This window comes from Lynx rufus, unplaced genomic scaffold (assembly GCF_022079265.1).
Source record: "Lynx rufus isolate CCGP_SWC_20201006 ecotype Redwood Valley unplaced genomic scaffold, mLynRuf1.p SCAF_10, whole genome shotgun sequence".
NCBI lineage: Eukaryota > Metazoa > Chordata > Mammalia > Carnivora > Felidae > Lynx > Lynx rufus.
In genome coordinates, this window is record NW_025814824.1 from 15,221,354 (window position 1) to 15,293,442 (window position 72,089).

The following is a 72,089-nucleotide window of genomic DNA, read 5'->3' on the forward strand; positions in this document are numbered from 1 at the left end:
TGAACCACCCAGGTGCCCCTGGATTCTTGACTTATTTCCTCAGCAAGTCTCTTATGGGAGTGACCTTCATTATACAACAGCTCTTGTCAAAGCAGTACTTGTCACAAAACCCTATCTATAGAGTGTTTAAAAATATCTCATAGTGATATGGAACCTAGTGCACTCTACGTAGAAATGTAACTTAGATGTTTTGGTTTAAAGGAAGTTTAGGAGATACTGAGTTTTCAGAAGTCCATGAGGCTCTTCTTCCGATCTTCATTTCATTTCCATATTGCAAATATCAAATGCTATAAAGAATGTTTGCCTAACCCATCAATTCTAATCCTGGTGAGTTTTTTTGTGCCCCCTCGTCACCCAACTAAGCCCCTATTCTCTTTACACTGAGAGTACTTTAAACAAATTTACCTGTGTTCACAGCAAATATGCCTCAGCTCCAGGCAGCTGACTTCTTGTTCACCCAGATGGAAATTAAACTGCGATGTGCATAATGTAAGCACCTGCCAGAGCCTGTTAAAAATGCGAGAACCTTAACCAGGCAACAGGGATATAGTTTCAAATAGGAAGAAAAGCTATTGATGAAGCGTCAGGATTTTAATTGTCTGGTTGGTTCACTGTAACCCCATTAGCTGAATTTAAATTTCTTGGGGTTCTTCTGAACCCAGCTATCACCTGAGGAATTTAGAATTATTTCTTTTTCACATTTTGCTGATTTTTAGTCTTTCCAAAAGACTCCTGGTTATGTAGCAGATTTAGGGAAAATGTTAGAATTTGCATGTTTGGCTTTGAGCTTAAAGATGATCTTGGTTGGTTATAAAATGTGTGCAATGGTTCCCACCCCCACCTTTTTTAATCTTATATTTTGATGCTTATTTTAGGACAGTTTCATGATCTTCCATATTTGTGTGGATGTATAAAAATATAAAATACCTAAAAAACTAAAAGAATGGTTTTTACATACTAGCTAGCTACACAGAAGTCACTTCCAATATATATTTTTTTACACTTATGGCATTGCAAGACATTTCAAATCATTCAGTTATTAAAATTGGTCTTAAATTCCACGCCATCACGGTGCGTGGAGAAAAAATGTGATGTGTTGTTGCAAAAATCAAGCATCAACTGTTATCGTTATAGTTACATCTGTCTTGCAACAGGGAAGTGAAATAGGTTGCTTTAGAGCCCTGTCAAAATCCGAGATAGCCAAAATATTTTTAATATTTTCATGATATTAATATTTTAGGACATCAAGAGACAAAGATCAGCCAAACATTTATCTCGCTGTTCAGCTATTCCTTATCTAAAATAACGCAAACAAAATTTATCTTTACTCTTTGTCAGTGAGATAAATTTCTTTTCGACTGCAAGAAGTTTTGGACATCACATTTCTGGGGATGTGCACTAAGGGATTTGTTGATCTTTAGCTACAATTCTGTAGGCATGACAGGGCAGTGACTTCATGAGGGAGGCATTCTGACCCATCCGTTGCCTCCCCTAAGACCGTGGGAATCTCTAGTCCCAACTCTGTTACATCACGGAGGGAAGGTTATCGGAAAGGAATAAAAGGAAAGTAACAATATCTTTTGAACAAAGGGAAATTTCTCACACAAATACATCACACATTACACCTTATCTCCATTATAATAAATGTATACTTTATCCCTGGGAACTGGGCTCATATATTTAGCAGGAATTACAAAAAATAATAGTGAGTTTTCACAGTTTGCTAATTCACTGAATTTTTTTCTTTTGTTTTTTTAATACTTGCACATCTGCAACATTTTTTTAATGTTTATTATTTTTGAGAGAGAGAGAGAGAGAGAGAGAGAGAGGGAGAGTGGGCAGAGGAGGGGCAGAGAGAGAGGGAGACACAGAATCCAAAGCAGGCTCCAGGCTCTGTGCCGATGCAGGGCTTGAACTCACAAACTGTGAGATCATGACCTGAGCTGAAGTGGGACGCTTAACTGACTGAGCCACCCAGGCGCCCCTCACTGAATTTTCTACGAGGAAAAAGTTACTAATCGTATGTCCATGGGGCTTCAAGTCTATATAGAGGCATTTAACCAAGCATTTCCTCAGTTAAATAAGAAATCTGTAATAGTTCGCTTGGGCTGCCATCACACATTGGAGGCCCAACCAACAGAAATTTAATTGATCGCAGTTCCGGGAGCCTAGAAGTTGGAGATCAAAGTATTAGTAGGGCTGGTTCTTTCTGAGGGCCATGAGGGATGCTCCAAGATATTCCTTTTTTGTAGATGGCTGCCTTCTGCATGTGTCTTCACTTGGTTTTCCCTATGAATATAGGTGAGGTTTCTTTCTACTGCTTTTCTGTCTCTGCCCCTCAGGACTACATTTGTTCTACCCAAGGATGAGGTGTTCCTCTTTTTTCTCCCATCAAACTGCCACCTACAAAAGGAGGATATGTGGAGTTCCTCAGTGCAAGGGATATCCCACAACCCAAAGGGCAGTAACTCTTGTTCCATACCAGATCTCTGTTCTCCCAAATCTCCTGGAAGCTTGTTCCATTAACTCTCCTCAACTCTCTTCCTTTAATGATTTTATATATTTTTCAATTGAAAATATATTAGATTTTCTAATCCTACATCACAATTAATCTCTTATTGCTCTCCATTTTCCCCCTAGGTTATGTAAGTATGCGTGTCTATCTAACAGTTGCCTACGCTTTACCCCATTCTCAACTCCTATGCTCTCCTCAAACCGCTTTCTCTCCACTATGCTTCCAAAACTCTTATCCACAGAATGTAGTTTTTAGAGAAATTCAAGATTAACAGGGTAATTGAGTAGGAAAGAACACAGATCTCCCATGGAGTCCCTCTTCCACTGGCCTCAGTTTCCTCTATTATTAATATCTTGCATGATTGGTACGGTACATTTGTTATAACTGGTGAGCCAATATGAATGTGTTATTATTAATGTATCAATACCAGAGTTTGCCATCAGGGTTCATTCTTCATGCTGTAAAGTTCTGTAGATTTTGCCAAGTGCATAATGTCATGTGTATAACATCACAGTATCACACAGAACAACTCCCCTGCCTTAAAAATACCCTGTGCGTCACACAGAAGAACTTCCCTGCCCTAAAAATACCCTGTGCTCCGCCTACTCATTCCCTCTCCCCTCCTCCTTACCCCTGGCAGTCATTAATCTCCCTTCAGTCTCCAGAGTTTGCTTTCCCAGAATGTCATATAGTCAGAATCATACAGTAGATAGCCTTCTCATACCCCTTATTTCATTTAGCAGTAGGTATTTAAGATTTCTCCATGTCTTCTCCAGGTTTAAGAACTCATTTATTTTTCTCATTGAATAGAATTCCATTGTGTGGACATACAACAGTTTGTTTATCCATTCACCTCTTGAAGGTTGCTTCCAATTTTTGGCAGTTGTGAGTAAAACTGCTATAATCATTGTTCTTGTTATGCAGGTTTCTGTCTGGACATAAGTTTCCCAACTCATCTGACTAAATACCTAGGAGTGCAACTTCTGGGTTATATCGTCAGATTTTATTCAATTTTGTAAGAAACTCACAGGCTATCTCCTGAAGGGCTATTCCATTTTGTATTCCAACCAGCAATGAATGAGTGTTCTTGTCGGTTGGCTTTTGAATAAATAGTATCTATTGCTCATACAAATATTGTTATGCAGTGAGTTCATATATATTTATGTATATCGTCCCACCAAAAGCTTTTACTCCACGTGTGCTGACATAGAAGGAGAAACCACTGTGAAGGCACGAATTACAGACAGTTGTAGAAGAATTTGTGTACAGAATGTGGCACTTAAGCTGGCATTAGGAAACTTGAAATTTCACAACTTTGGATTTAAATAGCTCTCCTTGAGCCTAGAAAACAGAGATTGACCTCTCAATCTTGACACACATCTTAATTTCCTCCCCCAATGTTCTTTTTTTAAAATTTTTTTTTCAACGTTTATTTATTTTTGGGACAGAGAGAGACAGAGCATGAACGGGGGAGAGGCAGAGAGAGAGGGAGACACAGAATCGGAAACAGGCTCCAGGCTCTGAGCCATCAGCCCAGAGCCCGACGCGGGGCTCGAACTCACGGACTGCGAGATGGTGACCTGGCTGAAGTCGGACGCTTAACCGACTGCGCCACCCAGGCGCCCCTCCTCCCCCAATGTTCTTGAACATTTCCTGGAATAAAATTAGTTACGATAACCAATGTGACAACATTATTCTCTCTCTCTGTCTCTCCCTTAGGATAGCATAGAGAGGAATGGGGACACCATATTCAAAGGTAAAACAGAATTGTGAAACATTAAGTCACGAGTTTTAGCATGATCCTGCTGGTGGAACTGTCAGAACTGACTCACCAAATCATTCACTGACTTTTCCCAAGTCACACAGTAATAGATACTAAGCCACCACTAAATGTGAGTTTCTGTCTTTTCTAAGATTTCTCAACTGCAAAAGAAAATGTACAGAGGCACAGAGATAGGACCTTAGCTCAAGAATGTTAGCTGGTTTTGTTTGGTGGACCTTGGAATTGTAACACTAAAATGGAAAAAAAAATACACCATTCGTTTAAGTTATAAATAAAATTAATCTTTATCTCTAAACTCATCCCGGGAGAATAGCGATGAGTCCAATATAAATGAGTTCACAGTGCTTTTTTTTTTTTTTTTTTTAATCCTTAGGTCATACCAGAATACACAGTTTCAGAAAATCCACTGAAATGGGAAATGGTACCACCTTGTTCTTTTTCGTAATGATCTCGACTGCTGATGACCAACTCAGTAGTGGAGACCTGTCTCAAGGCCCCGAGACCACGGCAACTGGTGCTGACTTCTTCCGTGTCTTATGAAGTCAACCCCTTCTGTGGCCATTCAAACACAAGGCTACTTGAGAAGATTCAAGTTGACTATATGCTTTAGAGAGTCAAAGCCCTTGTTTCTCTCATGACTAAGAATTTTGCAATTACTCCTTTAGATCAGACCAATTATCTTGTGCATATGATGTGTGTGTGTGTGTGTGTGTGTGTGTGTGTGTGTGTGTGTAAGTGAATTTATTTAAAATTCAGTATTAAAAAGTTTGGGGCACCTGGGTGGCTCAGTCGGTTAAGCACCTGACTCTTAGTTTTGATTCAGGTCATGATCTCAGGGTTCCTGAGTTCAAGCCCTGCATCAGGCTCTGTGCTGACAATGTGGAGCCTGCTTGGGATTCTCTCTCTCTCTGCCCTTACCCTGCTCTCTCTCTCTCTCTCTCTCTCTCTCTCTCTCTTTCTTTCTCTCAAAATAAATACATAAACTTAAAAAATATTAAAAAATTGAAATTGATAAGTTTTGTCTGTTTATGAACATCAGATAAAGAATGAAGAAAATGTAAATAAACCACTCCAACTTACCTTTCCCTTTTCCTGGCGAGATGGGACAAAATGAGTCAAAAACCTGACCTGGCAGTCTGAAGAAGAGAATAGCCAATAAGCAACATATATGTAAAAAAGGTGCTCAGTTTCATCAGTCACTGGAGAAAGGTAAATTAAAACTCTAAGGTAATGCTACTTCACAACATCAGAATCGCTAAAATGAAAAAAGGCAATACTGAATATTGACAAGGCTAAAGAATGACCGGATTTCTCCTTTGCTGCCTCGGAGCGTAACTTGGCACAACTCTGGAAAATTATGTGGCAGGACTGACTTAGCTCGAATGTATGCACAGCCCATGAAACTAGAAGAGGCATCAGAAGATACATATAAAGTACTTACAGCCACATGGTTTGGAACAGCCCCAAATCAGAAACATTCCAATATTTGACTAGAGAAAACTGGATAAAAAAAAATGTGATATGTTATACAATGTAATACCATAGGGCAATGGGAAGAAAGAAAGGACAGTCATATGCGCAATATAATGGATGAGTCTCATAAATCTGATATTGGATGAAAAACTCAGACACAGTAGCTGATTCCTTTAAATACACAATGTAAAAAAATTTTAAACGAATATAAAGTAACAATGAAGGTCATAATAACCATCTGTGTATCCAACATCTAAGTTTAACAAATGTTACTTATGTTAGGATGCTTGAAAGATGGAGGTGTGGTGAAAAGTCCATACTCGATGCCATTCGCCTTTCTTTCTCCTCAGGGTTAACCCTTATCCAGAGTCTATAAGCATTCTTCACAATCATGATGTTGTAATAGTTCATATACAAGCATTTCTAAAATATATACTACTGTTTTGATGTTTACATTTTTTTTCTTAGGAGGTATCATACTTATCCTTTCACACTGCTCTTTCTGATTAACATGTTCTCAGCATGTATTCAAGTTTATGTGTCTAGTTCATTCATGCTATATCACTTTTTTTATCCATGCTTCCATTGATAATTAGATCATCTCTTTTTTTTTTTGATAATATAAGCAATAGTTCAGTCTCCATATATACACATGACTCCTTAAGATATAATTGTATTCTCTAGATTATGTAACTGGAAAGCCACAATATTTCCTACTTTTCTTGGGTGGATTTACTTTACCACTCATCTTCAGTATTTTTCAAACTTCTTTTAAAATTTATTTTTGAGAGACAGAGAGAGAGGAAGAGAGAGCCCATGCACACACATGAGCAGGGGAAGGGCAGAGAGGGTGGGAGACACAGGATCTGAAATGGGCTCTGCACTGACAGCAGAGAACCCCATAAGGGGCTCGAGCTCACAAACCCTAAGATCATGACCTGAGCAGAAGTCTGATGATGAACCGACTGAGCCACCCAGGCGCCCCCTTTTTTTTATTTTCAAACTTTTTAAATTAATTTTTTAATGTTTATTTATTATTGAGAGAGAGAGACAGAGAGACAGAGTGTGTGTGTGGGTGGGGGGAGAGGCAGAGAGTGAGGGAGACACAGAATCTGAAGCAGGCTCCAGGCTCTGAGCTGTCAACACAGAGCCCAACATGGGGCTTGAACTCATGAACCCCAAGATCATGAACTGAGCCAAATTCCAATGCCAACCAACTGAGCTACCCAGGCACCCCTATTTTCAAACTTTTTAAGGGGCGCCTGGGTGGCGCAGTCGGTTAAGCGTCCGACTTCAGCCAGGTCACGATCTCGTGGTCCATGAGTTCGAGCCCCGCGTCAGGCTCTGGGCTGATGGCTCAGAGCCTGGAGCCTGTTTCCGATTCTGTGTCTCCCTCTCTCTCTGCCCCTCCCCCGTTCATGCTCTGTCTCTCTCTGTCCCAAAAATAAATAAACGTTGAAAAAAAAAACTTTTTAAAACACAACACTTAGTTGGAATAAATTTATATATTTATACCATGTACTCATAAATATATATACATATAGCAACATAAGCCAATATTTCATAAAATATTTACTTCATAATATGTGAAACGCTTGGGAGAGTTTCCATGATCTCCCTTTTCATTCTATTCTCTTTTCTAATTTTTAAAAATGTTGGTCAGTACATAGTACATTGACTTCATACTCTACTAAAGACTGAAACACACTGCTACATATGTGTCTGGATTTTCAAAGCCCACAATGTTATCTTGCTGGGACCTGACTTCATGAGAAACTTCTATTTTCTTTCCAAAGTCCATGGGGATAAGGAAATTCCAATCTCAGGAATTCCAAACCTGGTTTACTTTTTAGGGGGGACAGGGTGATTCTTTGCATTTTTTTTCTTATTGAATCCATATCAAGAAAGCAAGATAACTTGTCAAAATGTTAACCCATCAATAGTGAAAATATTAAACTTGCGTAGTGTAGAGGAAGAAAGTTCAAGAAACAAACCACAAAATCATTAGGTATCAGGTGAAGTCAATATTTTCTTAGTAGACATGTCACAAAAATGCAACTGATGCATTTTTGGAAAGAAGTCCAACATCTTACAAGACTCTGTCTCCTCACGCTAAGATGTTAGAGGTGATGGAAATACAGGCTACATAGAAGAGTTGATTGATTTTATACTCTAGCTTTACAAAAATAGGCCCTGTACAAAAAGTAGAACTGAAAGTGTAATAAGAAATTATTTGGTTATTATTTTGCCTGTGCTATCACAGAGGACTATTTCTGATTTAAAAATACAAGGAGACACTGTCGGGGCTCCTGGGTGGCTCAGTGGGTTAAGTGTCCGACTTCAGCTCAGGTCATGATCTGACAATTCATGAGTTCGAGCCCCACATTGAGCCCTGCACCGACAGCTCAGAGCCTGCAGCCTGCTTTGGATTCTATGCCTCCCTCTCTCTTTGCCCCCCTGCTCATGCTCTGTCTCTCTCTGTCTCTCAAAATCATCATCCCAGTAAGTTAGTGTGTGTGTGTGTGTGTGTGTGCATGCACGCACATGATAATTATTTGACTATTGACATATCTGGAGGTAAAGGGAAAACCATTTGGATCACTATTTCTCAAAATGCTTTAACCTGTGAACACATTTTAAATACTAAAGCAATGTTTCCCATGGGTTGTGGATAGTGGATGTGAGGAAGGTGAGTGGAAATTGGGGCATCTTAGTGAAATGCTGTTCCTTTTTTTAAATTTTTTTAAATATTTATTTTTGAGAGAGAGACAGAGAGAGAGAGAGAGAGAGAGAGAGAGAGAGAGAACGTGAGCATGGAAGGGGCAGAGAGAGAGGGAGACACAGAATCTGAAGCAGGCTCCATGCTCTGGGCTGTCAGCACAGAGCCTGATATGGGGCTCGAACCCACAAGCTGAGTTCATGAGCTGAGCTGAAGTTGGACGTTTGGCCAGCTGAGCCACCCAGGCGCCCCTGAAATGCTGTTCTTGATGATTCTGAATATATCTCTTTCTCTACACGAAACAAAATGCTGAAGACAGAGCCTAACAGAAAGGGGTGGCAGGAAACCCCATACTAAATCAGATCTTTTGCTGGAGTCTTAGGTGCATACTTCTGCTCTGTTACATTGTCTCACTGCTTTGCTTCCTTTTGGCTATCAGGTCCACACTAAAGGAGCAGAAATAATGATGCTGCGAAAATGTAACACACAGCGGTTGCTTTAACTATCGTTTCTCTCTCTCTCTCTCTCTCTCTCTCTCTCTCTCTCTTTTTTTTCCTCTTCCTTTATTTTCTGTTCTCTCTCTGTAAAGTAACTGGAGCTGATGACTCATCATCTTCCTGAAGCACCAAGAGGGGTGAGTCATGTCTCAGGGGCTGCAGTCCTGGGGTTTTAAGAACAGGAAACACTTAACCCCTGATTATCCCTTAGCTGTTAAATGGTAACATATGTTATGCTTTATTTTATTTCCACAAATCTGCTTGATTTGCGTGGGGGGAAAACGTTTCCAACCCATCATTCGCATCAGTGTTCTTATATGACTAGTGACTTTCTTTACTTTTCATATTTGGGAGTTTCACTTGCTTTTAGAGTTCCGGCTAAAAGTGAATTTTGAAAAAAAAATTGTTCTTGTAACTTTTTTTTCTTAATTCTTCCACAAGAATTTGGAAAGAATATTGTTGCTATTATAGATTTGCCAGTGCCTTACAAATCCAAGTATATAAAGTAATTCCTCTGGATTTATGCTACTGGTAACCACAAAAAACAAAAGAAAATAAACCTATATGTTTCTTTTACGTGGTTATATGTTATAAAAGGCACACGAGCTTTTTTGTTCATTTCACAAGGGTGTCACTGTGCAGAAATGTTCCATCATTTCCATTACCAAAGTTAGTAATACAAACACAAATATAAAACCAAATTTTATTAATTATCTTTTCTCTTCACACCTGACAAAATAAATGTAATATTAGAAAGCTGGTCTGTATCTGTCAAAATGTAATGCAGTAATAGTAAACAATTAATTAGCAGCTAATTAGTTTGCTCAACACGTACTTACAGTAAGTGCCAAATATATAGATTGGCATTTTCTCAAATATTTAGATTAGCTTAGCTGATCATCCTACATCAGAATATGTTGACTTCACTGAAATTAGCATTGAGAATTCAGAATGTGTTATAAAATCTGACAATCTTAAGAAAGTATTTTCATTGATTTTTGTAAAGCTGGCATATATATGTCATTATATATTATATGTCATTATATATAATATATTATTATATATAATAATAATATATTATTATGACATGTATAATATATATCATATTATATATTATACACATATTATATATAATGATACACATATATACATATACACATATACATATAATATACATATATATGTGTGTGTATATATATATATGAATATATATATTTATACAATGATATGTATAATTACCTGAAATATTTCTGAGGAAAACAGGCAAAAAAACAAACCCTAAAATGCCCCATAAACTGTACCATACACCATGACAGAGTTTACAGCTCTGCATAGTTTAATGGAAATATCACATAGAATTTTGTAAAGTTTTGTGAAGAATAAAACTGAACCACCATTGAGGCTACCAGAACCAGTTTCTGTTCCTTGTGGCAAGCAGGAAATGTCTTGGGGCACCTGTTTTGTACTAGATGCTACTCTAGTAACCCTTTCACTGTATAGTTTGAGTGCCTTCCTTTAGTGTTCAACTACTCTAGAATGTCAGGGATCTATGCATATCTATGTGTACAACTGATTCTCTATAAAAGAAACGCCGTAAATAGGCCTTCCTTGAATGCCAATACCTTTTTTTGAATGTCATAATGATCATATTTCTAGCATTAACTTCGTTTGTAATTTTGGGACAATCTGGAGCTTTATTTCTTTTCTATTTCTTACTTATATCCACCAACCATATATAAACACAAGAAGTCTTTTATTTTAAGGAAAGAAAATTGCTGGTAAAATATAAAAATAAAAATTATTCAGCACTGCATGGTGTTAAAATTTACAATATATGTATGTGTGTATATATATATATATATACATATACACACATATATATACATATATATATATATATACACACATATATATATAATTTCTCAATTGTCACAAGAATTCTAGTGGGTAGGCAGCTTAGATAATATTATCCCTAATTTACAAAAGTAGACAAGTTCAGGGGCACCTGGGTGGCTCAGTCAGTTGAGCATCTGACACTTGATTTCGGTTCAGGTTATGATCTCACAGTTTGCAGGATAGAGCCCCGTGTCGGACTCTATACTGACAGTGCAGAGGCTGCTTGGGATTCTCTGTTTCCCTCCCTCCCTCTCTGCCCCCCCCCCCCCGCCCCGTGCATGTGTGTGTGTGCTTGCACACACAGTAAGTAAATAAATAAACTTAAAAAAATAAAGTAGACAAGTTCAGGGAAATTAAATATATCCCCAAGGTCACGTAGTAACTAGTGATGGAGCTAGGATTCAAACTAAAAGGGTTTTCTTAGGTTTATTTTGTTTTGAAGTGTATACACTTTCCTTTCACAGCCTGTTTAAAAAAAGGATGCCAATTATTAGTATCAGGATTGGGGTAGACAGTACTGCATCCTTGGAAATCGACTGCAGTCTACTTTCTCTGGAAAAAGCAGTGCAAGCTAAAGAGGAAAAAAAAAGTCTGTCTTTCCGTGTTTTTTTTTTTCCCCTCTCTGTGCAGTCAGCTAGGAGTTGGTTCAGCTAGTAGTTTTGCAAGACTTGTTTCACTTTGTTTCTCGGCCAGGCTGAGCCACGTACTTCAAACAAAGGGCAACCAATTACTAACTTCTGGTTGCTAGGTGTGGTCTCCTTTCAAATTCTATAAAATCAGAAGCACTAGACTTCACTTCTAGTGTGAAACCTTCAGAGGAGAATCTCTCTCCAGTGCTTTGGAAGAAGGTGAAGAAAAAGGGTAAGTCTTAGTTTTCTTTTTAGTTAGCTTTGATTGTTCTGAAAACTTGTCCCATCGTGATGTTAATTGTTACTGCTTCTCCAGGATTTATGGCTAGCTGCATTTAGTATGTTTTGATAAATCTTTCTGTAAAATCACATTGGGTATTTATATGTCGGAAATCACAAATTGTAATGTTTTCTTTTACATAGTTAAGAGTTTTACAAATATGGGCAGTTTGCTTAATACTGGCTTATTGCACTGTTGGTGAATTACCATAGAAGAAAAAGGGAAGAATGTGTTTTCCTCCTATGAGTTACACATTTCCAAGAGCTGTGTGTGTGTGTGTGTGTGTGTGTGTGTTACATGGAAATCATGATGGAGGGTGGATACTTGTAGGCAACCAGTACAGAACAGAAGTGCTGGAGGGGAGTTTCAGGAAACTGTTTCAAAATGGCAGGACTATTTCCTCTCCTCTCCTCTCCTCTCCTCTTTCTTTCGTTTTCTTTCTTTCTTTCTTTCTTTCTTTCTTTCTTTCTTTCTTTCTCCTTTCTCTCTCTTTCTTTCTCTTTCTTTTCTTTCTTTTCTTTCTTTCTTTCTTTCTTTCTAAGAATTAAATAGATTCAGATCTCATAGTGATAATTATGCCCTTTGTAATTTACATTGAAATTACGTTATGTTTATTTATGCAGTGTAAATAAGTAAGAGGATCCGCTGATTAATCATTTCATTTAAAGAGGGTGTGGCCACATTCTTATTCCTGGAGGCTCTGTGTCATAGACAGGTTTTTCAAGTGTGGATGTGAAAACCTAAGGGGAAGGAAAGTATTTTCTGGGTGGTGTCAGATAAGTTATTCCTGTAAATGCCAGCTGGGTCCTCTAAAAATTATTTTCCTTAGTAGCAAAAGCACCAAACAAATCCAAGGTAGACTTTTTACTGGTGTTGGATATATTTGCAAAAGTGAGAGAATTCGAATCATCATATATCCAGCTATTGTTTATTACAAGTGCTCCTTTGAGAATTTTTCTTAGTCCATTTTGAATGTTAAATTAAATGCCCTGACATCTAACTTTTAATGCTAGCTTGATTAAGAAGGAAGTGCTCTTTCTTGCCCTGTTTATATTTAAAATTCTGCATGGACTTTGAAAAAATAATATTCCCCTCTGCCCGCAGAAAAGTATTTTGATAGCTAGAAGGGAAGGCGAATTGCAAAATGATTCAAATGCGGTAAAGCACTGGTTCCCTAATTCAGAAATGGCCTCCTCCCCAGAAGTTCTGTCAACACCCTGGCCCCCAGGCTCAACCACACAAGGCAGATAGCCAACCTTTGATGGATGTTGACAAAATAGTTAATAATAACATTATGCAGCGTTTCGTGCTTATTAAATGCTTCCTCCACCCAAAGAGCTGCAAAAGTTGAGTTTTGTTTATGATGTTAGTTTGCTGAATCGGTTGTTCTTAATCTTCTCTAAACCCTGGAGCTGTTTTTAAAATCAGAGCTAAGCAGCTAAAACAGTGGACCTTGTATTTTTCAGCGATCAACCCAAAACAGTTTTTGGAGGAGATGAGTTCATCTTTCTTTAAAACAGGATAAATTTTTATCAGAAAGATCAGAACAGATATAATTTATATAATACCTTCCTTAATTATGCTAATTTTCCCCACCTCCATCCACTTGAGATGAAATTTAAGATAGGCACCTCAGAGCTATTATGCATTGTAGACACTATTTATTCCAACACTCGTATTTTTATAAATGAAGACCCCTGGAGAAGCTAAATGTTTTCTTGAGGCCATATAGTTAGTTAAAGGGAATCCAAATAGGGCTCAGAACTCTTCAGTTCTTATTTTATATCCTATAGCTATGAAGAAACGTTTGTGAAATGTATAGATATGTTTCCTAAATAATTAGCACTGATCCACTATTTTATTCATTCAATAATACTTATTAATATACTAAATACCAGAGATTGAGGTGCATGATGAATAGTAGATTAGCATTGCCCTCATGGAATGCTGCTGGGGCATATAGACAGGTACATAGAAAGTGATAATACAGAATGGTAGGGGCGAGTGTAGGGGGACAGGAGGACATCTTGGAAGAGGCACAGAACTTCACCCAGTTGAGTGTTGAACGCTTGAAAATTTTCTGGAGGATGTGAAGAGGTCTACGCTGAGTCCTTTTAGAAGCAACAGTCTGGCAAGGGAAGCAAATACGGAGGAAGAAACAGCATTCCAAGCAAAGGAAACACCCTATCCAAAGGCCTAGAGGCAAAACATTCATGAGAGTACCTTTCATAAAATGGTTCTTCCTGAATGAGTCATGCCTTTGTATAGTCTAATTGGTTCCCTCACACCAGCAGGTAAGGGAAGGTCCCATGAATATATATATTCAAGGGAAAAACTGAGCACAAGCCAAAGCATTGAAGAACAAACCCCCAAGTGCTAGGGTACACCTTGCCACAGTCTCCATGGGTTCACTGGTAATGAAGCTGATTCTCGAGTGTGAGCTCTTAAAAATAACATTCCTGTCACTCACTGTCTTTTTGGTTGTAAGTGTAAAACAATTTGCAATACTTTGGAATCAGAAGGCACAGATTTATGTATGACTTGATGTTTGACAGCTTCTGTCTAGAAAACTGCCAGAAAATTACACTGTTTTTCCCAGGTAGAAAATAAGAATGAAGATGCTGTCCTATGCAAGAATTAGTTGCTGCTGGTATCTCTGGATAACTCTGATCATTCTAGATTGTCACCAGGATGCATGAGAGACCATAAAAATCAGCTTCTTCTGTTTACAGATCTTGGAAGTAGCCTTTCATGAGGCCGACCGAGATAGAACTTGCAATTTAAAACAAGAAAGAAACACAAACAAACAAAAAACTTTTGTAATAATTTCAAACCTTCAGAAAAGTCTCAAGAATATCGCACAGAACTATCATACACTTTGTACGCAGATCCCACAATTGTTAGTATGTCACATTTCGCTTTATCCTCTTCCTCACTCCACCCTCTCTGTGTTTTTTTCTGTAACATTTGAGACAACACTACAGATACAATGGCCCTATGCCTCTAAATTACTTCTGTCTCTCTATATTAAAAAAACAAGGACATAACTGTCGTGCAGTTTTTGAGAAATCAGGAAATTAACTTTGATACAAGCCTTAGTGTTTTCAGATTTTGAGCTGGCCCAAGCACCAAGGTATGTTAATAAAATAATACATACCCTACAAACGTTGCAACTAAAAAAAAAGGAAAAAAGAAAATCTTTTGCAGATTCATAGGGTAATTTATTTTTTTTAACTCTACAATTCTATTTTCTAGACCAAATTTTTTCTCTGCGTAGTAATAATATCTGATATCTATATAACAAGTAACAGTCTATAAAAGATCCTTGTATGCATTATTTATCTAAAGTAAAGCAAGTGTTACCTTCAAATTATTGAATATGTTTTATCAAGGTACAAAATGCCGTTTTCATGCAGAGGGTAGTTACAGAAGAGACAGAATGGTTTAGCAATTCAGTGTGGCCAAAATGTTTTTGCTGTGGTATTTGTAAAGTATGTTGCAACTGTTAAAAATTTCTGCTAATACTTGCAGTCGACATTGAGCACTTAACTACTGGTACATGATAAAATATTTTTCCTTTAGGGCAATTTCTTACATCCTGCCAGTATCCCTGTGTCCTCAAGCTAAGAGCTAGTAGATATTATTTGGCTGGATTGAGATTCCATTTTCCTCAAATTGCTTTTCTGAGACAGTCTATTCAGACTACTTTTTTTTCCAGACAGTGCTTTTAGACCATCCAAATTATTTCATTTTTTAAAATTATTTTTTAAAAACATTTTTTATTTTTAAGAGAGAGAGACAGAGTGAGAGCGGGGGAAGAGCAAAGAGAGAGAGGGAGACACGGACTCCGAAGCAGGCTCTAGGCTCTGAGCTGTCAGCGCAGAGCTCGACACGGGGCTCAAACCCACAAACCATGAGATCATGACCTGAGCCGAAGTCAGAGGCTTAAACAACTGAGCCACCCAGGTGCCCCAAGACCATCCAAATTATTTCAGATTATAAGATCTAGGAACTCAGAAGATATGTTACAAAGGTGTCTCCTCTATAAACTCTGTTGTGTCAAATAAATTATTCAGCCCCCTTATTTGTGTTGTTTGGTGTTATGTGAAGAAATCAATGCATTATGTGAGCATTTTTTGAGAAGTGAAAAAAAAAATGAAGCACAGTGAAGTTTTCATAAAATTTGTGTTGAAGTTCTGGGGTTCATTTTTAAAATTATGTTTGACAATATCCATAGTCTCTGGTCTATTTTGAGGGTTTTTTTCCAATTGAAAAGAGTGGAAATACTGGAATACATATTTCACTGATGGAAAAGTACTGTGCTAAGTGACCAATCATATCACTCATTTTGAGGATTCTACTTTACGAAGGGCATGGCTGAGATTATAAAAATGGAAATTTCAAATACCTGAAACCTTGCCAGAAATTACTAGAAGTTCTGGATGTGCCAATGACATAATTGGAAAGTGAATCTGCTTGTGCCAACAGCAATGGCCTCAGATTATGACTGTAACAGGAAGTAAAACCTTGTGCAAAATTGTACATCATGACTTTACCTCAGGAAATAACTTTAAATCTATCAGTTGCTGGAGGGGGAAGAGGTTATTTTAAACGGATGCACAAAATATTGGTTCTTCTCACTGATGACAGAACAGTAATGTGAACAATCCCCATGATAATTAAGTGGAGATAGTTTCTGCTTTGGATATGGTTTCTCTCACGTATTGAATCTCATTACTTGAAACTGAGGTTATTTTTCAGCAGGTATGGATGAAAGATTTCGTCTGAACATGCTGTTAAGGAGTCAGGTTATGGGTTTTACTTCTCACGATTCATTTAGCTTCTGATGAAGAATTTCAAACTACTGAGATTTCCCTTCCAAACTCCTTCAGATGTATTCATGGGCGTAGTCTCCAGAGGGATAAACAAAGCGGTATGGAGAGATATGTCAACCTTGCTCACGAACGAGCCCCTCAAAACACATCCCCAGCCCGAAAGGATCACTGAGAGCTTCTTTTGTGGACAAAACAGGGAACACACGAGTTTTTCAACATGCTTCAGGTTTTAAAGATATACGTGGTTGATTAAATAAAAATACTGCAGAACCATGGTAGCAATTAACAAAATTTCAAGACAGAGTTTGTGGAAAGGGGACATCTATGTTGCAGTATCACCCTGATGCTTCCTATGAGAACAAAGAACCTCTTATAAAATCTGGGTTTTTTTGTGTGTTGGATGGAAAACCATGAAGGACTAATATTTAGGACAGCTCAGCTAGGAAGAAATGTGAGGGTAGCAATTGCTTCAAATGCTGAAATAATTTTATACCAAGGAATGGAAAAGGAAACAATTATTTGAGGGGGAAATGCCACCTGACTATCTCTTTATCAAGCTCCTTTAGCGTTTTGAGCCTGAATCCACTCCGGCAGATTGTCACAGATTGTTTTACCTTATAAATGTAAATAGAACATTATGCTTTTTATCCAGCCATTACTTTTCTTTAGGCCCTCACCAATCCTACCCAGATTCTCTAAAGGTCTATTAAATGGTCTCCAATCTTTCATCTTGCCCATCTCTTAGCCATTCTCTATGATCTAAGATGAGTGATCCTTCTGAAATATAAATGGAATTGTACTGCTCTTTCTAGAAACCCATTCATCTTTTCCCAAAGCGTTGGAGATAATTTAAACCTCTTTGGATTGGGCTTCTGCCAACATTTCTTGCTTTAGTAGCGTCCCAAATATGACAGCCTTCTCTCTGTTGTGTTCTCTTTAACTTTTCTGTCAGGTTAACCTTGAAGCATTCCAAGAGAGTCTCAGATCAGCCAGCATTTAGCTTTTGTGTTTTCCCACAGGAAGCATGCACTAGCTTGAAGCTCTGTGAGGACAGCATGATGTTTGAATATTTTCTGGACCTTCAGTGCTTGGCATATGGTAGATGGTCTATAAATTTAGAGCAATGAAGTAAATCACCAACCCCACTTGTAGAATCATCTGGCCCCTAAAGGTTAGGACTGAATATGCCAAGAAAGAACCAAGTATCTGAATGGTGGGTGAGGCTCGGTGTTTCTGTTCAAGGGTCAGACTCTCCTTTTAAAGAGCTTACACCTAGCATTTTATTATGCTCCTAAATGTAATCCTTAAGTAAGGTCAAGACTACTCTATGTCTTATGTATGTAAGAGAGTAGAATGGCATATATGTGCTGTAGGTTTTTGTTTGGTAAAAGCATCTACCTGTTTTCTTTCCAGATACTTCTTTGAAAATGGCAATGGTATCAGAATTCCTCAAACAGGCCTGGTTTATTGAAAATGAAGAGCAGGAATACGTTGTAAGTCAAGTGACAATAAAATAACTTAGTTAAGATTAGAAGAGAAGCTAGTATGAAGGAGTGGACGTTATTCTATGTCTGTCTCATCCACAGAAAACTGTGAAAAGCTCCAAAGGCGGTCCTGGGTCAGCAGTGAGCCCCTATCCTAGCTTCAACCCATCCTCGGATGTTGCCGCCTTGCATAAAGCGATAACAGTCAAAGGTAATCATGTCTCCCCATAACCTCCCCTCCTGGACATTTCAGAATGGCCACTAGAATGGCTATTGAAAACCGGCCATGCGCAGTGGGAAAGGTCTGTTTCATTTTGAAGATAAGAAAAAAAAAAAGATTTCTTCATCAAAAGAACTTAGGAATTTTCAGCACTTGGGAAATTTGGGTCAAATCAGTAGAATCTCTGTTGCTACGACTGATATTTTTACCAGCTCATTTCCAGCAGAAACTCAATGCTGGAATCAACACCTCTCCTCACATCTAGGGTTTAAATCAGGACCAAGCACTGCAGCTATGAGGGTCGGGAACAGTTTCTCTTTCTTTCTCCTTCAGATGGAGGGAGTGACATCTGAAAGGCTTCCCTTTAATGCTGCCTTTATATCTTAGGCTGGTATAATTTCCATTTCTTAGTTTTCTAGAACTTCATTTGGGCCATCTTGGTAATTAATTATTTTATGTCAGTTATTGATGATGAAGAAAATTGATTTTAAAAGCCTAGTGGTCTTTTATTTCCAGGTGTGGATGAAGCAACCATCATTGACATTCTGACTAAGAGAAACAATGCGCAACGTCAGCAGATCAAAGCAGCGTATCTCCAGGAGAAAGGAAAGGTAGGTCGAGTGGTACATTTAGATATTTAATTTCAGTTACGTTTATGTATAAACATGGATTTTGAAGCACAATTCACCTATTTTTTTTTCAGTCTCCAACACTATTTTCCCCTTACAACTAAGACGAGGATGACAGTATTTCCTTGCTTGGTTGCAGTGTAATCAATTCTAGCAAATTTTCTGGTTTCAGACATGAGTCGTCTTGGTGCATTGCAGATGACTTTTATATTGAAGACCAGTCTTTAATTTGAATATAACGAATATCGAGAGTACTCTTGGCAGTAAAGAATATGTTCTGATTGATATGTGTCTTCTGTTAAATTTTAAATTGAGTGATTAAATGTCTGAATGTAAAGTTTATACATATAATTCTACTTTAAATGTAAGCTTTGTATTCTCTATACCAATAATGGGTCATATTTTTAAGGAGTCCAGTTAGAAAATGATATAATACCAGTGCTTGATTGTAATGCTTATTTGAGCAGTGAAAACCTCAAAGGCTGGAAAATTATTAGTACATTATTTTTGAAGTATTCTTACTACTGTTTCTGTTAAAATACAAACTCCTGTGTTTGAGCCTTGTGATTTTCTTCCTGTGTAAAACATCAAGAGAATACTTAAGTCCTTTATGAGTTCTCAGTGTAGGGCACCTGGGTGGCTCAGTCAGTTGAGCATCTGACTCTTGATTTCGGCTCAGGTCATGATCTCACTACCGTGAGACTGAGTCCTGCAGGGGGCTCCATGCTGAGTGTGTAGCCTGCCTGAAATTCTCTCTCTCTCTATCTCTCTCTCTCTCTCTCTGTCTCCCTCTGCCCCTCCCCTGATTGCACTGTCTCTAAAAGAAAAAGAAAGTTATCAATGAATTCAGCGAATTTCATTGTAATCACTCTAGATCTAAAAAATGAAGGTAACATTCTAAATGTCATATTTTGTACCTGAATGAAAGGAGCTCTAAAAGGTGGCTGGATTTAGCAATCGGTAGTAAGATTACCTAACAGTCAGGTAACCCCACAATGTGGTATTACCCAGCATCAGCATTTACTTATTAGAGGCCCTGATTCTAATCTCTTGGTTATAGCCCCTGGATGAAGCTCTGAAGAAAGCCCTTTCTGGTCACCTCGAGGAAGTTGTTTTGGCTCTGTTAAAGACTCCAGCCCAGTTTGATGCTGAAGAGCTTCGTGCTGCCATGAAGGTAAATGGCCTTATTTAACCAAAACTCCTTTCAAGAGATTGTATAGACCAAGTCCACTTACATGTCTTCTTATATCTTCAACATCCAGTACAGGGCATGCCCATCAGTGAGAATAAAATGAATGAATGAGTAAATAAATAAATACATAAGTAAATAAGTAAATAAATAAATGAATGAATGTTGGAGTTAGCAGCTGTATTATCTCCAGTCTTTTCATGATGTCACTGCAATGAATCATACGCCTCACTTTTCACACCTTTGTGCAAAACACTGGCTTTAAATCCATTTTGTTTTTAGAGCAATATAATAGCGTTTGTTGTAATCGTTAAATATTGTGGATATTTACTACATACCGTGGGAAAGTTACTAACTGCCAGATTCAAACGAATTTTGGGACACAAAAGCTAGCAGATGCTCTTAAGTAAGATTTTCCTCCATTTCTTCTTTAATCCAGGGCCTTGGGACTGATGAAGATACTCTGGATGAGATTTTGGTATCAAGAACTAACAAAGAAATCAGAGAGATCAACAGAGTCTATAGAGAAGGTATGTTTTAATGCCCAACAGTCCAAATCGCCTCTCGGAAACTAAATGTGGTATGTGTTTCTCAAAGCTGAACGTGGATATTAATAATGGGGCTTTGGAAATTCTACATATTGTAATTTTTCTCCATTGTTCGGCATGTGTCAATGCATGCACACGTTGTTACCAGACAGCACTCGAGTTGCCAGGGTGCTGATGAGGGAGACAGCATCCCACCCCTCATCAACGTTGCACTTTAATAGAAAATGTCCTTCTAGCACAAATGGCCACATGTTACTGTAATGGAAAACTCAATTCATTAGTGCTGAATTTAAAGAATTTCCTAAAAACATTTCTATTTTTCTGAGATTTATGTCCAAAAAATGTCCCATTGTTTTTTATTTTGAAAAGATAACAAGAACAGAAATTTCCAAACAAAATATTCTCCATTTGCCCTTGAAAATGTAGAGTCCAGGGACGCCTGGGTGGCTCAGTCGGTTGAGCGTCCGACTTCAGCTCAGGTCATGACCTCACAGCTTGTGGGTTCGAGCCCCACGTGGGGCTCTGTGCTGACAGCTCAGAGCCTGGAGCCTGTTTCAGATTCTGTGCCTCCCTCTCTCTCTGCCCCAACCCACTCGCATTCTGTCTCTGTCTCTCTCAAAAATAAAATAAACATTAAAAAAATTAAAAAAAAGAGAGAATGTAGAGTCTCGTACTTACAATCCTCTGATGGAAACTTTACCTTTACCATTATGAACTTTAGTCATTATGAACATAAATGACTCACTTACTCTTTATGTTTTTTTGTAACTTACTCTTTATCTGTAGTTATAACCATGGGGATGAATGACCAGCCATGGATCTATTTTATCTATTCAGTGACACATCTCATTTAAAAGATACGCTCAACACTGTAAACAGGGTCGCTATCACCGGGTCCTAGTCAGTGTTGGGAATTTTATTAATTTCTATTTCTAGTTTCCCAAGCCTTCAACGTTTGTTTTCCCATTCTAATATGCGGCACCATACAGGATCTTTCTGCTTGGTTTTCATACCAAGCACAGGGAATACAATAGCCCTTGCACATGGCAATTTAATAAAGGTATCACAATAAGGAAGGTTTTAACCTCATTTTCTGCGATTCTTATCTCATTATCAGTATTTCTCTTAGATCCATTTATCAGTAATGATAATCAAGAAAGGCATTATTATCAGTTCGTTTTTGCTTGATAAAACATAGTTTACAAAGGTATATATCCATATTTCTCTATTATATACCAAATATAGTGTAATGATGGCTTATTTAACTGCCCTGTCCTCTACTCAATTATAAATTCAGTTAATTTTTGTGTACTAGAGCATTATTTTTGCCTAGTTAATTAAGGGATTTTCTACAACATTTTAAATCTATATCTATATATATAATCAATCTATCTATATATATATTTACACATGTATGCAAAACTATATCACATATAAGATATAACATTTTAAAGTAAATACATAATCTGTGTTCAAGGAAGTTCCTCTAGCTTATGGTTTTAAATACATATTCTAATTCATCCCATTGCTTAAATTTTGGCATATTTTGTTTCAAAATTGATTTTTAATCATGTATACCTACGCAATTTATTCTTGCTAGCAAAAGTTTTATGACCGTAGGGTTTCATTCACAGTATTATCTAAATTGCTTTCATTGCCCTATGGAAATAGCTTTGATGATCTAAGATTTTACTCGCTCTGATTACTCTGTTTTTATTTAAAAAATGATAATATTTGAGATATGTTGCATAAGTCATTGAACATTTGACACTGCAAATTGTAAGCCAGCACAGAGACGTCAGATATTACTACCACCATTATTTGTCACTAGTTTACTGCAAAATACACTTTTCTTATTTCTCAGAACTGAAGAGAGATCTGGCTAAAGATATCACCTCAGACACATCTGGAGATTATCGGAATGCTTTGCTTTCTCTCGCTAAGGTATACTTCAACTAGTTCAGAAAATACCTCCTCCTTTATGAGGAGTCAAGTCTTAGATTTCCTCTCTCTCTCTCTCGAAATAAGCAATTGACTCTCTATTTCTCAAAAAGTGTTATGTACCTGATGTTAAGAGAATTAGGTAAATCATGAGATTACATGCTAGAAAACAACTTACCAGAGGGCACCCGGGGGGCTCAGTTGGTTGGGTGGCTGGCTTCAGCTCAGGTCATGGTCTCGTGGTCGTTGTGAGTTCGAGCCCCACATCGGGCTCTGTGCTGACAGCTTGGAGCCTAGAGCTTGCTTCCCATTCTGTGTCTCCCTCACTCTCTGCCCCTCCCCTGCTTGCTCTCTCTCTCAAAAATAATAAACACTTAAAAAAGTTAAAAGAAGAAATAAAATAAAACAACTTACCAGAGAATGGGGATTTTTTTCAGGGTGACCGATCTGAGGATTTTGGCTTGAATGACGACTTGGCTGATACGGACGCCAGGGTAAGCAAGTGCTCCCAAATACTTCTGGAGTCGACCTTCCTATGTCAGATAGGTCTTGCGTTAGGTGGGGTTACCACCTGAGGCCTCTACGTGAAAGCAAACGTTAGATCCTCCTAGAGGCCAGTCACCCCTAATGTTCATTCCCTGAGTGATACACACCCATTTGTACTTGAACAGAGTGAAACATGTGATCTTTATGTTCTTAATAGATTTCATTTCTCACAAAGTGGGAGGGGATTGAAAGAAATTGATTTGTCATTCTTAAGAATTTTTTTGTTGAGAAAACCCTGAATTTTTTCTTATCATGTCTAAGAAAGGGAAAAATAATTTTTAAGTGGAAAGGGTAAGCACATTGAACCGTCTTTTAACAGTGAACAGTGCAATGAGTTCATACATATAGATGTATGTTTATGTTGTAAAACCATTATAGTAATGATTATAGTTATAAAAATTATAACATTTATATACATTCAAGTATATTGACATATATAATTTCAGTGAGATTGCTGGTTATTTATACACCAATCCATTGGCAACATTAGAGAAACTGTGCCATTTTAGGGCCTGGAATTTCTGTTAAATACAAAAAAAAAAAGACAACTATTATTTGCATATGCTTTCCCTATGGGATAATATTATGTCTGTAAATTCATTACGGTGAGTTAACAGGATAGAAACTTATCTGTCCATACTCACTCCCTTCACAATACTGGTACATAATCTTGCACATAAAAGGCACTCATTAACTTTTGGTTGAATAAATGCATACATACCAGATGTTTGTTTGAAAAGTCCAAAATAACTTACATCCACCAGAAGTTTGACCATTTTAATAGAAATCACGCAAGCGTATCAAAGAACAAAAGTTAGCATTTGAATAACTGCCTATAATAAAAAATGATTCTTATTTGCTTGTGACATTTCTGAATTTGCTTTCCATTTTAAGACTATCAGGGCTCTTGGATGTATATTTATGGCAGCTACCTGGATTAATAGTGGCCCAGGAGGATGATGGCAATTAACATTTCAAAGTTAACAGAGCGTGCTTGTGACCATACGACAAAGATTATCTTTTCCAGTTACAAAAGAGGAAAATCTGTACTTCACTAAGGTTAAATTGTTTATCTAAGATTACAGGGCAACTAAGTTCCAGAGTCAGAATTTGAATCCAGAAATCTTAATATCAAAATTCAAGTCTAGGTTATGTTTGAATTATTGATTTATTAGTACCATTTGCTGGTAGTTACTCTGAATGATCAGAGTAAAAAAAAAAAACACCCTGTGTTTAGACAGTCCCTTGGAGTTGTCTTGATATAGAGCATAACCTGAAAGCAATTTAATTCAGCAAATACTTATTCTGCAAACACATCTTCAGTCTCTACTGTTTGCAAGGCACAAACATACCGTGGAAGATACTTGACCAAATACGGTCCCTATCTTTACGGAACTTGCACTCTTAGCGTTGCTTACTGTGATTGAATTGGACACAAAGCAGCTGCCTAGAAAATCTTTGAGGAGATCTAACATTCTTGTGCGGGTATCAAGTCGGCAGATAGGCAAATGTTTATGTTTGTGTTTCTTGACAGGCTTTATATGAAGCAGGAGAAAGGAGAAAAGGGACAGATGTGAATGTGTTCATTACCATTCTCACCACCAGAGCATATCCCCATCTTCGCCAAGGTAAATGGGGAAAAAAAAGGTTCCTGAAAATTACTTATGGAAGATTCAGGGTTTTTTGAGGACAAATAAAAGAACAGAAAGATAGAAGCCTTAATTAGTGTCCTTCCCATCCCAAGTGGATGTGGTGCTCCTGACCCCTTATTGCCATTTGTACATTTGCCCAAAGTTGAACGGCCACCATTTTATAGTACTTGAAACACACTTTGTGATTTTGGCAGGTAGAACATTATTTCATTATCTTAACTATTTCTACTCTCTCAAAGTATTTGGAATGGGTGTGACAAAATACACACATACGATAAGTGAAATTACAGTGAAGAAAAACATTAAAAACTCAGGACTAAGTGAAGAAAAGGGCACAGCGGTCCCCCCCTCCCCCCCCCCCACACCACAAAGCAACAAGAGTTGGCCTTTGAGCACAAGATTTGACTCTGCACCTTTTCGCAGCCAACGCAAAGGGGAAGTCCTAATGATGATCGAAAGTTCATTATCTTATAATAGCACACTGATTTCTAATGATAAAAATAAGAGACATTTAGTCCACAGATCTCTATAGAAGGGGAGATCCATTTGGTATGGCACTTGGCTCTGATGTAGTAAGTATCACGGTTGTCAATCACACGCCAGCTCTAATAAATGTCAACATTTGCAAAGCTTTCCCAAAAATATACAGGAGCACCAAAATAGCCATGAGAGTTACGTTCCTAGGAGAAGATGAAGTATCCAAAATATGCTCAGTTGAATAATTAGCTTTAAAATGTGTGTTTTGAAATTCAGTCAAGGAATGCTTTGAGTCGCCCTGCTTTTGCTAGTTTCCCCAAAATAGGATGCCTTGTACATCTCTTAGTTTAAACTTCATATTCAGTGTTTCAGAAGTACGCCAAGTACAGTAAGCACGACATGAACAAAGTTCTGGACCTGGAAATGAAAGGGGACATCGAGAAATGCCTCACAGCCATTGGTATGTGGTCCTGCAGTGGGGAGGGTTTTCTAACCTGAAATGGTCAATGCTGTTCCATAATTTAAAAAAAAAATAGCTGATATAATAAACTTATATTTCATATAGAGGCAACATGTAAGATAATGGCAATGAATGTTTAGCTAAAGGCATATAATGGCCTTCTTAATAATAAAAGATATTATTCCTTTTATCAAAAAGATGGGCAGGCGGGAAATAACTTTCTGAGCATTTAGTGATGCACCAGGCAGGGCATACCTCTGAGGAAAGTCAGAGTGGTCAGTCATTAAGAGCATGAGATTGGGTTTAGATAAATGCAGATTCAAATCCTGGTCTGCCACTTGCTGATTGACTCATTTTAGTCATAGCCAGAGGGATTAATTCAGTAGGTCTGCAGAGACTTCCAAAAAGGCCTTCAAAAGAAAAAGGCTTTAAAGGTCTCCTGTGCTATCCTGATTACCTGGGAATGTATGTTCTAAAGCAGTGCTTCTCAAACCTTGACGCACTCATGAATCCCCCGAAAATCTTGTTGAGTGCAGATTCTGATTCAGTAGGTCTGTAGTGGGGCCCTGGGATTCTGCATTTCTACCAAGCTCCCAGGTGATGCCAATACCTTTGGTCTACAGATTCCACGTTGAGTAGCAAGGTAGAGAATATCACTAATGGACGCATGTGTTAGTGTTTTATCAGGCAGTTGCCTTATGTTGAAAGCAAGCCCCATTTCACTTGAAAAAAATTCTTTTCAGGACATGAGAAAAGTATTGACCGTGTGCCCACATGGCCTTTAACACCTACTGGTTTCCCCATTTCCAAGAAGAGTATACTCCGGATAGCATGAACCGGAGTTGGTACTGGATGGATTTAAGATACAGGAGGAGATAGGCGACATTGTTGGGGGAAAGATTACTCAGAACGCCATCTAGGGAACGGTTTCTTATAGGCCAAATATCCGTTACGAGGTGGGGGGATGAGGAACAGAAGTGTAGAATAGAATCTTGCTGGTGAAACTGTATTCCTTATGTTTCCTTCATACGTGTCTTTCTTGTCATGTGGTAAATATGTCAACTTAAGTGTGCCTGTCTTGCAGTGAAGTGTGCCACAAGCAAACCGATGTTCTTTGCTGAGAAGCTTCATCATGCCATGAAGGTAACGTTGTGTGTATGTGCTTTGCTTAGGGGTAAAATTATTGTTTGTGGGGAGAACAACAGAAAACTTCATATCGTCTGCAAGCCATGCTTATTTTAATATCTCCCTCCTAAAAAGAATCATTGTTCCATCTAGTGCAAAAGGCAATACCCTTCCTTATTAGCATAAAATTCGGTCAGATTTGTTGTATTTTTTTATGGGTGAGGTAGTAAGGTGAGCTTGTCGGTAATTGGTGGCTTATTCGTGATTTGTACAAAACCTGAGTCAGCGGAGAAAGGTTACTTTTTCTTTTAAGATGTGATTTTAGTAACCTACTTCCGCTGAGGTTGTGGGTTTTACGATTTCCTCCTTTCTATGTTTCACTTTCCTTTTTGTTTTTATTGTTATTCTGGCATCCATGCCCTGGATTCATATTTCATTCTAAGATTTTAAAACGTCATTTTAAAGTGACACAAGTGGAAGGTGTTATTAAGATACATTTGCAATAAATACCACTTCAGCCACTTCACTGGAACTTCATTCTCTAGCATGCATCGTCTTGTACAGGATGCCACCTGTATACATGTATTGTGAAAAGTCGTCCTTCTTTTTTCCTTTGCAACTCCAAAATAGAGAAGTCCCCAGAGAGAGAGAGAGAGAGAGAGAGAGAGAGATCTAACTATTCAGTTCATAGGAAACAGTCCCTCTGAAATGATACACATGGTCCACTATGTGGTTCACAATACAGTCCCAGACCTCGTGCCTGCTGCCATCTAAGGGGATGGTTATCTAGCTGGGTGAGGATGAACGCCTAGCACTGAATAAGAGCAGGAGAAATCAGTGTAGACTTGCCGTCTGATAAACTAAGACCTGATATTTGAATACGGATTAGCCAGAGGGCAGTGGTGGTGGAAGGAATGGAGGGATGAAGCAAGGTTGGTCCAGGAGGAGGACTCCGGATGACACTTTGAAGATGATAAATACAATGAGCGTGAGAGTACATAGTGGAAGAAGAGGTTGTGGGACTAGGCAGACATTGTGAACCCAGACAAAATGTTTGGTTTTCATCCTAAACGCAACCCAAAGACCACTGAGGGTTTTAAATAGATGAATTCGACCATCAGATTCGCAAATTAGAAGGTTCGTGTTATTTGTAATTTTTGGAGCGTTTGGACAAAAGAAAGACTGATGATGGAAGACCAATCAAGCAGTGGTAAAAGCTTACACCTGCTGATGCAACAGTTGGATCCCTGTCATTTTATTTCTTACCTGTGTCAAGTGCATGGGTGTGTGTGTGTGTGTGTGTGTGTGTGTGTGTGTGTTTGGATGTGTGTTTTAATGAGTGAACAAAAGAGCTTCACGTTCAAACCCATATCCTGCTTTACTAAGGGTATGCTCTGACTATGACATTTACCATCATTTGTTTTAAACAGGGTGCTGGGACTCGTCATAAGGCACTGATCAGAATTATGGTCTCCCGTTCTGAAATCGACATGAATGATATCAAAGCATGCTATCAGAAGTTGTATGGTGTCTCCCTCTGCCAAGCCATCCTGGTATGTTGTGGTTTTCATAATGCTCCCTGCCCACCCCCGCAAACGGCAGTCCTTTTTGCAACTTCTTCAAAGAGAAAAGCTGACTTACATATTTGTAGATTGTATGCATAAGATTAATTTGTTATTTTAGGATACATAATTTATTGAACTTTCCCTGGACTTGTGAATTCTATACTGCAAAACCACACACAATTTCCAGCAGTCGTGGAAACATATAGTTTCCCATGTATAAATTTAGCAAACAAAACATTTTAGTAGAGAGATATAATGATGTATTTTGCAATGACTATTGATTGGAGATTAGAAACTTACTATTGTAAGTTTTTCCTTAATTTTGTTAATATAAAATGTATAACATGCACGTTTAAATTTTCATTATAATGTTAAAAGTAAAAAAGAAACACAAGTCAAAGGTTTTAAACGTCTTGAAAGATTGAAAGATAGTTGACAGTTTAAAGTTAAGTTGTCACTTACACTGGATAACTAAATCTACCAAGAAAAAGTGAGAAAATCACAGGTTTATCACTTTCTCTCTGGTGAGTGAGTCACATAGTCCTTCTTTACTGTGATACGAAATTATATTGTGTTAAGTTACCCAGTTCTGTGTGGTATTTCATTCTTGGGAAATAATGGCTCTAATATATAACATAGTCAATATATCTGAATCTTGAAAGCTATTGCTTTTTATACAATAATTGATTAACAAATATCAGTTATCTGCTATATTAATTATATGACTTAAGTAAATGATATTTTTATCAAAGATCCTAGAGTTCACATACTATGATATACGTTCTATAACTGTTAATCTACAAATATGTAATTCTTCTATGATTAAAAATATTTTACATTGATTGTGGTTTCAGGTGGCATTAAGTATACTCTATTTCTTCATCAACAGGATGAAACCAAGGGAGATTATGAAAAAATCCTGGTGGCTCTCTGCGGAGACTAACATTCCTTTGATGACCACAAGCTTCTTGATCAGAAGACTCTTTCATCATATCTTTTCATTCCATATCATGCACTTAAATAGTAAAGTTTTCTCAGCAGGATTATAGTCTAGCTAAATGCTTTTTGAAAAATATAGCCTATAAACCATTTTTATATCACAACTCCATATGATAGAGAGTAGCTTTTTTAAACTCTATTTATCCCAAACTATAAAACCTCATAAACAGGTTGTTCTAGTAACATTACCTGAGAAAGATGTTTGTGCAGCAGAAAATAAAATGATTCTGCAAGACAGTTGTGTGTCATTGGTTCTTCTATTCTGATTCTGTGTGTGTGTGTGTGTGTGTGTGTGTGTGTAATGCAGTGGTTTTATTTGGCACCAAGGGAAAGGAGCTTGAATCCTAAATTATAAGCATTTAATGAAATAGATTTTGCATATCAAACTTAAGAAAATAGTCAGAGTTGGAAAATGGACTCCTTGCATTTTATCATCTGGGTACAGAAAATGGAGAGCATGTCTGTATAATAACGGATTTATTGCATCGGTATTGTAACAACTGAACATTCAGCTGTGTTTCACGAACCAGTGTGAAGATGAACCAGGAGCAGCAATTAAACTGTGTCTCTCTATTAAAATGCACGTTGCATGTTGAGTTTTCAAAGTAACTGTCAAACTGTTTCCAGAGTGGCCGTACCAGTTTACTTTTCCATAATGAACGTATGACCGTCTACTTTCTCCACAACCTTGCCAGCATTTGTTACTGTCACTATTTTGTATTTGGACAGTTTGTTTTTTATTGTTGAGTTTGAGAATTCTTTATATGCTCTGATACTTCCTCTCAGTCTGCAGCTTGTATTTTTATCCTCTTACCAGGTCTCTCTCAGAACAAACACTTTAAATTTTAATGTGGTTCCACGTTTCAGTTTTTTCTTTTATCGATTGTGCATTTGGTATCACATCTACAGACTTTTTACTAACCCGAGTTCCTGAAAATTCCTCTTCTGTTTTTTCCTAAAGGAAGTTTTATAGTTTTCCATTTAACATTTAAATTTTGTGATCTGTTTTGGACAAATTTTTGTGTAAAGTGTGAAACTTAGGTCAAAGCTCTTTCTCTCTTTTTTTGTTTGCTTTTTTTTTTTTTTTTTGCTTGTGGATATCCAATGGCTCCCCCACCCCATTTGTTGAAAAGGCTATCTTTCGTCTATCGAATTGTTTTTGCACTTTTGTAAAAGAAATCAGTTATTTTCCTCTGAAAGTATTCATACCACATAGGTGGCAATCTAATCTAATCTAAACTAATCTATCTAATTTAATTTAATTTATCACCACCAAAAGAATCAAGTTGGATATTTTAGTTTCTGACCATTCTAGCTGCATTCACCTGACTGCAGCTTTATTTGCCTTGACCTCTACCCTTCACTTTCTTCCACTTATATCTGGTCCCATGCATCCTATGGAACAGTCATGATGGCTTGAGTCCTGATATATCAGCCAAAGGAGGCTGGCAGAAATGCCTATTACAGTCTCTGGATTTTTTAGTTCTTTTGCTATTACAGAAGATACCACCCTGGTGTGTTTCCTTGGGAAGGACAAGTACCTGAGTGGGAAATTAGAGGTGGAAAAGGGCTATAGTCTCCTGCTCCATTAGTTTTTCCAGGGCCCCTTGGGTGACTCAGTTGGTTGAGCATCCGACTTTGGCTCATGTCATGATCTCACAGTCTGTGAGTTCAAGCCCCACGTCAGGCTCTGTGCTGACAGGTCAGAGCCTACAGCCTGCTTCAGATTCTGTGTCTCCCTCTCTCTCTCTGCCCCTCCCCTGCCCATGCTCTATCTCTCTTTGTATCAAACATAAATAAATGTTTAAAAATTCTTTTAAAGAAGAAATTACTTTTTCCATGTGGATGAGATATTCTTCTTGGTAAACTGTGGTATAGGGTAAGCCTTGGACAATATTATCCATAAAATGGTTAAATTCTAGGAAAAATCCCCATTCCCTCCATTTGCCTTTCTAACTCACACTAAGGTTTTAGCTCTGTGTCAAGACAACAGTTCTTCCAAAACATCTTCCTGGACACTCAAAATCTTGGTCAGGGCCCCCACCTCAGTGTTCCCTGAATATCATATCACAATTGCCTGTTCAGTTGTTTTCCCTTCTCTAGGTTTTGTAAGGATACGGGCTATGTTTGTTTTATTCCCTTCTGTGTTTCTAGTACCCTACCTAGTCCCTAGAAGATAAAATACACTTACATTTTTAAATATGCAAATAAGTCAACAAACACATAAAACACGTAGCCAGCATTTTGCATTTGCCAAAAAACTGTCTATTACTCCTTTTGGCTGATGCATGAATTCTTGTACGCCTATGGTGATTTTGTTAACACACACAGACATACACAGAATTCTCATTGATTCGGGCATGGAGGAGTAGAAACCATAAATTATCAATGATAAATTTCTCAAACAAAATAGTGATAATAGTTTCAACAACATGCATAAACACAGGAACAATACAAAAGGGAGAATATTTAACAAATCCATCGAGGCTCAACACACATATGCTCTACATACTTCATCTGTGGCTAAATGTCTGCTAAGGTAGCTGCTTCTATATTAGTTTTATTTACCTGCATTTTTTCTTTATCATTAAATAAGAATACCCATTGCAGTGATTCACCTCTGCTCTCTATCCTGTGTGGCACCTCAACGGACACCTCTGTCACCAGAATGCTGAGGTCAAGTGATTTGAGCATGACACCTTTTTTACTTTCTTTCTTCCTCTTTTGTTCTTCTTCCTACAGGCCTCACATGGAATGCACAGGGATAGTTTCTATGTATATATCAATTAATTTTGTGGTCCTCTGTAATTAACAGAAAAAGATGAGTAACAATGGCTAAATAGATTTTTTTTTTTCTGCAAGAAACCCCGGGGAAGACCACTGCTTACAATGAAGCTAAATGATTTCAGAAATGTGATCATTTGGCATTTCCCTTATATTGATTATCTCATGGCTTCAAAGTGGCTGCCAGAGCTCCAGACAACGTGTCTGGGTTCATCATGTTGGGAACTACTCACATTCCCTAAAAATCCTTTTCCTTAAAAAATGAAGCTGGATGATTATTTATGTTTGTGCTTATATGAAGCAATAGGCATCTCTAAGTTTAAATGTCAGGAGAATTTAAATGTCATCTCTAAGTTTAAATGTCAGGTCTTTGGTTGCAAGCAAGAGAAACTGACTGGCTAACTCACAAAAGAGGGATTTACAAACAGACAAGAGTGTGTTGGAGTAAGGGACTGAGAATGGGTAGAAGATTGGGAGTCCAGCTTTAGAATTAGGCAAGAACCTTGGGAGCGTTGAAGGGATGAGAAACAGGAGAAGGAAAGTAAGACTATCTTCTTATTGCTTCTGCACCCTCCTGGTTTTGCTGTCACCAAGACCTCTGCAGGGAATCACTGCCAGTCCTCTCTCTTCCCGACTTGGCAGTTCCGGTTAGAGGAAACTCCTACAATGGTAGTTCACTGGCGCTAGACAAATAAGGGCTGGCCAGGCATCCCTCTCTTTAGATGGTAATCCTAGCATCTTTCCAAGTAGACTAGATTGAGCTTCCTTACAGCATGGTGGCCTCAGGGAAGTCAGCCCGCTGACACAGCAATTCAGGGCTCCTACATCCGCCTCCTACACCCTGGCCTCAGAAGTCACACATTTTTGTTGACCAAGTCACAAGCCTGCTCACATTCAAGGGGAGGAGGGCAGTTACATTTCATCTTTTAAAGGGAGAGTAGCAGGGTCCTAGATGATTTGAGGAAGAAGGGCAGATTCTGTGACAGCCATTTTTGTAAAGCTATGATATGTCATGTGTAGGACAATAGCCTGTCATTACATTCCGTGTACCATTGCCTACGATATCTTCCATGGAGTGGCTACGCAAGTTCACATGCTGGCATTGCTTTGAAAAAGTCATGAGTTTCCTATACTGGTTATTGTGATACAGGAATTAGATTGCCACCTCGAGAAGCATTTTCGTGGGGGTGCCGACAAGGTATGTTCAATTTGCTGACATAACTACTTTAAAGTTCAAGCGGCCACATGTAGTAAATGAGGGTTGGGATACATTATGTTTTCTTTTCTTTGTGAAAACCATAGAATGTTGCTAGCAGAGAAAAATGGAGACGAAAAGACATCTGTGGATATTTGCAAAGGACTCATCATCACCTGGGAGCAGAGTGGTGCAGAGGGCAGTGACTTGGGAGCCAGGACGACTGGAGTTCTCACCAAACCTTTACCACTCATTAATTGACTCTGGGGAAAATAGTTACTTTATTTTTAAGTTTACTTATTTATTTTTGAGAGAGAGAGAGAGAGAGAGAAAGGAAAGACAGCACAAGTGGGAGAGGGGCAGAGAGAGGAGAGAGAATCCCAAGCAGGAATTCTGACAGCACAGAGCGTGATGTGGGGCTCAGACCCACAAAGCTGTGAAATCGTGACCTGAGCTGAAGTCAAGAGTTGGGCACTTCACTGACTGAGACACCCAGACACTCTGATAATTACCTTTTCTAAGTTATAGTTTTTCATCAGTAAGATATAACATTAAACCACCCGAGAGAACGTGAAAAAAAAAAAAATCGGTGCCTCCAAACGCTAAGAGGATTAGTAACGATAGGCCAAATAGTCAATATAATTGAATGGATTTTTATTTTCCATCCTTATCTTGCTAGGATATGAATCTTGTGGTGATTAAATTGGACGAAAGTCATTCTTAGCTCCAAACTGAAACGACTTTAAAAAAAAAATTGAACAGTCTGAAAAGAAATCCTCGTACTGGAGTTTGTGTATCTCCTTCAGGCTGAGCCAGAAATACAGGAAAAGAAAGAGCTTGCTGGTGTCTGGAAACCTAAAATGCAGTCATGTGGAAATGACACTTTCCTTACCTTTACCAGTAGAAACTTGGATATTGACTCAGCAACCAAAGTGACCTACCTTCCAAATCCTTTCTTTAGCGTTGAGTAAACGATGTGTTCTCTTGCAATTATCACCTCTGTTTACTTTTTGACTCAAAAGTCAGCGTCTTTACAACCATAATTAAGAATTAGTCAGGCTGCTTGACAGAAACCCCAGCCCTACCACTCACTGACTGTGGGGCTTGGCCAAGTTTCTTCCTTTTTCTGTGCCTCAGTTGACTCATCTATAAAATGAGGGTATTAACGGTGGAAATTAAATGAAATCATCAGCTTCTAGCACCAATAAAAAAAACCTCAGGAAATATTAATATATACTCCCTTCTGCTTCTAGGATGGGCTAGCAATTTATTGTTGCCAATAAAACCTTCCATTATTATGGTTGTGTGTTATAATATGCCCTATACTATCAGAAATATCAGGCCACTCCTAGCTACTGCGAAGATAAATGGAATGAGATTTCTTGCATGTAGTAAACTAAGTTGTGGGTTATATTCTTTATATTCTTGTCTCACCGTAGATTATTACATTCAATGGTGTCAGCCTTTTAAGTATGGAGGGTTTACTTACTATCTTTTTCTGTGAATATGGAAGCACAAATGGATCCAAGGCAAAAGTAGGAAGTTATCTGTGAAAAGGAACAGAGTAGGATGCAAAAAATAGATCTGAAAGAAAAGGAAATGAACGTGACTTGAGTATATCTGCACATCAAGAATTTCACTGTGTGTGTGTGTGTGTGTGTGTGTGTGTGTGTCTGTGTGTGTGTGTTGGGTCCTACCACAGGAATCCACAGAAATTCAGTTTTAGTCAAATTTAGGCTGAATCATCTACCACACAACCCATCTGGAAAGAAGGCTGTTTTGTTTTGGCCTATCGAATGGAAATGGCCTCTTGCTTCTAACTGGAAACAGTTATTGTCATTCCATTTTCATGATTGCAGCCCCTGGCAAGTTTGTGTGTCCGAATGCAAACCAATTATTCATTTCAAATGTCTTGGCTTTTGTATTTTACCTAGCCTTAGCCTGTGCATTTGCTTTTTAAATCCTCCACATTCAGTCCTCTACTTGAGTCCTTCTGAATCTATTACCACAGACGTAAAACATCAGAGAAGCACACACAGAACTTCTCCAGATAGGCCTAGAAACACCAACTGCTGTAATACTTTTCAAAAGGAAAAGAAGGAAAATACCTGAATAGTTTATGTCTAATGCGATAAAAAAAAAAAAAAAAACAACAACAACGAAGGCACAGCATAATATGAAGAAGCAGAGAAAACACAGCCAAGCGTGGTGGCATGGCAAAATACAAATGTGAGGGTCCTTGTCCAAAAGTTAAGAATTTCTTTTTTTTTAAATTTTTTTTTAATTTTTTTTTCAACGTTTTTTATTTATTTTTGGGACAGAGAGAGACAGAGCATGAACGGGGGAGGGGCAGAGAGAGAGGGGGACACAGAATCGGAAACAGGCTCCAGGCTCCGAGCCATCAGCCCAGAGCCTGACGCGGGGCTCGAACTCACGGACCGCGAGAGCGTGACCCGGCTGAAGTCGGACGCTAGGAATTTCAAGATGGCGGAAGCAGACCCTTAAACCGAACGTGGGCTCTTCTGAATGGACAACTTCTAAACCGAGGCAACGGCACTGGTGTGTGCCCGTCAAGCTGACCCGAATGTAACCCTTTTATGCTGTCTAAAAACAATCTGTGAGGGTACAAACCCTCATACTCAGGTGAAGGAGGGGATACGTGAACTTTTAGTACCATCTGGTGTGGATTTTAGTCTGATTTGATCATCTTTTAGATACTCCCCTACTTGTCCAGAAAAAAAAAAAAAAAAAAAAGGCTTACTTTCTGTTTTGCTTCCATTTATTCCACTGGCTACTCTCCAAGATGTTTTGGAGTGTGCTTGGCGGAAGGGTGTCATTGCAGAGGGAAAGGCCGAGGTGTTTGGCTCAGCGTCCCCTGGCCCTTCTGTTTGCTGGCTAGCATCTCTTGACATTGGGGGTGAACGTGGGGTACGAGAGACTGGCCATTTGTTCCCAGAGGCGCTGGCCTTATCAGATTTTAAACAAGATGGAATTCAAAGATAATTGTTTCTTCCAGGGTTTGGGAACCTGGGGGAAAGAACAGGTTAACCAAAGCCAAAATACGTACTTGTACATTGACTCTACATCTAAGCTATGATTCACGTGAATTTAGGACCTAGTCATGTATGATAGTTTTTCAAAGATTAAAAAAAATTTACAAGTAAATATTGGTATTTTGTTTGGGGTGAGTTTTATATCTTTTCCTTAAAGCAAAATATCAAAAAATCTCCACTTTCATATAAAATCACAAATCTTACTTCTTATTCACAGGGGCACTGCAGTAAAATCACTTATTGAATGAAGTGGTTTTTTTTTTCCAATGGACACTGTCGGTCCATTTTGTCTCCTTGTTCCTCTGTGTTTTTATGAATTCTGTGGAACAGATAAATAAATGCATCTCATAGGGAAACATTTATACCTCATGAGACTCATTATTGCTTGTTATTTTAAATCTCTCCCTTTACTGGTTCTTTCCCAGCTTCATGTAAAAGATTCAAGAATTTTCCACTTTCAAATACAGAACAAAATAAACACAACAAATAGTGTCTGCTTCAGGATATGCCCCTGGCGTCTGGCGTCATTGTAAACAGAAGCTAAACACTTTAATTAATTCATGGGCTAATCCTCACAGGGTCTGTTTAGTGAAAAATTACATCAAGACGGACTGAGGGGAGGAACTTCTGATCCACCAGGCTCTTTCCCAAACCATCCTGGTTTTGTGATTCTTTCTCAGAGGTCTATCCACGGAGGAGTTAGACGTCCCCTTCATCTCCGATCAAAGGTCACAACCAGTGCTATTTGGAGTGCAAAGGCTGTATAACTAACCCATTTTGTCAGAACTCCTCACATTATGCGGGGAAGCCAATGACAAACACGCTCAAAGATAGCAAAGAATCCCACAACTTTTCTAAAATAAAATGCTGGCAAAACAGTAGAAACGGCAAAATTATTTTAAATGAAAAACAAATGGCATTAAATATAGTAAGAATTGTTATGCACTGTCCTAATGTTCCTTTAGGTATTTTTTTTTGCATTAGCCAATTATCCTCAAAAATGAAGAGGATGCTAGAACGAAGAATGCTAAAAGACTAAATGAAGAAATTGTCTACTTGTTGGGGAGGTGCATGTTTTCTGACAGAAGGCACAGAACTGGGCTTAAATCTTTTAGGCCTGATCCTCATATTGTCTGAAAAGCTTGTAAGTGAGTCTCTAGGAGTTGTGGAGGGTGTAGTTGTCATGCAAATAGGCACATCACTAGGTTGTGTTTTTAACAACTTGGCTTCGACATTTCCATGGTTTTCCTAAGAGAATCTGCTTTTTAAGTGCTAACAGAGCATCAATACTATTTTCAGGTAAGTATTAGCTATAGGACTTGACAATATAACTTCTATATCGATTCCAAACGTGCAAACTCAAATTTTTTAATGTTTATTTATTTTTGAGAGGGGCAGGGAGCGGCAGAGAGAGAGGGAGACACAGAACCTGAAGCAGGCTCCAGGCTCTGAGCTGTCAGCACACAGTCTGATGTGGGGCTCGAACCCACGAACTGTGAGATCATGACCTGAGCCTACTCCACCTACTGGACGCTCAACCTACTGAGATACCTAGGCGCCCCCAAAATGTGCAGATTCATGATGTATTTCAAAATTATTACTCGTGGAAGTGTTCAGGCCTGGCTTCATTCAACTTTTGACCTTTACCGCCACCTAGTGATAAACTTAAAAAACTTCTTCCTAAGCATATACAAAGACAGGTTTCGGAGAATGTAAGAGCTAGAAAGCACGTTCTCTTTCCTCCTATGATTTACAGTCCAGCCCAGGAGACATAACTGTTGACATGAGAGGTACGGAAAAACATTTTTAAAAGACTATAAAGGAAGAAAAATGATCCCCACAGGGAAAAGCTGTATGTGTCCTATGGACACAGAGGCATAGTTTTATGTTTTATATTTACTATTATTGTGTTTCCTATTTATTATTTCTAGTTGAAATGAGGCATTAGAAAGCCAACTCTTCCATTTTCTCTAGTTTAGTCGTACATTGCATTTGATTAATGGAATGTGGATTTTTAGGAATCACACCAAGCATTCTTGCTCTCCTCTAAGCCCACACTTCCTAAGAGACTTCACCTCAGTGACATGTTCTGCTTCCTCACTCCCTTTATTCCTGGCTACTCTGCTGAAATGACCCTGGCCAACCCGCAGTGACTTTATCAATGCAATAGCCATTTTTAGTTATTTTCCTGGGCTCCTTTGCTGCGTTTGATGTGCTATTTTCTGTTCTCCCCTCCTCCCGTGACTCCCGTCCTCTGGTTTCTCCATGCCTTCTCTTTTATGGGTTCCTTTTCCTTGGCCTCCTCTTGGGATGTTATTGGTTGTCTTGGTCTGTTCTCGCTACTGTAACCAAATACCACAGACTGGATGGCTCCTATAAAACAGAAATTTGTTTCTTGCAGTTCTGAGGCAGGGAAGTCTAGATTCAGTGTCTGATGAGAACCCACTTCCTGGTTCAAACTCAGGAACCGCAAGATCACCACCTGAGCCCAAGTCGGACGCTCAACTGACTGAGCCACCCCGTCGCCCTCTTCCATCCACATGCTGATAACCTTCAAATCTAATGTGTAAGCACTGTTTCCCCAGCGTTTTAGCCTGGCACGTCTAGTGACTTTCTGAACACTTGGATGTCGCCCGGGAACCGAAGCTCACCGTGTCTGCACTTTCAACCTGTGAACGTGAACTTTAGTCCTATTGAAGAAGAGAGACAGGATAAGGCACAGCCACCTTTTACAGAATCGTCATCACTGTGCTGGTACCAAACAGAATTGTGGTGAGGGCACTGACCGCTGCCAATGCTTATCACTGGGGTAGAAACAAACGAACAACAAATCCCAGTTAGGTTAACTAGACAGTAGCACTTTGCCGATCATGAAGATTGCGAACTATTCCCAAGAGTGGACAACTCCATTTAGAACTCAGTGATTTGAAAACAGAAGTCTGGCGGAAAGCATCCTTGTCCTTGGATGAAGGATTCTTGCTTGTGAATACTCTTTGCTTCTTGTCCTTGGTGCTGTGCCAATGGACCCCTGAACTTACTGCAGATTGCTCAAAGTTGGGTCACACTCTAAAGATGAATTTTCAAATAGTTAAGACCACGAGTATCAAACTGAGGGTATGTACCCAACACACACTGAGAAGAAATGAAAATAGAGTAGTGAAAATGGAAATGCAAGGAAGGGAAAAAAGCACCCAGTGTCAACATATGAAATCAGATTATTATATAATTACTTTTTTCCAGATCTTTAAACTCTGTTCCAAAGGACTAAGTAAAGTTTCTTGATCCTGTGAGCATTTTATTCTTTCTTGGTTGAATAGAAGAAAAAAAAAGAAAAAATATTTTGGCTTTCTTTTGTCCTTTCTTAAGAACAAACCGCAAAACAGAGACTTTGGAAATACCTCGAATCTTTGTATGTACTTCTTAATGTGTTTTTTATTTTTACAAGTAAGTATTCACATGTTATTAAGAAAATGATATGCTATATATTATATTTCAGATTTCCAACATACGTGGTTTTATATATTTTTTTATTTAAAATGATGGCATTTAAGTCATTTTTCCTAATATGTTCTTGTATTGTCTGAGAAAATGGATAAATCCACTTGAAAATGTATTTGTACTTCTTCTGATGTTTTAACTCAAATATTCTTATTATAAACCCATACATCTATTTCTTAACTTGTGAACTTTGGAAAGTATTAACATTTCTCCTGCAAAAGATGAAGATACCTTTCTTAACCTCCCCAGTTCCACCTGCTCCTACAAATATTCGTTAATTTCATCATTATTTTTTAGTTTTTCTGATGATTGCCATTTGTGCACTTAAATGTAGAATTGGTTTTGGAGTGATTTTGGCTCCAGATAAAAGAAAACCTGATGAATTATGGCTTAAACAAATCAGGATTTATTTCCTGCTCCTAACAGGAGGTCTAGAGGTGCAAGGCTCTGGGGTTGGCCAAGAAGCCAGCTGGACCACAGCCCTGAAATCTCTTAGTCTTCTCTCTAGCTGACACCCTCACCCATTTGCACCCCAAGAGGGAGCTGGAGAAGGGTGTATCCACATGATTGCCTTCTCTTTTGGTGGCATTACTTGGGGGTAGATAGCCCAGCCATCTGTAAACACAAAAGCTCAGCCATTCTATATTCAGCCTTTTCCTAATTACTCTGAGGACATTCTCGGACCCCTCACTGTCACCATCTTTGTCAACGTTCAGCTTGGCCACTCTGTGATTCCACAGACAGAAATTGCCCCCGTCTGTTTTTCAGCCTTCTGCTGCACACGTTTTGAGTCATTTTCTCTAATTTATCCATCAGTAGGATTTTACCAGCTTTCTATATTACAAAAATGTAGGTTTATGTGGCTGGTTGATGGCATGTTTTCTTGCTTTTAGCACTGTAAGTAATTTATTCTTCCTGTGTATATTTCCTGTAATTTCAGGGAGATTCTAAAAATGAAGGAAGGGGCACCTGGGTGGCTCTGTCAGTTAAGCATCCGACTGTTGATTCCCCCTCAGGTCATGATCTCACAGTTTCTGAATTCAAGGCCCCATCAGGCTCTGCACTGACAGCTCGGAGCCAGGTTAGGATTTTTCTCCCTCCCTCCCTCCCCCCTCCTCTGCCCCTCCCCCCTCAAAATAAGTAAATAAACTTAAAAAAGAGAAAGAAAGGAAAAATGCTGTGCTCATTTCAGCATTTTTGAACTAAAAGTTTGCAAGTGTCATTTCAAAGTGTGTTCTTTAACCTAAACATAACATACAGATATTTTATTTCTTATCTTGTGAGTTATTAAATGATGAATGACGTAGACATATTACTTCACACCCAGTGAGTAATTCACAATGTTCTGTGAAAATTATGAAGTCTAAGCTTGACGTTTATTAAAATTATATGTGCCAGGAATGGTGATAATATTATTTTCTAGACACTAAAGTTCTAATTTTTTTATTCTGAAAAAGTTCAGACTTATAAAAAATTTGTAAAAATAGTAAAAAGAATTTTCATATTCCCTTCACTCAGATTCCTCAGTTTTAACACTGTTCCTCTTTTCTGTCCTGTCTTTTTTTCTAAACACAAACACACACACACACACACACACACACACACACACTTTTTTTCTAATGGATTTGAAAGTAACTTTCAGCCTTTATCACTAAACATATTAGCAGTTGTTTCTTGGAAAAAAAATAGTTTGTTACAAAATCGGAATGTGATTCTCAAAATCAGCAAATGAACATCAATACAATTTTCCTATCTAATCTGTAGACCTACTTTATGTTTTGCAATTGTCCCAATAATGTCTTTTAGGGCTACCTGCCACCACGACCACCCCCCAAAAATATGTGGTCCAAGGCTTAATCCAGTACCACATGTATTTAGTTGTCATGTCTCTTTAATCTTCCTTATTCTGGAGGAGTTCCCCAGTGTATCTTTGGCATTTCCAACTTTGACATCTTATAATTCATTGATATCATAATTTATTTTCATGTGCATATCATTTGAAGTTAAATGGTGGGAGCCTCTTTGGGCTGGCCTTTATGTCACCGTGAAGTGTCCCCACTTTTCTCTGAGAACCTCCATATTTTCTAGTCATATTACTTCCCTATATAAGCCCTGGAATCATTCATGTCTCCAAAGAGCCCTAGCTCCTTTAAGGCAAAATAATTTTAGGAACCAGGATCTTGTCACTAGGTGTGCATAGCTACTGTAGTGTGATTGCACTTAGGGCTGCTCAGTATACAGAACTAGGAAATAGATATGTGTATATGCCCACACATCTGTATTTATTTCCATATCTCTCTATGATCTCCCTCTGTATATTCCGACATTACAGTCTGAGGAAAGGAACTTCATCAATTTTGCGTTAATCAATTGGGATTCTGACTTGGAAGGTCCGACTCTCTTGCAGTGGGTTACCGGACTCAGTCCTTCTGAAGAGACTAAATTCTTGTAGCACACCAAAAAAGTGGAAATTTGAGTGCTCTTAAGTCCTAGGGCCAGGATTTAGAACATGCCCATATGAGTGCTGCCACCTGGTGGGGCTCTGCTGCAAGTTCGGTGTCTGTCTTCATGGCCATCTTGGTTCTCTGCTTGATGGTCTATATTTTATATTTATGTACATAAATTTACTACAAGTTAAATAACTTGATATGAGTTGGACGATTAATTAAAAACAACCCTGAGTTTTCATTAACAAATAACAATAATGTAATCAGTGGCATTTGTAAAAGGTGGCCTTCATTTATTGGCTTTATATTGCAAGAACTCTTTGATCAAGATTGCAATAATTTATGAAATAGGAAAACCTTAACATTCTTCTTTAGCTTTCATTCCTTCAAGTAAAACATGCAATTTACCTGCTTATGTGGGTATAATATATACTAGTTCACTGGGGTGTAACTACTATGAGATTAATGAAAGGTAATTTTGTGGGAGATGAGAAATGTGTTGGGAAATTTACTTCTTAGACCAAATACAAAAATCCAAATGAAATTAATTCAACTTGTTATTTCACTACACTTTATAGCTGTCACCCTTCCAACGCCTCATAAAAAAAAAAAAAACCATGAAAGAGCTTATTGACAAATCTTGCACAACTGAACTTTGAGGGACAGTCTTTTCGGAAGTCCAAACTTTCTCTGAAGTAGAGGGATTATTTTTCCCTTGCAGAGGCTGCAGGAAAAGGGTCCAATTTGGTTATGTGAACATGTATTCTTCTTAGGAAAATGTTTATATTCTGTAGGTAAAATGCAAATTATGTTTTGAGACAAATTTGCAAATGCCTCTTCCCTCATCTGGCAGTGAAGATAATATGATTTTTATGCTCATTTTCACCACTAGATGGAGATATTGTCATTTATAGGAGAGTAATGTGTGGGTTGCTATTTTTCTGCCTTCGGAATCAGAAATTATATATGTCTTCTGTGACCCACAGCATGCATTTTCCATCACCCACCTTCCCCCCCAAAACAGACACACACACACACACACACACACACGCACGCACCTGGGCTACTATTGAAAGACACAGAGCAAAACTAAGAGACAACATGCCATCTCATGAGTTAATAATGGATTGGCCACAACGGAGCTACGAAATAAACTCAGAGAGAAATACCCAGTGATGAGTCTGACATTGTAATTATGGGAGTGAAGTGCAGGTTCCTCCTGAAGCATCAATGCATTTTACATGGGTAGGATATAGCTGTAATCCGATCAGCTGCAACTCCACAGTAACAGAAGGACCCTAAAAATAGAACCCCTATGGTAATCTGTCTGGATTACTAAATTCAGTGACAGCTTGGCAACAAATCAGGGAAATGTTTGCGGAAAAGGATTTAAATATATCATGAAGTTTTATCTGCATTATGGAGAAACCCACATCAGGCCCCCAATTCAGAGCTTCTGCCTTGGGGGCTGCTTCCAAACAACAAAGCTCGTTTTGTCAAAACATCACCTTTCTGTCCTGCCTTTTGCAATTTAAGGATGTTAAATCCATTAGCAGAGGAGGGGGAAAAAAGGAGAAGCTTTCAAAATGGTTGTATCCATACCATGCTAGTGCCTAAACTTTACACAATGAAGTCCTTATAGGTATACCTTCACTTTCTTAATGGTGGTAGAGAAGTTAATCATGAGACAATGTGGATTCTTGTGAAAACATCATTTGAAATAAAGGTAAGGTTTTTTTGGTTTTGGGGTTTATTTTTGACTGTACAAAGATGTGTGTAACACATTCATAGCCATATCAACAGAAAGGAGTTAAATGTTGTAGATGTGTGCTGTTACTGATAGAAGAGAAAGACACTTCTGTTGACCATGAACTCAGATTCAGAATCTAGAACAAAGCAAAGCCACGTACTACCGGCGTGCCTATTTGTCAGCATTTAGGAGGAATTATTTCGTGGGCTCTCACTGCAGTTTTGGTACGAGCGACATTCCCTTTTCAGGTCCTGAGAAGCCCCCCATGGTTTCCTTTGCTGAGGTCTCTGAATTTCAAAATATTTTAATTTTCTTTCCATAGTTGGGTCTAATAACTCTCTTTCCATCTCTTCAGGATCCTCTCCTCTCTCCCAAGATGCTCTGCCTGTCCCCTCCCTATCCTGTCACTTCCCCCCGCCCTCCAAATTCTCCACACCCCTCTTACACTGAAAAGCACTTCAAGGAATCAGGGAGTAACTAAATAAGAAATGTAGGAAAACTTCAGAGAATGGAGGCAAGATTTCTCTTTTAAATCTTCTATCTGCCCCTGGGATTACCGTATCAAATTTTATAACTGTAAAAATCTTCTTCTTTTATTTGCTATACTATTTCCTAAACCATCCAGCTGGCATATGCCAATGTTAGTTTCACATGGATGATATTCTTTATAAATTTATAAAATACTGGACACTGACTCGCATTCCCATTCTTTTTTTGTTTTTTGTTTTTTTATTTTTGTTAAATATGTATGCTTATTTTGAAGTCTTATTGTTATTGTTATTATTTTTGGAACAGAGAGGTGAGAAGTCCCTTTTATTAATCAGTAGCCTGGTGTTCTGCGATGATCATTATGTTTGCTTTAGCAAGCTCATCTAATTTCAGACTCTTATCAATATTGGAAATTTTAGTACTAGCCAATAAGAGTAGATTTGTCATCAATATGAAATTACACAAGTGTGAAATAAGATAATGAAAGACTGTCAAGCAGGACAAATTACAACCAGTAAGTAGCAAGTTTTCTTCAACCCTATGATTTTCAGTGTGTAAACAGAACATGCATGACCTTTGACACCACTGCAGGAAATAATGTTAAAGACAACTGATGGGCATCCATAGCGTAGAGGTTTTGTGGACAGTACCAGCAAGGCTTTTGAGCAATGCTTGTTTTTGTTTTAAATCATAATTTTACCTGTATGGCTACTATGCTTTTAGTCATCTCTGAATATATGCAATGAAACTGCCTTTCAACACAAACCACCCAAGACTGAGTAGTAACCCGGTTAATAATAGTCCTAGTAACAGCCCATGTGGCTTCTACATCTCGTCCATGTAGAAGAAATCATTATCCTGCCTTTCATAATGAATCTTTTCTTTGTTTTTCTGTATGATTTACTCTTCACAGAAATAATACAATTGTGTTTTGCCTATTATAGTACCTTTTCTGAATGGAGTCATACTAAGTGTATCATTTGTGTCTTACTTCATTTCCTTAATATATTCATTATGTCTCATATAGCAATAGCTCTTTCCTTTTCCTCGTAATAGAATACGCCATCGACGTTACTTACACATTATATTGTTGATGAACATTAGCCCCCTAATGTTGTTTCCATAATTTTGTTTTTATGAACTATGTTGCTATAAGCTTATAAAACCTGTTCAGATGTGTTTAAAAATGGGAAAAGCTAAGTAAAGGTAGCAATACAGCATGTTCATGATTAGAAGACTCATATTTTTAAAGACGTCAATTCTTCTAGATCGATTTACAAATTCAGTACAATCTCAAGAGAACTACTCATTTTGCACCTAACTCTCCTAAAAACTGCTGCCAAATTAACTTGCCTAAAATATGGTTTTTATCTTGTCATTCCCTGCTTAAAACCTACAGTGATTCCCTACTCCCTAGAGCTGTGCTGTTTAACACTGACACCACTAGCCTCATGTGGCTACTTAAATTTAAATTTTAATTAATTAGAATTAAATAAAATTAAAATTCAGTTTCTCAGTTGCACTAGCCACATTTCAAATGCCCCATAGCCACACGTGCCTACAATATTGGACAGCACAAATATAAGGCAGTTCCCTCATCACAGAAAAATCTGTTGGGCAACCCTGTTCTAATGTATAACGTCATTTTCAGTGTGGCCATCAAGAAGTTCACAGTCCAGCACCCAGTGCTTCGGTCCAATCTAATTATTCAAAATGCCTCTGAAAGAGTGATCATTCCTACCTACTCCTTCTTTTACCTCACGACTTAGATGCACTCCTGTCCTTTTGCACTGTGAAATTCAATCGACCAAGCTCTTATTGTAATTCCTCTTATAGCCTTTCTTGACTCCTCTCTTATTACTGATCAATTTCTTTTTAAAACGATAATGACAATGATCTTCAGGACATTACTTTTGTTAACTGTATCTGTGTATATTCTTATGGACTCCTGTTTGGAGATGTCTCAGGTCGAATGTAAGTTTCTTGATGAAAGGACTATAATTGTTACTTCTATCACCTCCTTCGTGTTATCCACTGCTGGGCTGTTGCCCACTTACGATAACCAATTCTAATAGATGACATTATCACTCCTTAAACAATGTTATTTATCCACTGTTGACATGCCTTTCCAATGAAAATATATCTCCCACCCGTATTGCAGCTCTTCCTGGCTGCCATTGTCTTTATTCCTATGTAACGTTGACGTGTATACAAGAAGGCTCTTTTCAATACCAAGTTTCATCTCCCCTGCTCCTGTAAATTCCTACAATGTACCCCTGATCGTGACAGCACTGGTGGTCAAAACTGTCCACTGACTATGTCATGCCTAATTACTGTGTACTGTCTCTAGAGTTCAGTAATACAAATTATTAATGAGTTAGTATGCCTTTCATATCGAATTTCCCAAGCTAAATTTACATCTGTTGTTATTGGCCACATGTCATAAGTTGATACACGCCATATGTAATATTTTCAGAAAGCTTTGTTAAACGTTGGTTTAAAAAGAATTGGTAGACTCAGTCCACCTCTCCACAAGTGAAGTCCCCATGTCCCCAGCAATTTTATCAGAGTTGACATTAATAAAGCCTGACTTCCCTTTACTATCCCAGCAGAGAAGCCGAGGACTAACTATACTGAAAGTTTTTGAATCCACTTTCTTGAGACTCTGCCCATCTTAGTAAAAGACCCATTGTGTTGGGTGGCTGATTATCATAATGCAGTTTGTACCAGGACACTTAATCGTTGATGATTCTGTGACACTGATGAGAGAAAAAAAAATGGAAATGTGAGCTGCTATGTCTTTGTTGGCTGTTACTCTGTCTCTGCACCAAGAAACACTCACTCCGCTCAGATCTCTTAGAGATACAATCAGGAGGGCCCGTTCTAGTTGAAGTCTGGTCTCCAAATATTTAGAAGGCTGAGCAAATCATTTCACCTCTTGCATCTTTGATGTTGACTTGGATGCTGTATAAGATCCTCTGAAATTCAAATTAAAATGATGAAGAGGCCAGCAGAGGAAATTTAAGTGTTTCTTTCGATAACAAAAATAAGTCATGTCTTTTCCTTATTGATAACTGTGAATAGAGGCTGACTGAAACTGAAACGAAAAACGATTATTTTTTGTATGATTTTTAAAAAATTATCTTTTAGAGAATTGGTGGCAAATTATCCTGAGTCAGTCCAGTAACAGTGTTTGCACTCTCTGCCTGTCAAGGAAAATTCTTCATTACCTACTTTAAATGCACTGTTTTCTTTGGCGAGGCACTGTTATCTCCCACATGTTAAAAATTACATTGCTCTTTAACGCAAATGTCCTGGAAAGGGCAGACATCAGACCCTTATTCCTTGGCATTTGCCTGCTGTCTGGTCTCCTAGTTTGATTAAGAGAATCATGTTTTTAAAGGTGCTGTCTTAATTCTCTTCTCATTTCTACTCTACCTTGAATCGATTTATCAGCGTTTGACCATAACCATCACTGCAACAGTTTTTTGTTTGTTTGGTCTCTGATAGCATGAGTTTTGCATCTTAAAAACAAATATGTATTTAAAATGATTCCCTGAGAGATAAAAAGACTATTTTTGTTGTTTACATTTTGCTTTGTTTTGTTCTAGAGGGGCCATTTATTTGTCATCAGTATGTTGATTTCATTTTCTTTTCTTTTCTTTTCTTTCTTTTCTTTTTTTTTAAGACATTCTACTTTTCACCCTTTATGGTATTTTTGCAGGCCCCAGATAGCATGAGCAAAATGTGCACGAGGTTCTTATTTCTTCTGTGCTAACCATCAACAAAGGATGGGTGTGTGTGTGTATCTGTGAATGGAGACTTACCAGCACTTCTCTTCTTTGTCCAAATAACTAAAATGGGCATGTATCAGAATTGTGGATGTGCAGTGTCATGAAACATTTGTATCAGGCTTGCTATGTAAATGACTGCAACCTTTTGGACTATTAGCTCTCTAGTTCTAGGGGCCCTTGGCTTGATTTTATCATGTAAACAAGTTTGTTGGGGCTGGCTTTAATTGGTTTATGTAAATCGTTCTTTGGAATATTCCCTTAAAACAATTGATACACTACAAATTGTGACTCATTCTTATTTACATTCTTATTTAGTAAAGTGGTTTCTCTAATGACTGCTTCTAGGCAACATTTTATTAGCCTAGTGTGAGGTACTGAACATACTCAGGAGGGAAAAAGATGGCATTGACTTCAACATAGTCATTAATTCAGGCGGCTTCCCTTTTAGTTAGTTCAAAATAGGGGAGTTTTGCTAAACCGATTATTTATTTCCCTCTGCTTCCCAAGCACATTTAAAATCCGTTAAATTATACAAACATACAAAACACTAAGTTTCTTTCCGTTTAGAAATACAACCAGAAAATACCACAAAACGGAAAACATGTAGTGTTTGAGTTCTGTACACTGAGTCTAACAAAAGGGTGACAGGGACAGTTACTTTGTCACTGTTTTCCAAAAGGTCATTAGAAATAATAATGAACAAAAGTAAAGTGTACTTTTCTGAAATGATTCCTGCTCTTTTGTCCGTGGCAATGACGCATAGGAGTTGAATATATTGTACTACAAATTTCATTGTAACTTATTAATTCCCTGTGTTTAACCAGTGGCTGACTTTGAAAATTTTCAGGGAGGTAGTTACTGTGGCTGAATTTGTACAGGGGTTTATAATATTCTTGCCTGTGTGTGTGTGTGTGTGTGTGTGTGTGTGTGCGCGCGCGTGCGCGCATGTGCATGATATACATACACATGTGTGTATGTAACTCAACTTTCTTGCTGTGCAAAGGTGAATGAAATGGGAGGGCAATGAAGAAGTTTCTGTTTTTCATGTCACTCATTGAGAGAGGTCTCTCATAGCAACATGGCAATCATAACCATATAAACACAATATCTCCTTATCAGTGGTTCATTTGAGGAAGCTGTCAGTTGAATTTTAAATCTCCTTTCCTTCAACGCTTAATTCCAGGGGCACAAATTGCGGGCTATATCTGACCAACAGAGTATTAAATTGTTCAAGGGAAATACAGCATTCTCTTCAAGCCATCATACTGGCGCAGCCACTGTGACTGCTGGCTTTCACCTAGCTCCTGAGAGTTGAGGTGTTCAAATTGTGACCGCTAGCAGTGATCAATGGTCGCATTATACATCACTTTATGACATCATGTGTGACAGTAGAATTATTTTCTTCCTACTCTCCTAATGATACTGACTCTAAACCTTTGATGAAAATATAGTTAAATTGGAAACAATGCCTAATTATTTTCAAGTAATTTTATTCATGTTTTGTTACTGTTGTTGATGGTAGGCAAGGAATTACGAACTCATTATATCCTTCAATATATACCTCTATGTGTGTCTACCCATCTATCTATCTATCTAGTTATTTCACTTAGTTCCATATGAAAAGTCATGGCTAATCTGGGAAGGGACTACTCAGTTTAATACATATGGACCTAGGTAGCATTTTCCTGATCCTTGATTGCTGAAGAGGACTTTCCCAAGGGACCTTTGTTATTGATGAGTTGGGTAAAGGGGAAGATTTCCACATGATTCTTTTCATCAGTCTCTTTTACTAATAAACATGATGCTATTATCCTGCCATAAGTAATAATTTTAAGCTGTTTCCTTAGCAGTGGTGATGGATTTGTGTTAATTCTTTCATGCTTTCCCATATGTCTGCTCAAGGTCAGACTCATAATCTTGGTCTTACAATGCATTATTCTAAACAAATGGACCAAATAGTTCCTACTTTTACTGCAGAGATGACAAAGGGGAGTTGTCCTAACATGTGACTTATGACCTACACCCACTGTTCTTGCTCTTTTCTGACAATATTGTATAAAGAGATAAAGAACACAATGAAAAAAATAAAGAAGGTTATGGAGGCAAGAAAGGTGCCTTTACGTTCAGGTATATGGGAACTATTTATTGAGGGCTTTCAAGCATTTACCATATGTTAATAGTCCCAGTTCATAAGTCTTTCTACTCTTGAGACTCTGAACTTTTGAAAGCAAAAATTGTATGTCTTATTTATATTGATTTATATTGGTATTTCCAGCACTAAACACGGTGTGTAAAACCTAGAGGCTTGATGCATTTCCACTGAATGAATTGTAGTGTGATTAGGCACCATAAGAATATACCAATTGGCTCTGTGCCTATCATAAATATCACTCCAAGTTAGCATCTGGGATAAAGAACAAAGGACAGAAGCAAGAAACTTTACAAGGAAAGAATAGCTAGTACATGGTGTAAGGCTGATGGATCATCAATTCACCTGTCTTAGCTTGATTTTTCTCAAGGAGAAGACCTAGAGATAAGGGTTCAAGTACACTAGTGTATTGCTCAGGAGGCTATTCCAGGCAACATTAGAAGGAGGAAGTAGGAAAGTTAGAGAAGGGAAGGCAGCCAATCAAAGGGAACATCATCAAGCAAACTCCCACTGTGGGTAACTGGAGCTTAATCCCAGTGAGGAGCTCTGGGAGATAAGCTAACAAAGACGCCTCAGAGTTGTGCCCCTAATGGCCAAGGCAATCGGGAATATTTTTGTAGTGACTCTTGCTGCTTGGTTGGGAGTGCTCTTGGGAGCTGTTCATTCCCTCACATGTCTCACCTGCCATTGCACGTGAGAAACATGTACTCTGAGGCCAGAGATTATTTTCAGTTGAAGGAACGCAAGTGTTGGAAGTCGGAAGAAGGGTTAGCAGGCAGAGCCCAACAGAAAACATACCCCATTATCAGTATTGCTTAAGAAATAAATGAAATATGATTTCTTCTTTGAATTTGTATTATTATTATTATTATTACAGTTGACCCTTAACTCAAACAACACAGTTTTAACTGTGCAGGCCCACTTATGCCTAGATTTTTTTCCCATAAAGACAGCCCACTACTAAAAATGTACTTTTCCTTCCTTATGATTTTCTTGGTAACATTTTCTTTTATCTAGCTTACTGTATTGTAAAAATACAGCATATTATACATATACAATGCAAAATACATGTTAATAGACTGTTTATGTTATTGGTAAGGCTTATGGTCAATAGCAGGCTACTAGTAGTTAGGTTTTGGGGGAGTCAAAAGTTATACACAGAGTTTCGATTGTGAGGGGGTCAGTGCCCCCAACTCCTGTGTTGTTGAAGGGTCAACTGTATTTTCAATGGTTACTATATTGCTAGAGCATAACTACTTTTCCAAATTCTTGGATCTAACCACGTAATAAATGGAATTGTGAAGCATTAATTCTGGCCCTGGTGCCCACAAAAGTATTACTAAATAGTGAGGGTGTCATGAACCCAGAAAGTCTGAGAATATGGGCTGTAGGAGTCTGCAAGAACAGGTCTACCTTCTGCAGACTGAAGTTATTTAGGATTTTGGAAGCAGGAGTAATCTCCCATATGTATATACTACATGTCTGTATAAATGGCAAACATATAATATGTTTAAGGGTTCTATATTCCTGGTAACAGAAAAGAAGTTTTATGGAAAATGCAGCCCAGATTTTCCTTATGTTGTCCTTGGACCTTCAAATACCCAGGCCCCTTGACGAGAAAAAGTTCCCAGCTATTCCCTTGGCATTTTCACTCAGATTGAATAAGAAGCCGGTTTTGGCTTTCAGTGTTGCTGTTTTTATGTTGTCTTTTAAACAGCATATAAACAAATGTCTAGCCAGTCACAAAAATGTGCAGGTAATTGTGATAGTTGTTTTAAGTCTTCATTGATCCCTTCTATAATTCCGAATGTCCGTTTTCTAGATTTTAACTTTTTCCATTTTATGTATTATTGTAAGAATTTAAAATAACTTCTGGAACAGACAAGGAATACATAAAAAAAATCTCATAGGTGAGTGATTACTAAGGGGACAAAAATGTATATACGACAAAAAAATACATATCACAATCATCTTATTAACTATGGGGATAACACAATAATGCCTATTGAATACTTATCATGCATAGACCCTACGTGGTTTACGTATACATGTACATTTCATTCTACCAGCATCCTGATAATGTGGACTCTACTATTAACGCATTTGGGTTGTATCAATCCTCTTGCAAATGATGCTGGTGTCCCATTATATTCCCTAGGGTTTTACCATGTGATGCATGGAGCTCTGACTTCTAAATGCCACATTCTGCTTGTCTTTGCCCAATGGCTTTAATGATACCTGGAGCTAGGTCTACCTTCTTGTAGAGCAGTATGAAAGTACAGGAGAATTAACACAACTTATCACTGCCCCCCCCCACTACTGTTTCTTAGGATGATGTTCCAAATAGCCTAATTACTCTCAAATACTTATTTCAGGTTGGCTTCTGGAAGAACCCAAACGAAGACACATCTGCACATTCACTTGTATAGCCATACATACTTAGACATAAAATTGCCTTAAATCGGGGAAACAAACAAGATGTATATATTTGGGACTGAGACAGTATTGTCTCAACATTGCATGGAGGTCCTCAGAAGGAAGAGGAGAATAGAACAGACTTCTTCTTGAGGAAGCACTAACAATATAGACTCAAATTATGACAAGGAGCTAAATCTACTTTAGTTCTTAGAGAAAACGGAGGAAGGAAGGTGACAGCTTTTCAAAGATCATGGCTGTGTCATATGCAGTCACTCACCAGAGACAGAGGCATGGTAAAAATAACTGGCTACTTCCTGGCACTGGGTTTTCTCCCATCAGTTGGCAAAATGATGTGGGGAGACAATTAGTAAATCATTGAAGTCTGATGTGCTCAGATCTCAAATGTTGGCAACTATGTTATGATGGAGGCATGGGTGGCAGGGGCTGTACTGAGTGGTCTACTCACACGTATGTAAAACATTCCCACATTCCAGCCCGTCCATATTGAAGACGGAAGCTGTATACATCTAGCCAAACCGTTAAGGTGATCGCCCTGGGTTTAATGACACTACGGCTTTTCTTCATTGATGTTATGTCTCTTACATTCTGGCATTTCTAAGAATTGTGATTGGCAGTAAGTTCATATGAGAACGAAGTTTCCATCAGATCCCTAATTTATTGTGTTTTGTTTAACCTTTAAAAATGTTTAATTTTTTGGGGCGCCTGGGTGGCGCAGTCGGTTGAGCGTCCGACTTCAGCCAGGTCACGATCTCGCGGTCCGTGAGTTCGAGCCCCGCGTCGGGCTCTGGGCTGATGGCTCGGAGCCTGGAGCCTGTTTCCGACTCTGTGTCTCCCTCTCTCTCTGCCCCTTCCCCGTTCGTGCTCTGTCTCTCTCTGTCCCCAAAATAAATAAATGTTGAAAAAAAAAAATTTAAAAAAATGTTTAATTTTTTGGCTTGCCTTCACTATTTTCTCTGAAGATTCCTTTCCCTCTCTGATTATATTTCTATTTTATCATTATTTTGTAGTGGTGGTCGTGGTGTGTGCACACGTGTGTGTGTGCATGCGTGCGTGTATTTTAGAGTAAGCTACAGATATTGTTTAATCTATGATTGCTGGAAACTAGGTATGATCTCATTTGGCAGCCTGTTCAGAGCCGAATGGAAGCTTCCCGCTTCTCCACCAGAGTCATTACAGCGCATGCTGTGAGTGTGAATGTTCATTAGCATATTATGGATCTATAATTTCTGCTTAAAAAAAAAAAAAACTATGAAAAGCAATTACCCAGCACGATAAGAGCTCTGTTTTAAAACTCAATGTCTTCTCCACTTTCCTTCTTTTTAGTCTACCTTCTCCCTACCCCTGGATGTTTGTTTTTAACTAAAGAGAAAAATTGGATAGTCCAGGATTTCTGCCAGTGGGTCATTTGTACAGGGCTGGCTCACTGTGACCAGAAGGCAAGATGCGGTAGGTGAAACTGAGGCTACTGCCGATGATCTGATGTCTCATTAAACAGCTAAAAGAAATGGAGGTTATGGAAAAGGACTGCTCTTGAAGTAGAAAGGGTCCTCTCTGCCATTTACTTGCCATGTGGCTTTGAGATTCTCAGTTAGCCTCTCAGAACCACGTTTATTGTCTTTCAGTAGGATTAAGAAGACGTAGCTTGCAGGGTGATTGTGAATAGAAAAGCAGACAATCCATGGTAAAAAGCTTTAGAAAGAGTTCAGAGCTGTGCAAATACAAAATCGTTGCTATCATTACTTGTTTGGCAGGCGAGGATCTACAAATTGCTTTAATGTGTATTCTTGAGTTTGGTTTTTGGAGATGTCCTGCAGAATATAAAGAGAAACCTCCTATTCCACAGATGAGAACACTGAGGCTCTGTGAAATGAGGACCAATTTTACAGCCAGCAGGATCAATTTTACATCTTAAGAAACCAAACAGAGATGGCTGGCTACTGAATTCGAGATTCAAACTTAAATTCTTAGTTAAATTTAAATATTCATATGCGATAAATAAATACATACACGCATGAGCTTGTGCAGGCACACATGAAGAGAGACAGAGACAGAGAGAGATTTCTAGAGTGGATTTCATTTGGAGCCTCACTGGGTCCTTTAAGAATCTGCCCAGGTTTGGGGTGCCTGGGTGGCTCAATCAGTTAAATGTCTGACTATAGCTCAGGTTCCTGAGTTCGAGCCCCACATCAGGCTCCATGCCGTGGAAGCTGTTTCGGATTCTGTGTCTCCCTCTCTCTCTCTCTGCCCCTTCCCTGCTCTATCTCTCTCTCTCTCTCAGAGAATAAATTAAAAAAACATTAAAAATTAAAAAAAAAGAATCTGCCCAGGTTTTCCTCTTCAATCCTGACCTACTGTTTATACTAGACATCTAGTCTCCAGTTCCCAGCTTCTTCTGGGTGCCAGCACTCCTTGTCTGCGGATAGCTCCGGGAGCACAGTGGATTATTCTGAGTATTCACAGATAATGACGACAGTCCTGACACACAGTACTGCTCAGCAGATATTTTTAAATTGGATATTAGACAATCTGCTTTTTCAGTGTTTTCCAATCATTTTCCTACCTCAGGTGTAAGCTTTTTTCCTTAGTCTTCGTCTTCTCTTGTCTCTTGAAACGCTTACCTTCTACTTGATTTTGTGTTTGCCCTTATCCCTAAATTACTGCTCTTTTCCTACCGTGAGCACAATATGAATCTCCTTTGTTTTTTCCTCACCCAAGCCCCCAGAACCTCGCCTTCACCCCCAGTGGACTGTTAAGATGAGCTCAGACTAGAATGTACGCTTGGCTCCACGTGGGGAGGGAGAGTGTCTGACCTTTGACCCCTGCAACTCCTGTCTGAAGAAGGTAGAGTTGGGGTGGGGGGGAGCTAACATGTAGGACATAAATAATAAATACATACTTTGAATAAATACATCAATGTATTTATTCCAAGAGGAATTCTAATACCAAGCAGAAAAGCAATACCTATCACACATCTATTTTTTTCACCCCACGACTTATTCAAACTAGATTTGGCAAAATGATAATAGATTCTGAAGCAGACAGTAATGTTTTACCAAAACAATATTTTAAACACGTTTTATACTCCTTGACATTTATATTACATCCCTTAAACACAGCACTCACTACAGATTCACTGATTTTTTTTTTTTTTTTGCTTTTGTTTCATATTTTCTTTGCCCTGGAGATTGCTGTTGTGCTGGATGTAGGCACATTCTGAAAACTTCATTTAAAAATTAATAAATGTGTTTAATTGGAAAATAAGAGCTGCTCTGTTTTCATGGGCACTGGGCAGATACTTCCTTGCTCACCCTTATCCCCAGATTCTTTTTCTTTAATGTCACTCTCTGTAGAATTGCTTGATCAACGAAAGCGTGTCTCCTGATGAAAACAGACTGTTCCTCAAAGAACAAATTAAGGACTTTCAGTCCTAGAGGTAAAACACTGTGAGTTCATCATGCAGTGCTGTAAAACAAATGTGTTATGTGCCTGGCAACTCTGTCACACAATCAACAGGAAGCCTGAAATGCTGAGACGGGATGATTTGCACATTTTCATCAGGTACTTGCAAATGCAATCAAAATAAGCCAATCAGATTTAAGACTTCTTGCCGTGACTCAGCCTCCTGGATTTTTTTTTTTCCTTTTGACAAATCATTTATTTTACATTAAATGGATATGTTGAATTTTTAAATGCATTTCAAATTCCAAGTTCTGTTTGAGGGTAAGAGTGTACTCTAATAAGAATGAATTCTCAAAGAGCAGTATGGTGTAACACACACAACTGAGCAATTGTAATCTCTTCTTAATCCCTCCATGCCCTTCTCTCTCTTCCTCTCTCCTTTTCTTTGTCATTTCCCCACCCTTCTGTCCCTTATTCTCTTTTTCCTTAGTCTCCAGTTCAAATTTTGTCCATAGTGAATGAATGCTTAGGGAAAAAAAATTAAATAAGAGAAACGCCAATGTCTTGGTAAATCACTTTTATTCATTCAACAGATTTTTTTTCCCAGCAACGACGGTGTGCTAAGCACTCTGTTTGGCAGAACTGTGATTTTCTGCAAACCATAGTCCTTAAAAGGAATTTTTTAAGCGACTGTCTCCCAAATAAAATTCTGTTACTATAGGTAAAATGCATACCAAAAAGGCATACCCCAGACTTTTCACAAAATCCTGCATGCCAGTGTGAGTAGTGAGGACCCACCCACCCATGGGAGTTTATAGAATTTAGAGTGGCCGGATGAGAGATGGAAATGTATATCAAGTTCCATCATTTGTGAAATATGAATCAGAAGATTTAACAATTGATGATTAATCTCTCTGAATTAGCGTCGTTAATATATTCACAGTTGTATACCTCAATGTAAGCCTTCGTTCATGAAATGGCCTAGCCTGACTTTTTAAACAGACTCAGAGGTGTTATTGTTTTGGGAATCAGTGCTGTATGCCAGAATCTTAGATGCTTTGCTCGTGCATGTTTTAGATTTGCTGAAACATTACGTACTGTAAACCTCAGCCACAACACTGAAAAGATAGAAAAGATATTTCCACGTATAGTCAGCTCACAGTGAACAGATATCATCTCTGTGTCCTTCTAGCTGTTTCTGTGACTCAGCACCCTGAGTGAAATCTCTGGGAGTCCTATGCTAAAAATTCATCTACTAGGGACTGATCTAAAGAATAAGCTCTTATTACAGACTAGGGTTTTGAATAAAGTAATCGATTCATAGATGAAGCTATGCATTCAATTGTGTTATGCGTTGAATTGTGCCCCCCCCCGCCCCTTAATTTGACACGCTGAAATCATAATCTCCAGTATCTCAGAGTGTGACTTATTTGGAAATAGGGTCTTTGCGGATGTAATTAGTTCAGATGAGCTCATATCAGAGTAGGGTGGGCCCCTAATCCAAAATGATTGGCATCCGCATAAAGAGGAAGTTTGGACACAGAGCCAGAGATTCAAAGAGGAAGCAAGCCAAGTGAAGGTCAGAGTCAGTCGCCACAAGACGAGGAACTCTCAGAAGCTGGAAGAGAGGCCCGGAACAGATCCTTCCCTGGAGGCTTTGGAGAGCATGGCCCCGTGAACACATTGATCTTGGACTTCTGCCTTCAGAGCTACAGGACAATAATTTTTTGCTGTTTAAGTCACTTAGTTTGTGGCACTTCATTATGGCAGCTCTAAGAAAGTAATCCAGTTACTATTTGAGCCATCTCTTCTCTTAAATGAAAGAGACAAAATAATATAGTGAGAAGCTTGTGGTTCCCTTCACTACTGTCAGATCAGGATACGTCCATGCTTTTACATCCTCTCAGAAGCAATGCTAGGAAACAGGCATGAGATAAGGATTTGAAGCCACTAATTTAAGAATAAATCGGGGTGCTAAAATCGGATGTCTTGAGGGAATTTAGAATGATAATTTATCTCCCGCGGATGAAAAATGATAAAAGCATTCAAGGTGGGTTCATTAAGTCTGAAACCAAAATCCTTTAGCAAAGTTTATGAATATCCCCAGAATCCTTGAGTGTTCTAATCTCCATTTATGCTGCAGAGGTAGCTATAAGATAAGTAAAATCTCTAGCAGCCAGGTCCTTATTGATTATGCATCAGCAGAGGCTCTCCCAAGTGGATTGTGAGAGCCTCATTCTAACAACATGCCCGCGCACTGCTAAATGAATCAAGCTTTTTAAAAAGTTGACAATACAAAAAAGAGATGCAGAGCCACCTTTAAAGGTCTGAGAACACATCTTTGAAAATAAAATACAACAAAAAACCCAGGCCACCAACACCTTCCACTATGCAGGGAGACAATGCAGGCAACTACAGGGTTTTGAGAGACGATAATAGGGAATGAGATGGAGCAAAACAGGAAAAAAAGGTGGAAATTTAATGAACGACATTAATAAAAGTATTGTTATGTGGAAAAATCTGACATTTCCAGATCTTAACTACAGTACCAAACTGACCTTGGAGCACGTTTGTTTAGATCAACGTAAAAATAATGCCTTTAATCTTATATATGCCAATTGCTTTTTCAAGGCACTTAATATATTATGTAATAGTTACACATACTGTTTTAGTTGGATTTTCTTATTATTTCATTTTGCAGATAGGTAAACTTAAGCCTAGAGAAGTTTAGTACCAGTCCTAGGGCCAAACAGCTAACTGGCTGGAGGTTAGAAACAACCCCCAAATCAGTGTTCTGAGGCAAGTTAGTGTCCCTTTCAAGATTGGCCATTTTTCAATGAAAAAAAAAAAAAAGAACATAGTATCTGCAGTAATTTCCACAGCAGGGCCACACTGATTAATCACTATAATAGTGGTGTGCCTAAGAGTTTACATTTTTCACCTAAAATCACTTAAGGGTCGAATGATTGATTGATCTCCACCTAATTCAGTTCGGAGAACATCTGTCTTAATGCTGTTATTTGTTATCATGGAAGAAACAGGAAAACTTCAATCCATAGGAGTCATTCACCAGGAAGAGTGCCTTGAAAACATCTTTCTGTGATGCCGTCTCTATAGGTAAGAGCACTGGCTTTCTTCCGTCCCTCGGAAAGAGACTAAGATCTGGAGTCTGAATGCTATGAATCATTTCTTAAGTATATCTGATGAAGCTTTTATTTTTTGGTTGCCAAAAACTAAATGGTCTTATTGGGGAAAGTATTGCCAAGTTGGACGCCTGTCATATTTTTGCTTTCCTTGGTATTATTAGACATGGGTGCTATAACCAATCTGTTTCAACAGTGCCTCCAGGAAACCATTTATGCTAAGATCCCTGGTCTTAATGAACTGCACATAGCCTTGCTTTTCCTTGTCCAAGGAGGGGGAAAAAAATCTCCCTTAAAACAAACGAGAAGTTGAGGTTAGCATTTTGAATTGATTCTTTAACTTTAAAAATGTGTCTTCTCACAAGGCCCTCCAAAGAAAAGTAGAAATGAAGCCGTGCATGAAATCCAAACATATAGGCAGAGACAGGAAGTTAGCAAGTCAAGTGTTTCCCACACTGCCCGTTCATGGGTTAGTTACCTTTAAGATATTTACCAGATCTGTATGCCACAAAGATTGTTATTTACTCTACTTATTTATTTATTATTATTTTTTGAAGATTTTATTTCTAAGTAATCTCTGTGCTGTACATGGGGCTCAAACTCACAATCCCAGGATCAAGAGTTGCATGTTCCACGGGCAGAGCCAGCCAGGTGCCCAGAGTTTACTGTATTTTAAAAAATTAATTGGTTATTTTTGGGTGGCTCAATTGGTTAAGCGTCCAACTCTTGGTTTCAGCTTAGGTCATGATCTCATGGTTCATGAGTTCAAGCCCCGCCTCAGGCTCTACAGCTGGCAGTGTGGAGCCTGCTTGGGATTCTCTCCCTCCCTTTCTCTCTGCCACTCCCCAGCTTATGCTGTCTCTGTCTCTTTCAAAATAAAGAAATAAACTTAAAAAAAAATAATTGTTTATTTTCCTTCAACCTTCTAAGGAAAAATATCTTTAAAATCTATAAGTTTGTAGGGGTCCCTGGGTAGCTCTGTTGGTTAAGTATCTGACTCTTGATTTCAGCTCAAGATCTGTGATCATGATCTCACAGTTCGTGGGATTGAGTCCCTCTGTGCTGGCAGTGCAGAGCCTGCTTGGGATTCTCTCTCTCTCTCTGCCCCTCCCCCTGCTCACACGTGCACTCTTTCTCTTTCCAAATAAATGAGTAAACATTTTTTTAAAAAACCTATAAGTTTTTATATGTAAGTTATGACATTAAATATATTGCTATTACAGCAAAACAGTATTCGACTCAGTACCACTTAATGTCATTTGCCACATAATTTTAACTTACTGGGAAATGCGTGGGCATAAGGCTACCAACAAAATAATAGTGAGCCTCTCCATCCAACCCAATCCCTTGCCCCAAATCACCTCAGTTGGAAAACAAATTAAAATAAGAGCTATCCCAGATCTCAGATCTCCCAACTGCCTGTACAGTTACTTCTATACCGTGTGAGGCTTATGCAGTCTCAGGAGTTTTTTACAACATCCTAAAGAAATTAACCCTGAGTTCTCACTTTCCTTCATCTCTACTCTCCCCCACAACAATCTTTCCGTGGGAGTGTCTCTGAAAACCCTATCACCACCATGGTTACTTTCTCCACTAGTCCTTCCTAAAAGGTATGACTTGTAGGAAAAATGATGTTCCCTTTCTGTTTCCCAGAAACAGTTTCTCCCAAATGACTTAACAGTATTCCATATCACTGCAGGTCTGCGACTGACCTATTGAAGCCTTTTTTGCCTACTTGAAAACCATACTGTATCCAAGCAAGATGTTGTTGTTCTCTGGGTCAAAGCTGTTCTTTTGGTCAACACTTTTTCACAGGTCTCATTTTTGCCACTAAAATCTGTGCCGGGCAACAGTTTCTCATGGTAGAGTAGATAGGTGAATAAGTTTTACAGGTTCAGGGTCAAATCTCAGTTTCTCAAAATTTCAGTGAGGAAGAGGAAAGTCATTAAAATAACCACATAAGCCCATAAAAACAAAAGACTGATGTGGAAGAAAGGCTGTGAGGCAGAGGGGTGAGTGGAAAATGGTCTGGTAGAACGCACCAAATAAATGGAGATATAAGGTAGCCAGAAAGGAAGTTGAGAATCAAGCAGATTTGCATGGCTCAGGAATTGAGAGTTCTGGTAAAGGTGGATCTAGAACACTGGATTGGATGAGAGTCTAAGTAGGCAGAACTTAGGATGATGCATGTAGGATGAGACTCCTACATCTCTGCCTCCTTTTTCTAGAGTTGGGCAACATCTAACCCCAATTTCCAGAAGACTCCCAAGGAAGCAAAACTGAAACCAGAGGATGAAAGGAAGAGCTACCTACTAAATGGTGAGACATCAGACACCTGCCTTTCCACGGATGACTCAGAACCTGGCGACTTGGCTTATACCTCCCAGGCAGGGGACTGGAAGATTTCTTTGTGGGAAATGGACTATCCCAACAAATGAGCTGCCTAGAATGAAACCCCCATGCAATGATGCCCACAAGGTGACAAGTCAAATCTGAAAAACCAGAGAATCCAATCATGCTTCCCTGAGCCTCATTTAAATGTGAGTAGAAAGGGGTGCCTGGGTGGCTCAGACTCTTGGTTTTGGCTCAGATCATAATCTTGTGGTTCACGAGACTGAGCCCTGCATCGGGCTCTGTGCTAACAGTGTGGAGCCTGCTTGGGATTTTCTCTCTCCCCTCTCTCTCTCTGCCCCTACCCTGCTCACTCTCTCTCTCTAAATAAATAAATAAATAAATAAATAAACAAACAACAACAAATTTAAAAAAAGAAAAGCAATATTTAAAGTCAATAAGTATACACTTGGAATTCTAAAAAGGTGTAATAGCAGAGAAGAAAAATTAACAGAAGGGGTAGAAAATAAGTTGAGGATACTAGTTAGAAACTTGTATCTCTAGCTAAAAGGGAAAAGAGATGGAAAGGGGAGAAGAGATAAGAAACTTGTATTATTGTGACTCTAATGACTACTAAATTACTCTACAATTGAGTGTTAAGGGAACATGTGACAGGGCTGGGGACCTTTGAAGGTAGAGGGGCCAGCTGAAAATGTGGATAGTGTAGCCAGGGGAGACCCTGTTGACAGGGTGGCTTTCAGGTAAAAATATGGAGGGAATAGAGGAAGACCATGTATATATCTGGGGAAGGCAATTCCAGGCAAGAGGAAAGGCCCTGAATGGGAGCCTGGCTTCCTATGTCTAAGAGATAGCAAGCAGGTCAGTTTATCTGGAACAGAGGTGAGGGACGGGAGAAGGGGAAAGTAAAGAAGATGAACACTGCTGGTCTTATGTGGACATGTTATAAATCGAGCTTGATTAACTTTTTCTTCCATTAGGATCAGGTGTTGTCCTCCCCACCCCCACTGACCCCCCAACAGGCTTCCTCAGTCATTTTTTCAAGTAGAATTAGGGTGGGCAGACTGTTTAAGTAATGCATTGTTGATTATCTCCAGCCAAAGGAGAAATCGAACATAGTTTGTCACTATCATTACTTCTTCTTAAAAGCATGTCTTGGGAGATCCCTTCCTTGGCAGTATCTTAAATATTTTTGTTTTGTTTTAATTTTCCCCCCTCTCTTGAATCATATGGTTTTCCTAGAATTATTCTATTTTTTTAACAACTAACAAGGGGTTGCAACTATTAGTTTATAGGCATATTTTATTTAGTATCATGGCTCAGTGCTTAAACAAATATATTCTCAATATATGATATAGCTGATTTTACACACTATTACCCTTGAATTTCTGGCTTCCATTGAATAACAGGAATCTTTCGCAACACTGGGCTTATGTTCCCACTGGCTACTTAATTGTAAAAGAGGCACATGCCTGTCCTTTGTTCTGAGCATGTCCCGTCCAGTCCAGCTCTTCCTACTGCCTCTAACTCCTGGAATGCTTTACTCATTCACATATTCTCTCCTAAAGACATTTGAGTTTTCCAACTTTATTCTAGATAGACAGAGAAAATTAAAATATGAATCTCTCACATAATAAACTGGAACATTCTATGGTTTGAACATTCATAGGAACATCCTATGGCAAGTCGATTTGGATTGTTTGGAATGTCAGACCCTTCATTGGAACAGAAAATTATCTAGGGGGAAAATAACCTGTAGTGTCAACACTACAATGAGATACCACCTCACACCTGTTAGAATGGCTACTATCAAAAAAACACAGCATAACAGCTATTGGTGAGGTTGTTCAGAAAAAGGAACCTCTGTTGGTGGGAATGCAAATTGGTGTAGCAACTGTAGAAAATAGTATGGAGGTTCCTCAAGAAATTAAAAATAGAAGTACTGTATGATCCACTTCTGGCTGTATACTCAAAGAAAACGATACCAGGATCTTGAAAAGATATCTGCATTTCCATGTTTATTTTAGCATTATTCACAATAGCCACGATAGGGAAACAACCTAAATGTCCATGAATGGATAAAGCCTACGTATACAAAGGAATATTCGTCAGTCATGAGAAAGAAGGAAATCCTGCCATTTGTAAGAACATGGACCTCAAGGGTATTATACTAAGTGAGATAAGCCAGACAGAGAAAGAGAAATACTATATGATATCACGTACATGTGGAATCTAAAAAGACTGAACTCATAGAAAAAAAGAGTAGAATAGTGTTACCAGGGATTGGAGGGTGAAGGAAATGGGGAGATGTTGGTGGAAGAGTATAACCCTCCAGTTATAAGACAAGTTCTTGGGATCTAATGTACAGCTTGGTGATTATACTTAATAATACTATATTACAGGGGCTCCTGGGTGGCTCAGTCAGTTAAGCATCTGACTCTTGATTTCAGCTCAGGTCCTGATCTCCCAGTCATGAGATGAAGAAGTCCTCCATCAGGCTCTGTGCCAAGTGTGGAGCCTGCTCGAGCTTCTCTCTCTCTCTCTCTCTGTCTCTCTCTCTCTGTCTCTCTCCCCCCTTCTCTCCAGTTCATGCTCTCTCTTTCTCAAATAAATTAAAAAATAGTCTCTCTCTCTCTGCTCCTCCCCTACTTGCACTCTCTCAACAATAATAATCATACTATATTACAAACTTGAAAGTTTCTAAGAGAGTAGATCTTAAATATTTTCACCAAAAAAAATGATATTATGTGATGTGGTGGAACTGTTAGCTAATGCTGTGGTGGTAATCATTGTCTAATATGTAAGTTTCTCAGATCAACATGTTGTATGCATAAAACTGATACAATGCTATATGTCAATTAAATGTCAATAAAGCTGTAAAAAAATACATCTTTAAATTGCAAGGACTTAGTGAAGCCAAAAAAGTCTTTTTCTTTCCTGCAAATTCTGATGCTTCTGTAGGACTCTCCAAGGCAATTAACTTCCACCTAGCTTTTCAGGAATCCCATATTCCTACAATTAGTGATGCTTCTAGGCCAACAAGGGTAGTACAGTTTCAGTAGGCAATGAGAGATTCTTAAAAGTTAAACTAGAATTATTAGACAAAATAGGGCACCCAGTTAATTCTCAATTTCAGATGGCCAATGAATAACTTTTTCAGTATCAGTTTGTGCCAAATAATGTATGGCACATACTTACCAAAAAATGTTTTCGTTTACCAAAAATTCAGATTTAACTGGGTGTCTTGTATTTTTATTTGCTAAATCTGGCAATCTTTTTTTTAAGTTTATTTTTTTTTTTTTTGAGAGAGAGAAAGAGAGTGCAAGCAGGGGAGGGGCAGAGAGAGAGGGAGAAAGAATCTTAAGTAGGCTCTACACTGTCAGGCAGAGCTGGATGGGGGTCTCGAACTCATGAACCATGAGATCATGACCTGAACCGAGATCAAGAATTGGACGCTTGACTGATTGAACCACCCAGGAGCCTCCTTAAATCTGGCAATGTTAAATCAAACCTGTTTTTTAAGTATCTAAGCCTAAAGGTGACATACCTATTTTCTGCTCACAACACATTGGCTAGAACTGATATGTGATCCCAAACCAAACCCAAAGGAGGCTGGAAAATTTGGAGGAATGGATTGTTTGGTGAGCAGTTTTGTATTTGTTCCATGGCTTTGGGGAGAAATTATAAGAATTTTATGCTGAAAAGAAGCTCTGATAACATTTAGTCTAAGTACTTACTTGTTTTATTGACAAGAGAACTAAATCCAGAGAGGTACAGGAATGTTTCCATTGTATTTTGCCATTTAGTGACTCGGGGAGAATCTCCTGTGAACTGACTCACAGTTTAGGATTCCCTCCATTATATGGCATGGTCTCTCCTGACCTTCTTGGAGATGAGCATACAGCTCATTGCCACAATAAGTGGTCTAAATACTACAATGTGTGGGAAACCTCGCACTTAATGTTCCCTTGTGACTGGGAAGCCAAACACAAGTCAAAAGAAACTCACCCTAAAGTAGCATCCAAAATAATTTCTTGTCAGCATAATTAGAAGGGAAATACTGATGGTACAGACTAGAGAAAGATGGAGGGACAACTCTCAGCCCCTATGAAAACATTTAACTTTTTCCTCCACCCCCCACCCTTTTCCCCCTTTTCCTGGGAAATCAGAGGCCCAGCTACATTGCTAGCAGTGCATTAAGTGATGGCCTAATCAGTGATGAGAGATGGTCTGAGGTCTGCTTCAGTGAGTGAGAAGCTGGCGCTAAAGGCATTTAAACATCTTCCAGCCATTTTACCCCATTGATTGTAATGATGATTTTTGAGCCATTCTATATTATGAGAAATGTCAAAATCTGTATTGTCCAAGAACTCACATATTTGAACAAAAAGGAGGGGGGGTTGTATGGGGTGCGGAAATGGAGAATAAACCACTGGTTGTGGGCAGGAGCTAATCGGATAGCTACATTTTTTTTTCTTCAATAGATTGAAGAGGCTCTTTATCACGGCCAACCACCCCCCACGGCTCTTGCCTCCCCCCTCCTTTTCTCCTCCCACATCATCACTTCATGTTGATTATTGCGACCGCAGGGTTTTATTTGTGGAGTGCTTTGTCATTTGTACTGGCAGAAAGGTCACCATTTGTAGCGCTTCCAAAGTAGAACATCCCCTTATTGGTGTCATGCAAATGGCTTTTCACTAATACTGTGAAAGGTGGGAGCTACCAAAACATTTGGCAGGTAGCCACAGTAAAAAAAATGCATCTTCTATCCATCTCCATGCGTGTACATATAGAAAACGAAGTTTCCTGAAATAGCGGGCTTGTCTTGGATAATACACTGACATTATCTTTTCTCTTTCATGTTTCTATTCTTTTCTATTTTGCTTTGTTCCGTTCCATGAAAAAATGCTTCTAATATATTGCATTGATTTCATGACTCAGTGAGAGTCTTGCCTCCTATTTCCCAAAACGTTGATGTAGACATGCTTACCCGACTGCCTTCTAGAACATCCCAGAAAGCTGTGTTTGACCAATGGTACTTGGAGGACAGAAGCTGGAATTCTTTGGGTTCTCCTTATGCTTGCGTTTTTAAAATATTATAATAAATTTACATGTGGATGTGGTAAGCATCAGTGCTTCAAGAAATGTACCTCCTTCCTTTCATGTTTTGTTTTTCCATTCTCATACCTTCTCATATGCACTTCATTCCTGAAAATATACTTTTTATTTTTAGACGATGTGAAATCATTTTTGTTATTTTGCAGAGCACAATTCTAAGCACCTAGGCAGTTTTGATGATATCAGTAAGCATTCAGTAAAAGTTATTTTGGTTTTGATATATATTCCTCTGCTAAGTTAACATGCTTTGTTTACCCAATCCTAAAAATACTTTAAGAGTGTTGATCTGCACACACTTACACACAAATTGTGTGTATATGTATGTATTCATGTTTCTTATGTATTTCACAATACAATTTAACAAATTAACATAATTAATTCAGTTTTCAAAAACACATGCAATATTAAAAATGAGATCATCCTGGGAGAAACAATAAACCCAGGAAATGGTTTAATATGCACAAAGTGTACATCAGTATGTTTGCTTCAGGGAAACAACAAAAGTGGGTCTAAAGCCTTTTTAATAGCCAATGGGAAGCTAGGGACATGATTAACTTGCTTGTTTTTCTTTCTTATGATTCTTTGGGGGCCTTGGTTCAGACTCTAACTTTCCTGTTATAGTAAGCTCTTGCTTTCTTATACTTTCTTATTTTGGTGCTCTAAATTCATCCCCTTGGTGGATCAGTAAGAAGAAATATTCACACAGGACATAGGTCACTGACTTTATACACACACACACACACACACACACACACACAGAGGATTTTATATATTCTGTATATATATATATATATATATATATGTATAGATATAGATATATATAATATATATGGATATACACATACATACTCTCCCAAACTCCTCTATCCTCTGCCTACTTCACCAACCTATATTCACTTTGTCTATTTCTTCTATAAAAATTTTACATTTTGGGGTGCCTGGGTGGCTCAGTTGGCTGAATGTCCAACTCTTGGTTTCAGCTCAGGTCATGATCCCAGGGTTGTGGGATTGAGCCCTGTGTCGGGCTCTGTGCTAAGCGTGAAGCCTGGTTAAGAATGTCTCTCTCCCCTGCTTATGCTTTCTCTCTCTCTCTCTCAAAAAAAAAATAATAAATTAAGTTTTAAAGTTTATGTATTGAGTTATATCTCAAACTCACTGTCAAACTCACCCTTTGCCAACTTGTAAAGAGCATGATCTCGAAGGAATGGGAGTCTGTGAGCTCATCCCCAGGATATAATTAGATTGAGGCATTTCTGGTATTCATGTGAGCTTGGAAATATTTGAAAAGTCTGATGTCCAAGGCCACTCTTCTCACATGATGAATCCCCTGGGAAGAAAGGGTTATGCAGCAAAGGTCTGCACTGCCCTCCTGATGAAAGATGGAGTGAGTGGGAAAATCAGCACTTAGTCAGAAATTGGTAACATGCCATCATCGTCATATAATTTGTGTCTGAGTCTGAAGAGAAGGGGACAAAGGCAGAAATAGAATGAACATAGTAATCCTAGGAAGGAAAGGCCTGGGAATTACAAGAAATACAGTTTTAGTTACAGAGGACAAAAGGTATCACAGGATGGGACAGAGTAATAACTTCTCTTCTGCAAGAAATGTCTTAGGACTCTACGCGCTCAGTTTTGTGGGGGATATGATTCCACTTTGGTTCCTCCAGGGTTAGCTTCTCGAGCACTGAGAGTGCCACATTCTCGAAGGCAGGTCTGAAGAATGACCTCAGATGGCCATAGAAACAACTGATGAAGAAGGAGCTGAGCAGCCTGGGCAACCCCTCCCCCCACCCCCAGCACTTAATTAGTGAGAATGCAAAGAACAAGGCTGGGAAGGGGGAAATGTAGGGGCTGGAGGATGTCCTTAAGGGGGTAAGTTCATCCACCAGTGAGGCTTAGAATTGTTTAGTCAATGTGAACCTGTTACTGCCCATGAGCTGGAGACAGCTGGGCAAACTCTGGATGCCAGTGAAGGATAGGCTAGAGATATATAGCTGGTGAGAAGAGACGGGCAGGATTATGAGTGTGTCGTCTGGCCAATAGGACAGAGTCATGTGACCACTAAGTATACGGGGGTTTAGAGAATGCAAACACTTCTTCAGGGGAAGTCATATGTGGAATGTAAAAAAGCAGAGTCACTGTGCTGAGCCCTGTCTACTGGATGCTTCCTGACCTGTGAGAGACACTGATGTCAGTCTCGAAGTGAAGAGCCGTAGAACTCACCAGGTTCTGGGAAACTCAGATATCAAACTAAAACTACTAATTCCTTCACCTACAAGAAAGGAAACTGAGGCACAGAGGGCAAAGTGAGCTGAAGTGACATATTTAGATAGTGGCAGAAATGGCGTCAGCCAGCATTTCCTATTAAACAGGTTCTGGTACCAATACTGATGTGTGTGTATGCGTGTGTATGTGTGTGTGTGTGTGTGTGTGTGTGTGTGTGTGTGTGTGTGTAAGGAGGGGGGATTCCCCACACCAGCAATGAGCAATTCTTGGACAACAGTAGGATGTCTCCAACAATTCAACTAGATTCTTATACTATCCACCTGGAGATAGCTGCATGTTCCACAGGTTAACGGTTCTATGCCATAAGACTGCCACCACCACACACCCTTCAGACGCCAGTGTGAGCCCACCTGTGCCTCTGCCTGACTGACTGGCTGGGACTAGAAGTTCCCACAGCTCCCTCCTTGGACTTCAGACACAATTCACAAGTCCAGCTGGTCACCTGGGCTTCTGACTAACTGACTGTAAGTCATGAGAACTCATGACCTCCTCTTTGGGTTTGAGTAATTTGCTGGAGCAGCTCCCAGAACTTAGAGAAACATTTTACTTATTAGATTACCAGATATTTTTTTAAGGAAAAAAGATACTAACTTAGGAATATCCAGATGGAAGACAGGCACAGAGGAGGTATGGGGAAATGGGGGGCGAGTTTCTGTGCCCTCTGAGCATACCATTCTCCCCAAATCGCTCCACATTCATCAACTTGGAAGCCCTAAAAATCTTGTCCTTTTGTTTTTTTTCGGGCGTCTTCGTAGCATAGGCATGGCTGGTTAAATCACTGGCTTTTGGCAACTGATTCAACCTCCATCTCCTAGACCCTGCCCGGAGGTCTGGGGCAGGACTGAAAGCCGACCCTCTAATCCTATGGTTGGCTCCGCTGGCAACCAGCCCCCATCCTTAGGTGGGCTGCAAAAGTCACCTCGTTACAATAACAAAAGATTCCTTCTCCCCTGTTCCCCCATCACTTAGGAAATTAGGGTTTCAGGAGCGCCGTGCCAGAAACTGGGACAAAGACAAAACGCATATTTCTTTTAATCACATCACACCCGGACATTGGGAGTTGCTAGGTCGAATGGATGAGAAAATACTATACATTATTTTTCCTGATGTTCGTGAAGTTGGCTATCAAATTCCTATTGATCCTACATTCACATGCAACGATCAAAAGAATATGAGAAATATTCAGTGTGGCCAGGGAAAACAAAGCCCAAGGACAGAGGTTTTGTTGGAGTGGCTGCGTGTGCTCCCCTCTTCGGGATCAGGGCCAGATGGTGACCACAGGGAAAAGAGCAGAGCAGAGCGAGAGAAAGCCCACAGGAGGGTGGGGAAGGGAGAAGTCATGTTGAGCGGTAGCTGGTATGGGCTCAGTCCTCCCAGGCTCCCTCACTTCTGCATTCAGAAGTGTTCTGCTTACATGTGGCATTAAGTCTCCTTCACCCTTCTGTTTCCTCTGGCTACTCCTATTACCTGCCCCAACACGTCTTTTCCTTCCCCTCTACCTGCCTCCCCCACCCCCACTAATCTCTTTTCATTTCTCACTTCCTTGTCACCCTGGGATTGACCCTTTCCTTCCTCATCTCCCTGCTCTGCTCTTTCCCTCTTCCTTCTCTTCCTTTCTCTATTACCAAATGACTTTTCCCCAAATTGACACAAATTTACACTCATACCAGCATTTATAAGAACATGCCTATTTCCTTACATTCTCAGAAAAACTAGGCATTATAAAAAAAAGTTTACTCTTTCTCAATATGTGAAGGGAAAAGTACTCTCTTGTGTATTAAAATGTATTCAATGTATTCAAATTTTTGAGGAGGGATAAGTTGAATAACAGCTGTACCTCTGTACTAGGTGCTTTTCATTATTATCACTTCACAACAGTACTGGAAAGAGTCTATCTTCTATATAAATGAGAAATGAGGGTCTAGGAGACTAAATAACTTTCCTAGCAAACAAAACAAAACAAACAAACAAAAAAAACCCACCACTGGTAAAGTGCAGGTCTGTGATCAAATGGCATAGATTTATTTTATGAAAACTAGGTGCAGTATGTTTTGTTAGGGACAAATCATGCAAATGAGCCCCAGGATAGCATCCAAAGAATATGGGAAGATATCTTTATACATTTATCCAACACAGTGATTTATTCCATGCACAGTAAAATGTCACTTCGCATGCATAAGGCATTGAAGGTAAATAGAAAACAAATGGGTTATTTTTCTCTCAAGAAATTTACAATATATTAAAGCAGAGAAGCAAGAAATACAAGTAATTATAATCCAGGTTTGCATGTCATAAAACAAAGTGAGGGGAGGGCTAACAGCTGCTCAGGAAAGACTGTCTCTGGGTTTGAGAGCTTGTAGGTGGATTAGCTCCCATATATGCCGGAGGCAGGATACGGCCACGCTGAGGTGTATAAAAAGGGGGAACGGAAGGAAGTTTGTTAACACTGAGGAACTGGGTAGCTAGAGAATTTCAGGGTTATAAATTGGTGCTTTTCAAGTAACTCAGATACTGAGGATGATTGGAAGCGTAAAGAAAAAAGAAGTGCATCATGGGCTTGTGGAATCCTTACATGTTGGGAGAATTTCCTGGATGTTGGTAGACAATGGAGATGAGATTAGAGAAGAGGGGAGAACAAATAGAGAAGTTTCTATTTCACTACTTCTTGATGCTAATAGCTTTGAACGCAGGACTTACTAAATTTTTTGTTATGCCATGTGCATAATATCTGGAT

General features: G+C 38.7%; 1 protein-coding gene across 1 annotated transcript; it reads left to right on the forward strand.

Annotated features, from left to right (window-relative positions):
* Positions 1-11,629: 11,629 nt before the first annotated feature.
* ANXA1 (annexin A1) lies at positions 11,630-29,699 on the forward strand. Its single transcript, XM_047102192.1, has 13 exons — positions 11,630-11,744; positions 18,041-18,120; positions 18,214-18,322; positions 18,848-18,942; positions 20,021-20,134; positions 20,589-20,679; positions 22,562-22,641; positions 23,076-23,132; positions 24,719-24,812; positions 25,678-25,773; positions 26,858-26,916; positions 28,329-28,451; positions 29,353-29,699. The coding sequence occupies exons 2-13, from the start codon at positions 18,055-18,057 to the stop codon at positions 29,404-29,406; spliced, it is 1,038 nt and encodes a 345-aa protein (XP_046958148.1). The 5' UTR covers positions 11,630-11,744; positions 18,041-18,054; the 3' UTR covers positions 29,407-29,699.
* The last annotated feature ends 42,390 nt before the right edge of the window (positions 29,700-72,089 follow it).

Coding starts and splice junctions, on each gene's coding strand:
- ANXA1 (XM_047102192.1), top strand. CDS start 18,055: ATGGCAATGGTATCAGAATTCCTCAAACAGGCCTGGTTTATTGAAAAT. Junction 20,135..20,588: donor AGCTTCGTGCTGCCATGAAG/GTAAATGGCCTT, acceptor TCTTTAATCCAG/GGCCTTGGGACTGATGAAGA. Junction 24,813..25,677: donor ATATCCCCATCTTCGCCAAG/GTAAATGGGGAA, acceptor CTTCATATTCAG/TGTTTCAGAAGTACGCCAAG.